This window comes from Macaca mulatta, chromosome 4 (assembly GCF_049350105.2).
Source record: "Macaca mulatta isolate MMU2019108-1 chromosome 4, T2T-MMU8v2.0, whole genome shotgun sequence".
NCBI lineage: Eukaryota > Metazoa > Chordata > Mammalia > Primates > Cercopithecidae > Macaca > Macaca mulatta.
Window position 1 is genome coordinate 153,935,029 of NC_133409.1, and position 64,955 is coordinate 153,999,983.

The 64,955-nt window shown below is 36.5% G+C and overlaps 2 protein-coding genes and 1 pseudogene across 2 annotated transcripts; 2 read left to right on the top strand and 1 right to left on the bottom strand.

The window, feature by feature from the left end:
* The first annotated feature begins 9,511 nt into the window (after positions 1–9,511).
* On the top strand, positions 9,512–10,556 carry OR5V1 (olfactory receptor family 5 subfamily V member 1). The gene is given in 1 exon segment (NM_001194206.2): positions 9,512–10,556. A coding segment is annotated over 1 exon segment (966 nt). The 5' UTR covers positions 9,512–9,589; the 3' UTR covers position 10,556.
* A 29,803-nt stretch (positions 10,557–40,359) lies between these two features.
* Positions 40,360–41,792, top strand: LOC100426345 (putative ATP-dependent RNA helicase DDX6 pseudogene; annotated as a pseudogene).
* A 17,800-nt stretch (positions 41,793–59,592) lies between these two features.
* On the bottom strand, positions 59,593–60,703 carry OR14J1 (olfactory receptor family 14 subfamily J member 1). Its single transcript, NM_001194203.2, is given in 1 exon segment — positions 59,593–60,703. A coding segment is annotated over 1 exon segment (966 nt). The 5' UTR covers positions 60,645–60,703; the 3' UTR covers positions 59,593–59,678.
* Between the last annotated feature and the right edge of the window lie 4,252 nt (positions 60,704–64,955).

Sequence of the window (64,955 nt, forward strand, 5' to 3'; positions counted from 1 at the left end):
ATCACCAATCACAGGTGAGTAAGTATTTTTAATTGCTTAACTATAGCCTCATTGATCTTAGAGATACACTTTTCTGTGTCTTGCTTTTTGGATGTGAGACTAAGTGTGTAGGAGATGGAAGTGTAATGACCTGAGGAGTTCCAAAGGAGGAAATAATAAAATTGTCTGTCCCATGCTTTGGGTGACACTCAACCTATTGAGTATGTGAATCAGGAAGCTTCTTTCATTTTGGGTAATTTTTATATCATTCAGAATAGCCTTCTGCTGGTTTGCTGATTCTTTATTAAATAAAAGACAGTGCATTTATTCTACAAAAAGAGACTAAAATGCCACTGGATTGCAGAGAATAGTATCAGGAACACACTTTGTGTGACTTTCTCACAAGAAACAATCTTTCATGTGGATCTAATATCCTTGCATGCTAGTTATTATTGAGATTTTGCCACATTGATTTCACATGTTTGCTATGTGATTTCAGTTTTTATAAGGAATTGGATAGTATATTTTGAGGAAATTTGAAATTTTAAGATTCTTAATTTCTAAGGCCTCTTTTTTGAGAACACTCTTTAATGAAGAGCTAGTGGGTCCCCTAGAAGGAAGTGAAAAAGTCAAGACTGAGAGCTTGGAGGGCACACATTCTCGTGAATTTTCTGGGTGCCTTCCGTTGTGGGTTCTTATAGGCCATTCTTAAGCTCTTTACTATGATGTGAAATTCTGAAAACATTTTCTCAGTTGTCTTTGTATTATATCAAGTTTTGGTTCTTTCGTAAGGAGTCAAGACCATGGCTGCTCGGAAAAGGAGTAATTTTCCTATAACTCTGTGTGAAATACTTGTGCTTTGTGTGGTACATTCTATTCTGTGCCAGGGCCAATCTATGCCTATGAGAGGCAACCATGACCCATGCAGCACAATTTGAGTACCAGCTGCAGGATGTTGTTCTAGATTCGGAAATAGAAGAAATTTTTTCTACTCTTAGTTCACTACTTGTTAACTATGTGATCTTATAAGTAATCCTCCATAAATTACAGACTCCTCATCTCTATCTAATATGAATGGTATAAGAATCAAAATAATATGTAAAGTCTGAACATTTTTTTCCCAAGTCCTACATCATAATAAGTATGTAAAAAAAGGAGGAAATACCATTGTTTTCTTGGAAAATTTTGCTATAATGCTTTATATTCCAACAGTAGTAATCCATTACTGAATGTTAGACCACTGTGTCCCCAGCTACTTATTAATTCATTAAGAAATAGATGAGTAAGACAGAATATGCACTATAAGAGATGATGGACAAATAGGTGATATAAGTCACACAAGTATGTTGTGTGTTATGTGCCATAGTTAAGATTGAAACAAAGGCCTATAGATTTTCCAGGAAGGGACAGAAACATTTCAGTTGAAGAGAAAAGAGGCATTTAAGCTGAGCTTTAAAAATATGTAGATTAGCAGATAGAAATGAAAGCAGGAAGAAAAACATACAGGCTGAGTGGATAAAAATGACTAAAATTAAGAGGCTATTCTGAAAAAGAAAATTCTTATTTCGAGGCAAATAACCTTAGAGGAGTAATACATTATTGTTTAAGTTATTTTGTTTAGTCTTTTTACCACAACAGCTTCCCCACAAATAGGGACATGGGAAAGGCATATTTTGAAGTAAAGAGCAATGATCATAGAACATAAAGGACTTGGGTAACAAAACAAAAGCATCAGGAGATCCCTGGGAGAAAGTAATTCCATTTACTATGATATTGGCTATGGGTTTGTTGTGAATAGGTCATATATATGTGTGTGGTCCATCAGTACTTAGTTTATTGAGAGTTTTTAGCATGAAGGGGTATTGAATTTTATCAAAGGCCTTTTCTGCATCTATTGAGATAATCATGTGGTTTTTCTCATTGGTTCTGTTTATGTGATGGATTACGTTTATTGATTTGCATATGTTGAACCAGCCTTTCGTCCCAGGGATGAAGCTGACTTGATTATAGTGGATAAGATTTTTGATGTGCTGCTGGATTTGGTTTGCCAGTGGTTTATTGAGCATTTTTGCATCGATGTTCATTAGGGATATTGGCCTGAAATTTTCTTTTTTTGTTGTGTCTTTGCCAGGTTATGGAATCAGGATGATGCTGGCCTCATAAAATGAGCTAGGGAGGAGTCCCTCTTTATTATTGTTTGGAATAGTTTCAAAAGGAATGGTACCAGCTCCTCTTTGTACCTCTGGTAGAATTCAGCCGTGAACCCATTAGGTCCTGGAGATTTTTTGTTTTTTAGGATATTAATCACTGCCTCAATTTCAGTACTTGTTATTGGTCTATTCAGGGATTCAACTTCTTCCTGGTTTACCCTTGGAAGGGTGTATGTGTCCAGGAATTTATCCATTTCTTCTAGATTTTCTAGTTTATGTGCATAGAGGTGTTTAAAGTATTCTCTGATGGTAGTTTCTATTACTGTAGGTCAGTGGTGATAACTCCTTTATCATTTTTTATTGTGTCTATTTGATTCTTCTCTTTTCTTCTTTACTAGTCTTGCTAGCACTCTATCTGTTTTGTTCATCTTTTCAAATAACCAGCTCCTGCATTCATTGATGTTTTGAAGGGCTTTTCGTGTCTCTATCTCCTTCAGTTCTGCTCTGATCTTAGTTATTTCTTGTCTTCTGCTAGGTTTTGAATTTGTTTGCTCTTGCTTCTTTAGTTCTTTTAATTGTGATGTTAGGGGATCGATTTTAGATCTCTCCTGCTTTCCGACGTGGGCATTTAGTGCTATAAATTTTTCTCTTAACACTGCTTTAGCTGTGTTCCTGAGATTGTGGTACATTGTCTCTTTGTTCTCATTGGTTTCAAAGAACTTCATTATTCCTCCCTTAATTTTATTATTTAACCAGTAGTCATTCAGGAGCAGGTTGTTCATGTAATTGTGAGGTTTCATGTAGTTGTGAGGTTTTGAGTGAGTTTCTTAATCCTGAGTTCTAATTTGATTGCACTGTGGTCTGAGAGACTGTTTTGATTTCCATTGTTTTGCATTTGCTGAGGAGTGTTTTACTTCCAATTTTGTGGTCGATTTTAGAATAATAAGAATGTATATCCTGTTGATTTGGGGTGGAGAGTTCTGTAAATGTCTGTTAGGTCTGCTTGGTCTAGAGCTGAATTCAAGTCCTGAATATCCTTGATAATTTTCTGTCTCATTGATCTGTCTAATATTGACAGTGAAGTATTAAAATCTTCCATTATTATTGTGTGAAATCTAAGTCTCTTTGTAGGTCTGTAAGAACCTGTTTTATGAATCTGGGTGCTCCTGTATTGGCTGCATGTGTATTTAGCATAGTTAGCTCTTCTTGTTGTATTGATCCCTTTACCATTGTGTATAATGCCTTTCTTTGTCTTTTTTGATCTCTGTTGGTTTAAATTCTGTTTTATCAGAGACTAGAATTGCAACCCCTTCTTTTTTTTTCCATTTGCTTGGTAAATATTTCTCTGTCCCTTTGTTTTGAGCCTATGTGTGTCCTTGCACATGAGATGGGTCTCCTGAATACAGCACACCGATGGGTCTCGACACTTTATTCAATTTGCCGGTCTCTGTCTTTTAATTGGGACATTTAGCCCATTTACATTTAAGGTTAATATTTTTTATGTGTGAATTTGATCCATTCATCATGATGCTAGTTGGTTACTTTGAACATTAGTTGATGCAGTTTCTTCATAGTGTCTTTGGCCTTTATATTATATTGTGTTTTTGCAGTAGCTGGTACTAGTTTTTCCTTTCCGTGTTTAGTGCTTCCTTCAGGAACTCTTGTAAGGCAGGCCTGGTGGTGACATAATCCCTCAGCATTTGCTTGTCTGTAAAGATTTTATTTCTCCTTCACTTATGAAGCTTACTTTGGCTGTATGCGAAATTCTGAGTTGAAATTTTTTTTCTTTCTTTTTATTATTACTATTACTATTATGCTTTAAGTTCTAGGGTACATGTGCATAATGTGCAGGTTTGTTACATATGTATACTTGTGCCATGTTGGTGTGCTGCACCCATCAACTCGTCAGCACCCATCAACTCGTCATTTACATCAGGTATAACTCCCAATGCAATCCCTTCCCCCTCCCCCCTCCCCATGATAGGCCCTGGTGTGTGATGTTCCCCTTCCTGAGAAAAAACGGTTGAATATTGGCCCCCACTCTCTTCTGGCTTGTGGGTTTTCTGCAGAGAGATCCACTGTTAGTCTGATGGGCTTCTCTTTGTAGGTAACCCAACCTTTCTCTCTGGCTCCCCTTAACATTTTTTCTTTCATTTCAACCTTGGATAATCTGATGATTATATGTCTTGGGGTTGCCCTTCTTGAGCAGTATCTTAGTGGTATTCTCTGTATTTCATAAATTTGGATGTTGACCTGTCTTGCTGGGTTGGGGAAATTCTCCTGGATAATATTTTGAAGTGTGTTTTCCAACTTGGTTCCATTCTCCATGTTACTTTCAGGTACACCACTCAATCATAGGTTTGTTCTTTTCACATAGTCCCATATTTCTTGGAGATTTTTTCCTTCCTTTTCCCTCTTTTTTCTCTAATATTGTCTTCACACCTTAGTTTAGTAAGTTGATCTTCAATCTCTGATATCCTTTCTTCTGCTTGATCAATTTGGCTATTGATACTTGTGTATGCTTCATGAAGTTCTCATGCTGTGTTTTTCAGCTCCATCAGGTCACTTATGTTTTTCTCTAAACTTCTAGTTAGCAGTTCCTGTAATCTTTTGTCAATGTTCTTAGCTTCATTGCATTAGGTTAGAACATGCTCCTTTAGCTCAGTGGAGCCTGTTGTTACTCACCGTCGGAAGCCTACTTCTGTTAATTCATCAAACTCATTCTCTGCCCAGTTTTGTGCCCTTGCTGGAGAGGAGTTGCGATCATTTGGAGAAAAGGCATTCTTCTCCGGAAGGATGTTTTTGGAATTTTCAGCATTTTTGTGCTGGTTTTTCCTCATCTTCATGGATTTATCTACCTTTGATCTTTGAGGTTGATGACCTTTGGGTGGGATTTTGTGTGGGGGTCCTTTTTGTTGATGTTGATGTTATTGCTTTCTATTTAATAGTTTTTCTTCTACCAGTCGGGCCCCTCTTCTGCAGGTCTGCTGCAGTTTGCTGGAGGTCCACTCCAGACCCTATTTGCCTGAGTATCACCAGTGGAGGCTGCAGAACAGCAACTATTACTGCCTGCTTCTTCCTCTGGAAGCTTCATCCCAAAGGGGCACCAGCCCAGTGCCAGCTGGAGCTCTCCTCTATGAGATGTCTGTCAACCCCTGTTGGGAAGTCTCTCTCAGTCAGTAGGCACTGGGGTCAGGGATTCACTTGCGGAGGCAGTCTGTCCCTCAGCAGAGCTTGAGTGCTGTGCTGGGAGAAACCTCCTTGTCAGGATCCACTGCTCTCTTCAGAGCCGGCAGGCAGGAATGTTTAAGTCCAATGAAGCTGTGCCCACAGCCGCCCCTTTCCCCGGGTACTCTGTACCAGGAAGATAGGAGTTTTATCTATAAGCCCTTGACTGGGACTGCTGCCTTTCTTTCAGAGATGCCCTCCCCAGTGAGGAGGAATCTAAAGAAGCAGTCTGGCCACAGCCACTTTGCCATGCGGTGCTGAGTTCCACCCAGTCCAAACTTCCAGGCCTCCTTAGCACTGTCAGGGGAAAACTGCCTACTCAAGCCTCAGTAATGGTGGATGCCCCTGCCCAAACAAGCTCGATCATCCAAGGTCAACTTCAGACTGCCGTGCTGGCAGTGAGAATTTTTTAAGCCAGTGATTCTTAGCTTGCTGGGCTCCATGGGAGTGGGACTGGCTGAGTGAGACCACTTGGCTTCAGCTGCCTTTCCATGGGAGTGAACAGCTCTGTCTGTTGATGTTACAGGTGCCACTGGGGTATGAAAAAAAACTCCTGCAGCTGGCTCAGTATCTGCCCAAACAGCCACCCAGTTTTGTGCTTGAAACCCAGGTCCCTGGTGGTGTAGGCATGTGGGGAATCTCCTGGTCTGCAGATTGCAAAAACTGTGGGAAAAGTGTAGTATCTAGGCTGAATAGCACAGTCCCTCACAGCTTCCCTTGGCTGGTGAAGCTCCTTGCACTTCCCGAGTGAGGCGATGCCCCACCATGCTTCTGCCTGCCCTCTATGGGCTGCACCTGCTTCCTAACCATGTGCCAAACTGGTACCTCAGTTGGAAATACAGAAATCACCGGCCTTCTGCATTGGTCTCACTGGGAGCTGCAGAGCAGAATTCTTCCTATTGGGCCATCTTGCCAGATTCGCCACCAAGTGCCAATTTCGCGCTTTCATTTCAGAGGATGACACCCCCAGCCATCTGCTTGTTCAATCCAGGAACTAGATCAGCACAGTGAACTCGTTTAGGCCACAAAGTGAAATGTAAAACCCAATATTACCATTGCAAGTCTGAGTAACTTTAGACAAATTATTTAATCTCTCTGAAACTTACTTTAAAATTTTTTACTTGTAATATGCGCATAATATGTCTCTTTCATTGTGTGTGGGTTTGTGTGTATTTGGTGTGTGTGGGTGTGTGAACTGGGTGATATAATGATTGCTGAATGGTTATTTTATAATAAGCATTTAATATATGTTGGTTACAACTACAATCCCTAATTTATCCTTCTTCGTCACTTTATACCAAAATTGTGACATTATATATTCTAACATCTCTCAAATGCCTCCATTTTTATCCAACCAAATTGTCACCACTTGTCTGCAGTATATGCGTAACATGATGTTATAATGCATGTATATATTGCGGAATGATTACAGCAGACTAAATAGTATGTCTGCCACCACCTCACATACTTATTACTTTGTGGGGAAAATATTTAAAATCCACTCCATTAGAATTTTGGAATATACAATACATTTTAACTGTAGTCACCATGCTGTGCAATAAATCACTAGAACTTATTCCTCCTGTGTAACTGAAACTTTGTACCCTTTGACCAGTCCACCCCTGTCCACCCCTACCTCAACCTCTGGTAACCACCATTCTACTCTCTACCTCTACAGATTTGACCTTTTTAGATTCCACATATAAGGGAGATTATGCAGTATTTGTCTTTCGGTGCCTGGCTTATTTCACTCACATATTGTCCTCCACGTTCATAAATGTCAGAAATGACAGGATTTTCTTTTTTTAAAGGCTGCATAGTATTCCACCAGGTATATATAACCTATTTTCTTTATTCATTCATCTACTGATGAAGATTTAGGTTGTTTCCATGGCTACTGCGAATAATGCTGCAAAGACCATGGGAGTGCAGATACCTCTTTAAGATACTGATTTCAATTCCTTTGTATATATATCCAGAAGTGGAATTGCTGGATCACATAGTAGTTGCATTTTTAGTTTTTTGAAGAAGCTGCACTGTTTTCCAAAATGGCTCTATTAATTTACATTTCCATTAACACTGTGCCAGTTCCCTTTTTTCCACAGTCTTGCCTTAAAATATATTTGGTGAATAAAATGAGTAGAAGGGTTAATTCCTCCTCAGAAGTGGAAGGAAAGGTTAAAATAGATGAAAGGGAAGATAGAGATTTAGAATAGAGAAAAAGATGGATTTGAGAATACAATTTGAGAGTTCTTCTGTAGATGGAATGAAAATTGTACTAGTGAATTTATTTGATTGTGGTAATGTGAAATACTATATTGTGTGAATTTTTTCAACTTATCCTCTCCCTTCATTAAAAACATCCACAGTAGTTCACAAGGAAAGAAGACAGCAATTACAACAAAAGCACAATTAAGCCATCTTTCAAACTTGACATTGAAATGCATATTTGTATATCGGTGAGGGCAATCAATAAAGTATATAGTTTGAATGAATATACAACAATTATCTTCATTTAAAAATTTTTATTATATTTTATTTATCTAAGTTTTTATAATTTGCTTCAAACATCAAACTACAGATTAATTTTTCTCACTTGAATTAGACCTTGAGGATTTTAAATTAAGGGATTCTCCCTACAACTGTTTTAATTTTATTAAACATTTTTATTAACCAATTTAAATTCAACTCTAGAACAGTATCTTTTAATAACACAAGCATGAACATTTAAATTAATCTATAGCTGGTCCAGGAAATAAACAACTACACTAGAAATTGATTGTTCAAATAAACATATTCAAATAAAAACCAGATATTTAGAAACAATTGGATTTAACCATCAAAACACTGCAAGCATAGCACATTGCCATTAACAGTCAGAAACAAAAGTAATAACAATTTGTAACCAGTTAAAATAATTCAGTTGTATAAACCTAGGTTATATTCAAAACAAAAGAAGCGTTTTTTAAGAGCATTATGTTGTCATAAGTTAATGTAAATTAAATTTTTAGCCACTCAATTGAAAGTATATTAGCTTTGGGAGTGATAAAGCTACCTTTTTTTTACCTGCTAGCTCATAACATCTGCCAGACATTTATCTCGCTGAGACTCGGTGTTCTCATTCAGAGAATGGGAATGATAAATATTACTTATCTTAAAGGATTTATGTAAAGACTAAACGAGATGTTGTGTGGGAAGTGCTCAGAGATTATCAGCGTCCTTCTATATGAAGCACGTAACAATGATTTGTTGAAACAGACACTAATTCCTGCGCCTGCCAAATAGTTCTTGAATTTTCTAGATTGATGATCTATAGCAATAGGTTTCTAATTCATTAGGATGAGTCTCTTGGAAATTTTATTAAAATACAGATAACCTTACTCCAAATTCAGGGAATCTAATTCAATATGCTTCTTATTGAAATTTATCATATCAAAAATTAACCAATAAAATAATATAAATATTCATTAATAAGGGTGGGATATAGAAAAACTTTGCTGTATTCACACAAGTACTTGAATACAACTCAAAGATCACGTTTTAGCATAATACTTGTTGCCATGGGAAATGAAGGAAAAATCAGGTTAAAATAGGTACTTTTGATCCTCCATTCAACATTTCTGTATGAAAAATGGATCCGAAGAACATACACCAAATCATTAACAGAGGTTTTGTCTGGTGACTACTAAAGATTTTTAATGTTTTAAATTTTCTTTTCTATATTTTTCCCAAATATTCTAAAACAAATATATTAATTTTAATCAGAAAAGAATATAAAACAAAATTTATATGAACGTGAAGTATGAAAAAGGGGAGCAGGGATGGCTTCAAAGAAGCAAATGAATATCAGAGATTCTTCTATAAACTGCATTCTATAGCACAAGTTCACACATCCCCAAGAAAATGCTGGTAAGCATGACCCAGCCATTATTAACAGAACTCTAGGACAAATGGTGTCCTTTTGTACTCTAATTTAAAACTTCCAGTGTTGTATATTTTACAAAGATTTGATCTGCAGGTGAAACATTGAATGTATTTATATCTGTGTTGCATGGTAGGTAGGAGCTATGGTTTGCAAAAGAATGCTGCTTCTCTGGTTTGATATAAATGGTGATTACTTTTATTTGTAACAGTTTTTTCCCCTTATTTTTCAGGTCACTGCTGTTGCAACATATGATTCATTTTTATAATCTGGTCTTCGCCCAATTCCCGAAAGGAAACCAGGCAACATCATGGAAAGAAAGAATCAAACAGCTCTAACTGAATTCATCATCTTGGGATTCTCCAACCCAAATGAATTGCAGTTTTTACTATTCACCGTCTTCTTTCTGACTTATTTCTGTACTTTGGGAGGAAATATATTAATTATCTTGATAACTGTGACTGATCCACACCTGCATACACCTATGTATTACTTTCTAGGGAACTTGGCCTTTATTGACATCTGCTACACCACCAGCAATGTCCCCCAGATGATGGTGCACCTCCTCTCAAAGAAAAAAAGCATTTCTTATGTAGGGTGTGTGGTTCAACTTTTTGCATTTGTTTTCTCTGTGGGATCAGAGTCTCTCCTACTGGCAGCAATGGCATATGATCGTTACATTGCAATCTGCAATCCTTTAAGGTATTCAGTTATTATGAACAAAGTTGTATACAATCAATTAGCAGCCTCATGCTGGGCTGCTGGTTTTCTTAACTCATTGGTGCATACAGTGTTGACATTTCACCTGCCCTTCTGTGGCAACAATCAGATTAACTACTTCTTCTGTGACATCCCACCTTTGCTGCTCTTGTCTTGTGGAAACACTTCTGTCAATGAGTTGGCACTGCTATCCATTGGGGTCTTCATTGGTTGGACTCCTTTCCTTTGTATCGTACTTTCCTACATTTGCATAATCTCCACCATCTTCAGGATCCACTCCTCAGAGGGAAGACGAAAAGCCTTTTCTACGTGTGCCTCCCACCTGGCCATTGTCTTTCTCTTTTATGGCAGTGCCATCTTTACGTACGTACGGCCCATCTCAACTTACTCATTAAAGAAAGATAGATTGATTTCAGTTTTGTACAGTGTTGTTACCCCCATGCTAAACCCTATAATTTACACATTGAAGAATAAGGACATCAAAGAAGCTGTCAAAACCATAGGGAGCAAGTGGCAGCCACCAATTTCCTCTTTGGATAGTAAACTCACTTATTGAACCTCACAGGTTCAATAATCTTGTACTACAAAATTAACTTTTTCGCCAGTCACCTGTTTTTAGTGAAAGTTTACAAGATAATTGCAATGTTGGGACAGATATTGAAGAGTTGGCACACTTCAGTCTAAGTGTACTTATTCTTGAGCTTTACTTAGTTCTATGAGAGATATCAATGTTGCTCTCTTTAAATATTATCTTTTTATTTATTTTTCCATTCCTGAATCTCGCATTCAAAGATAGTGCCCCTCTTTCATGAGGTATTTGTTTAGTGGACTTCATCACTTGAAAATTTCCCTCCTTTTTCATATTGCTTTCTGTATATTAAATAATGTAAAATATTTTTCTTCACATTCCTCATATGTTTGTCATATTTTTCTGTTCTTACTACTTAAGACATGCTTTTGACCTTTCTTTCTTTCTTTAGTAGGCCCTTCTTAATCAAACATCATCACCAATAGATTAAGAAATGTAATCACGGTGAAGTGATGTTTTACCTCCAGGTCTGTTAGTAGCAATTTTTAATTTCATCACCTGCTGCATGGGCCAAGGCCAATTTATCTTCACGTTGGAATGAAGACAGTCATAATTTTCAATCCCAGTTGACATACATTCTTTATTCTATTCAAAAGGCAGAATGTCCAGAGGGATTTTTCTAAAACTAAGTCCCCAAAACATATTACTATTTTATAGAGTATCTTAAATTTAGGAATTTTTTTCCCTAAAAATTTAGAAAACAGAATCAGATAAAATATGCAGAAAGAAACAAGGATTTTTTGACAGGGAATAAAAAGTCTTAGTTATATAATGACTAAAGTTAGAAAAAAAGTAGAAATTACTAGTGTTAAAAGTAAAAGTACTAAATTACTATTTTCTCTGTGTTATTACCATGTAAAGGACAGTTATGAAGTCAAGATAAATGTGAAGGAAGACTAAGTGAAGAGAAGAAATAGAAGGAAGAAATAGAATAAGGAAGGAAGAGAGAAAATTTAAAAGATAAAGAGACTTACAGATACCAAGAAGGGAAAATAAATAACATACAATGTAAGAGCCTAAGAGATTGAAACAGAGATAGAAAAAGGCTTATAGATCAGGCAGAAACAAGTTCTCTAGTGTCCTTCCTTCTTCACTATTCTCTCAGGACCACCTTCTTTTTCTTCCATACCTACTGATGCCTCCCTTGATTAAGTCTTGACTTCCCAGCCCCTCTTTTGTGTAATGTTGTCATAGTGTTCTAGTGGAGTGCCTTGTCTCCATTCCTATCCTGTTTAATGTACTCCGCACATCATTTCTGAGTTAACTTTCCTAACATGGTGTTATGTACAGTCTCCTGCACTGTTTTTCTTTTAATAAACTCCATTGACTTACTGGCATACTCTTTATTTAACTAAATATATTTGTAACCACTGTCTGTAAAATCTAAGTACTATCTATCTTGTAACCTCATCTCCTGCAGGAACCCTAAATAATTCTTCCCCAGGTACGGCTTGATCTTTCCTGACTACTTACCACTATTATGACGATTCCCTTAATTTGGAATTCATATCTCCTCCCTTATTTGTTCGAAGTTCTCTTCATTCTTTATAGTTCAATTCAAAGTCTACTTTCTCCTTCATCATTCCACCTAATGTTTTCTATTCCTTCTTAAATCACATAGTACTGCCTGAAATGGTGGTGGTGGTGGTGGTAGTGAGAGTTACTTGATGAATCTATTTAAAATTACAACTTCTCACCACTCCCCCACTCAATAACTCTCGATAACTCCACTCTGTCTTTCATTTCATAGCAGTTATCAAAAGTTATTATTATCATAATTACATATCCTATTCACCTCTTTATCTTTAGGACCAAGAATAGAATAATTCCTGGCCTATAGTAGGTGTTAAATACTGTTGAATAAATATGTGAACATGGAGTGGGGGCAGAAAGGAAGAACCAGTGCCAGCCACTGCAAAAACATACTGAAATACAAGGACCAATGACACTATAAAGAAACTGCATCAACTCATGTGCAAAATAACCAGCTAGCATCATGATGACAGGATCAAATTCACATATAACAATATTAACCTTAAATGTAAATGGGCTAAATGCCCCAATTAAAAGACACAGACTGGCAAATTGGATAGAGTCAAGACCCATCAGTGTGCTATATTCAGGACATCCTTGACATGTGCCAGGACATACATAGGCTCAAAATAAAGGGATGGAAAAAATTTAGCGAGGAAATGAAAAGTAGAGAAAAGCAAGGATTGTAATCCTAGTCTCTGACAAAACAGACTTTAAACCAAAAAAGATGAAAAAAAACACAAAGGAGGGGATAACATAATGGTAAAGGGGTCAATTCAACAGGGAGAGCTAACTATCCTAAATGTATATGCATCCAATACAGGAGCACCCAGATTCAAGAAGCAAGTTCTTAGAGAGCTGCAAAGAGATGTAGACTTCCACACAATAATAGTAAGAGACTTTAACACCCCATTCTCAACATTAGACAGATCATTGAGACAGAAAATTAACAAGGATATTCAGGACTTGAACTTGGCTCGGGATCAAGTGAATCTAATAGATATCTACAAGCCCCTCCAGCCTGAAACAACAGAATATACGTTCTTCTCAGTGCCATGTGGCATTTACTCTAAAATCGATCACATGATTGGAAGTAAAGCACACCTCAGCAAATGCAAAAGAACTGAAAATCACAACAGTCTCTCAGACCACAGTTCAATCAAATTAGAATTCAGGATTAAGAAACTCACTCAAAACCAATGACACGGAAGTTGAACAACCTGCTCCTGACTGACTCCTAGGTAAATAATGAAATTAAGGCAGAAACTAAACCGTTCTTGAAACCAATAAGAACAAAGAGACTTCATACCAGAATCTCTGGGATGCAGCTAAAGCAATGTTAAGAGGGAAATTTGTAGCACTAGACAGAACTCAAATTGACACCCTAACATCACAACTAAAAGAACTAGAGAAGCAAGGGCAAATAAATCCAAAAGCTAGCAGAAAACAAGAAATAGCTAACATGGGAAAAGAACTGAAGAAGAGAGAGACACAAAAAAAGGCTTCACCAAATCAATAAATCCAGAAGTTGTTTCTTTTTTGAAGACATTAATAAAATAGATAGACTGGTAGCTAGACTAATAAAGAAGAAAAAAGAGAAGAATCAAATAGACACAATATAAATGATAAAGGGCATATCACCACTGACCCCACAGAAATACAAACTACCATTAGAGAATACTATAAACATTTCTATGCAAATAAACTAGAAAATCTAGAAGAAATGAATAAATTCCTGGACACATACACCCTTCCAAGACTAAACCAGGAAGAAGTCAAATCCTTGAATAGAACAATAACAAGTTCTAAAATTGAAGCAGTAATAAATAGCCTAACAACCAGAAAAAGCCCAGCACCAGATGGACTCACAGTCAAATGCCACCAGAGGTACAAAAAGGAGCTGGTACCACTCCTTCTGGAACTATTTCAAACAATTCAAAAGGAGGGACTTCTCCCTAACTAATTTTATGAGCCCAGCATCACCCTGATACTAAAACCTGACAGAGACAGAACAAAATAAGAAAACTTCTGGCCAATATCTCTGATGAACATCAATGTGAAAATCCTCAATAAAATACTGGCAAACCAAATCCAGCAGCACATCAAAAAGCTTATCTGCCGTGATCAAGTCAGCTTCATCCCTGGGAAGAAGGTTGGTTCAACATAAGCAAATCAATAAATGCAATTCATCACATAAACAGAACCAATAACAAAACATGATTATCTCAATAGATGCAGAAAAGGCCTTCAATAAATTTCAACATCCCTTTATACTAAAAACTTTCAATAAACTAGATATTGATGGAATGTATCTCAAAATAATAAGAGCTATTTATGACAAACCCACAGCCAATATCATACTGAATGGGCAAAAGCTGGAAGCATTCCCTCTGAAAACTGTCACAAGACAAGGAAACCCTCTTTCACCACTCCTATTCAACACCGTATTGGAAGTTCTGGCCAGGGCAATCAGGCAAGAGAAAGAAATAAAGCGTATTTGAATAAAAAGAGAGGAAATCAAATTGTCTTTGTTTGCAGATGACATTGTATATTTAGAAAACCCCACTGTCTCAGCCCAAAATTTCCTTAAGCTGATAAATTCAGCAAAGTCTCAGGATACAAAATCAATGTGCAAAAATCACAAGCATTCCTATACACCAACAACAGACAAGCAGAGAACAAAATCATGAACGAACCTCCATTCATAATTGCTACAAAGATAATAAAATACCTAGGAATACAGCTAACAAGGGATGTGAAGGATTTCTTCAAAGAGAACTACAAACCACTTCTCAAGGAATTAGAAGAGGACACAAACAAATGGAAAAACATTTCATCCTTGTGGATATGAAGAACGAATATTGTGAAAATAGCCATGCTTCCCAAAGTAATTTACAGATTCAATGCTATTCCCATCAAACTACCATTGACATTCTTCACAGAATTTTTTTAAAAAGCTACTTTAAAACTCATATGGAACCAAGAAGGAACCTGTATAGCCAAGACAATCCTAAGCAAAAAGAACATAACTGGAAGCATAAAGACACCTGACTTCAAACTATAATACAAGGCTACAGTAACCAAAACAGCATGGTACTGGTACCAAAGCAGACACATAGACCAGTAGATCAGAAATAAGATGGCACATCTACAACCATCTGAATTTCAACAAACCTGACAAAAACAAGCAATGGGGAAAAGATTCCCTATTTAATAAATGGTGCTGGGAAAATGGGCTAGCCATATGCAGCAAACTGAAACTGGACCCATTCCTTACACCTTATACAAAAGTTAATTCAAGATGTATTAAAGACTTAAATGTAAAACCCAAAACCATAAAAATCCTAGAAGAAAATCTAGGCAATACCATTCAGGAAATAGGCAAGGGCAAAAATTTTATGATGAAATTGTCAAAAGTAATTGCAGCAAAAGCTAAAATTGACAAATGGGATCTAATTAACTAAACAGCTTCTGCACACCAAAAGAAACTATCATCAGAGTGAACAGGCAACCTGAAGAATTGGAGAAAATTTTTGCAATCTACCCATCTGATAAAGGTCTAATATCCAGAATTTACAAGGAACTTAAACAAATTTACAATAATAAAACAAATAACCCCACCAAAAAGTGGACAAAGGATATAAACAGACACTTCTCAGAAGATATTTATACAGCCAACAAACTTATGAAGAAAAGCTCAACATCACTGATCGTTAGAGAAACACAAATTAAAACCGCAATGAACTACCATCTCACACCAGTCAGAAGGGCAATTATCAAAAAGCAAGATACAATAGATGCTGGTGAGGCTGTGGAGAAATAGGAACACTTTTACACTGTTGGAGGGAATGTAAATTAGTTCAACCACTGTGGAAGACAGTGTGGCAATTCCTCAAGGATCTAGAACCAGAAATACCATTTAACCCAGCAATCTCATTACTGGGTATATACCCAAAGGAATATAAATCATTCTATTATAAAGATATACACACACATATGTTTATTGCAGCACTATTCACAAGAGCAAAGACTTGGAATCAATCCAAATGCCCACCAATGATAGAACAGATAAAATGTAGTACATATATACCACGGAATACTATGCAGCTGTAAAAAGGAATGGGATCATGTCCTTTGCAGGGACATAGACAAAGCTGGAAGCCATCGTCCTCAACAAACTAACAGAAACAGAAAACCAAACACCGCATGTTCTCACTAATAAGTGGGAGTAGAACAGTGAGAACACATGGACACAGGGAGGGAACAACACACACCAGGGCCTGTCAGGGGGGTGGAGGGTGGGAGAGCTTCAGGACAAATGGCTAATGCATGCAGGGCTTAATACCTAGGTGATGAGTGGTTAGGTGCAGCAAATCACCATGGCACACGTTTACCTATGTAACAAACCTGTACGTCTGCACATGTATCCTGGAACCTAAAATAAAATAAAATTTAAAATACATGTATAAACATACCATAAAACTACCATGACATTGAACATCCTAGAGGGTTTGTGCATGAAAGTTTTTGCTTTCTTACTACTTTTTATGCTCCCAGTTAACACACATCTTGTAGGAAGTATACATTTTGGTATTTCTCACATCCCACAGTTTATTTCATTTGCCATAGAATATTATTCCAGAATATTGTGTTCACAGAATAGATGAATAAGCAGAGACAATAAATAATATAATTTAGTTGGCTGTAAATATTATTTTAAGTCAAAATTTTCTGACACATTTGCTTATTAGATGATAAAAAAAAATTTTGGTCAACATGTATTTCTCATCAAATATTTCCAAAGTGGGAAACATCCAAGCCTCATACTTTGACAACTTGCTCTTCTGTCTCAATGTAGTCTACCTCTTCCACTTTTTTTTTGCTTTAAATATTAACCGTATACCACTGACTTTCACTTTGTATATCTGCAGCTTTTACTTCCATTCTAAATTCAACCAAATCTCATAATGCCATATTTTGTTTTAATTCAAACTCATAACCCTTTAATCAAAACCAGTTGCCATCTGTTTGATCAATACCACTGCAATTCTCACATTCTGTTTATATCCCATTCATTTTCTTTACTTTCTGATGCTCTTCCAATGATTAATTCACAGCTCTGAATAAACATAGCATTTTGTTAAATCTAAGGCTGTTCAGTTTCAATATACTAAAGAAAATAAAGAAATGTTAAAAACAAAAAAAAGTAAAACACACATAATAAAGCCTAGAGAAGTGAATCCCAAAAGCAATCTGTTAGCATACTGCTAAGGGAGTGCTGGGAAGGGAAGAGCGTGGCCCCTTTAAATGATACAAAAGGGGAGAAGAGAAGTGCTGGGTAGAGGAAGGTGTGGTGCCTGACTAGGGCTCCACCCCCATGGACCTAGGTGAGGACAGGCACTCCTGCTTTTTCGCCCAAATGTTGCATTTGAAAAGACCACCCTGACCCACCATGCCCCCATCCTTGGCCTATAAAAACCCGAGGCCCCAGCAGGCAGACACACAGGTGTCCAGATGTCCAGAGGAGCACGTTGGCGGAAGAAGATGCAAGCGGCTGGTCCTCGAGAGGATGTCGAGAGGAGAACGCAGGCAGAAGAGCGCATGGATAGGCACCAGCATGCCGGCAGGCCATCAACTGGTGGGAGGAGGTGGAGTTTGGCCCTGGCAGAGGAGAGCAAGGCCCAAGTGGCCCAACTTCAGGGGAAGACCATCTCCCTTCTGGCTCCCCCATCAGCTGAGAGCGACTTCTACTCAATAAAGTTTTACACTAATTCTCCAAGCCCACGTGTGTTCTAATTTTTCCGGTACACCAAGGCAAGAAACCCTGAGATACAGAAAGCCCTCTGTCCTTGCGACAAGGTAGAAGGTCTAATTGAGCTAACACAAGCCACCTATAGACAGCAAACTAAGAGCATCCTGTAACACGCCCACTGGGGCTTCAGAAGCTGCAAACATTCACCCCTAGACACTGCCATGGGGTCGGAGTTCTACAACCTGCCTGTCTGTAAGCTTCCCTGGATGTTTGAGCAGTGGGGCCCTGAAAAAGCGAGCCACATCCCCATCGCATGCCCTGCGAGGGGGACAAGCGAACTTTTCCCATTTCAATATCACTAGAGAGGTTCACAGACAATTTGAGCCCTGTTTTCTCATAACAGAAAAGGAAGGACAGTCAGAACTGTGCGAAGTGTGGATAAAGAAACAGAAAAGGGAGCCAATAGTCATTGGCATTATACACCTGAGAAAGCAGCAACAGTTACCATACTGAGCATAGCCGGAGGAGTTCACCACAGTTAGAGGAATGAAGGCAGAAATGGTAGGTACTCCTGTGGATTTGGAAGCTAAAAACTGATGAGGTTTTAAATCAAAGGCTTGTTTTTCTTTGTAATATAAGAAAATAATTTGCTTATAATCTTTTTTTTACCTGTCGTACACTATTATTTGTTTATTGTTATAGATGGCAAATAAAAATTATATTTATCATGTACAACATGATGCCTTGAAATACGTATACCTTGTGAAATAGCTAAACCAAGCTAATCAACATATGCAATACCTCACATACTTTTTTGTGGTGAGAAGACTCATCTATTCTTTTAGCAGTTTTCAAGAATACAAAATGTTATTAACTACAGTCACCACGTTGTACAATAGATCTCTTGAACTTATTTCTCCTATATAACTGAAATATTGTATCCACTTACCAACATCTCCCCACCACATCCCCTCCCAGCCCCTAGTACCCACAATTCTACTCTCTATTTCTACGACTTCAACTTTTAAAAATTCTGCATATATGTGAGGTCATGTAGCATTTGTCTTTCTGTTCCTAGCTTATTTCACTTAAAATAATGTTCTCCAGGTTCATCCATGTTGTCACAAATGACAGAATTTGCTTTTTTAAAAATTGAATAGTATTCTATTGTGCACATATGCCATATTTTATTTATCCATTCATCCATTGATGAACACTTAGGTTGATTCCATGCCTTGGCTATTATGAATGGTGCTGCAATAGACATTGGAGTGCAGATATTTCTTTGATATGTTGATTTCATTTCCTTGGATATATACTAAGTAATGGGATTCCTTGATCATATGGTGGTTTTATTTTTAATTTTTTGAAGAACTTTCATACTACTTTTCTATAATGGCTATACTTATTCACATTCCCACCAACAGTGTGGAAGAATTCCGTTTTCTTGACATCCTCACCAGCATGTGTTATCTTTTGTCTTTTAATATTAATTATTCTAACAGATATAAGATTATATCTCATTGTGGTTTTCATTTGCATTTCTCTGCTATTACTTTAGTATTTTTTCATATACCTGTTGGCCATTTGCATGTCTTCTTTTGAAGGTCATTTGATCATTTTTTAACTAGGTTATTTGTTTTCTTTAATTGGGTTATTTGTAATGTATATTTTGAATAGTAACCTCTTAACAGATGTGTGCTTGGCTGATTACAAAGGTTGTCTCTTCACTCTGTTAATTGTTCACTTGACTGTGTTAAAGCATTTTTGTTTGATGTAGTCAAATTGTCTCTTTTTGGTTTTATTGCCAGTATTTTCAAGGTCATATCCAAAAAGTCCTTCCCAGGTCAGTGTCGTGGAACTTTTTCCCCAATATTTTCTTCTAGTATTTTTACAATTTCGGGTTACACATTTAATCCAAACTTCTTTAATCCATTTTCAGTTTTTTTTTAATAGACTGTGAGATAAGGGTCCAATTTCATTCTACTGGCATGCGAATACCCAATTGTTCCAACATTAGTTGTTGAAGGAACTGTCTTTTCTCCATAGTGTGTTATTGGCACTTTTGTCAAAAATCAATGGACTGTAAATGCATATATTTATTTCTTAGTTCTTTATTTTTTTCCATCAGTCTTTGTGTCTGTTTTTATGCCAGTACCATGCTGTCTTAATCACTCTAGCTTTGGAGTATATTTTCAAATCAGGTAGTATATTACTTGCAGCTCTGTTCATTTTTTGCAAGATTGCTTTGGCTACTTGGGTTATTTTTTAGTTCCATAGAATTATAGGATTTTTTCCTATTTCTGTGAAACATGCCATCGATATTTTGATGAGCTTATACTGACTCTGTAGATTACTTTGAATAGCATGAAAATTTTGTTGATATTAATCCTTCAAAGTCATAGGATATATTTATAGGATTTTTTCCAATTATTTGTGTCTTTTCAATTACTTTAATCAATGCTGCATAGCTTTTTTTGGATACAGATCTTTAACCTCCTTGGCTATGTTAATTCCTAAGTATGTTATTTTTCTTTTTTTTGTAGCTATTGTAAGTGGGGTTGCTTTCTTGATTTCTTTTTTGGATAGTTTGTTGTTAGTGTATGGAAATAATTTTTATATGTTGATTTGTATCCTGCAAGTTTATTGAATTCATTTATTATTTCTAACAGCTTTTGGATAAATTCTTTATAGTTTTTATGTATGATAATATATCATATGCAATCAGGGACAATTTTAACTTTCTCAGGGGGAAAGACAGAATGATTGTACTTACACCACCATAATGGGAGCAAGAATGTGTATTTTGAAATTTGATTAACCTTAAGTGAAACAAAACAGTCAGTGTTTATTTCTTCCAAATGTAGTTTTCCATCCCATTTTTAACTCTTCCAGTATTGGAAGAGGTCGAATTGTAAATGGATGTGGAAATAGCTACAAGTTGATGGAAGAACCATCATACTCGTAATCAGAAGACGTGCGTTTGCAGTTGGACACTACTGATGCATACCAGTGTAACCTTAGTCAAGATAATTATGGTTTCTTTAATCTGAATTTTCTTTTCTATAAAATAAAAATAATTTTTAAAAACAAAAATACAAAAGTGTTTTTTGAAGTAACTATCAAAAACAATACATTGTTACTAGGGTGACTGAATGATGAGCGCTAACATCTCTTCCATGCTTATATGTGATATTATTTAATGTAGTTAATATATATTAACCCATTTAACATGCCACATGCGAGACATACTATTACCATCTTTTTTACAATTGAGCCACCAAATTAACTAGTTTTCCTTAAGTCACATACCTAATAATTGGTGGTTCATTGTTCAAACTCATACCATCTGATTCTAAAAGATGTATTGTTAACTGGTGTATATGCCATATTGAAAGTTGGCAACAAGGTTTATTGCTTTCACAGAACATTTTTTTTAAATGCAGGATTGATTTGTTTATGGGCAGTATTTTATTAGATTATTCTAACCCACTTAAACATAAAACAAAGAAGAATTTGAAATTTTGGAGTTTGAATTCTGTCTCCCAATATAGAATATTGGTAACTAGAATAACTTTGGAGGCCTCCACAGTATTTGTTTTCTTCTAAGACTACAAGTTATAGCAATTGTTAGTTTGTACTAAAGATGTGTGTTCACTGAGGGCCATACTAGCAAAGAGTCCATACAGTTTACAGAGAGCTAACAGCAGCTTCTTAACACCATCATTTTTCAGTTTTCATACAATTAAAAATGGTCTCTTGAAAACTGGCTCTTATCAAGAAAGTTTTTGTTCTACTAGCAGGTCACTTGGGGGCTCATTAGAAAGCTTACCGATAATTGTATTATTAAGATGTTATAAATGTTTTCACAAAGTCAGTAAGTACATAATTGCTTAGGTGCCTCAAAACTGTTTTCTTTGAAGAGCAACATGATCCATCAGGGCATATGTATTAAATACTTCCAAAGTGTCTCCAGAAGTGCCAGCTTTGTTAGGTAGTCCCTGGCGCCTTTCTCTCAGTTGTGCATCATGGTTTTAACAATTACTTCTGTAAAAGGCCTCTTGGGGTAAGCCACTTAACAAACAGCATTGAGATAAACTTTGTTCAAAGTCTATCCTTCAAAGTTGACCTCCTTAGGGAAAGAAATGGGTGACTGCAAGCAAAGCACCACACTCAACTGTAAAGTAGAAAGGGTCATTACTATTAAAAAAGGAAGACATTTCAGAAAACCTCAAGGGTGTTTACTTTTTCTCTGAAAGCCCCTTACCCCAGAATTAATGAGAACTGGGTTCTTGTTAATACAAATATATATACATAGAGAGAGGGTAGAGGGAGAGAGCAAGGGAGAGAGTTGGTATTAGCAAAGTTCCAGTTCTCATTCACCCTAGGGACTATGTATGTACAGTATATATTCACATAGCCACCCATTTACTTAGTCTCTTGTTTTATTTAATTAACTATTTTGATATACTGGATCACTATTATAGTAGTCTACCATATTGAAAGTTCTATTTAAATTACATATTAAAATAATAATACAAGTAACATACAACTGTAAAGAATGTGCCTCATCTTGTAAAATGGAAGCTTTTTTCCACTTGATATTTATGTTGTAGCATTTAAAATTAATTTTGTTCAGTTTTTTTTTTTTTTTGAGACGGAGTCTGGCTCTGTCGCCCAGGCTGGAGTGCAGGGCCGGATCTCAGCTCACTGCAAGCCCCGCCTCCCGGGTTCACGCCATTCTCCTGCCTCAGCCTCCCGAGTAGCTGGGAGTACAGGTGCCCGCCACCTCGCCCGGCTAATTTTTTTTGTATATTAGTAGAGACGGGGTTTCACCGAGTTAGCCAGGATGGTCTCGATCTCCTGAACTCGTGATCCGCCCGTCTCGGCCTCCCAAAGTGCTGGGATTACAGGCTTGAGCCACCGCGCCCGGCCAATTTTGTTCAGTTTTATAAGATCATGCTTTTCTACAATTTATTGCTGTTTGTGAATTATAGTATAAGTTTATTATCTATGAATTCAATTTACTGTTGTATATATAGCCTTATGTTTGATCTTTGTTACTATATCATTCATAGATTCTTTTCATGTAGCTTTGAAAAGCTAGATGCATATTATAAACTTATATATACTTGTATATGTACTTATAAAGCTATGTACAAATTACTAGCATATATACATGTAATAAAATTGTGTATTGGAATATTTCATTAGGTTATTTCAGCCATAAAACATGTATCATCATGCTTAAGAACCTATAGGAAGTGAGATTCTGTGCTAGGGAAGAATTTTTTTAGACAAGAACAGGATACTTATAATAGTTCTTTGAGAAATCATATTCTTCCTCTATAGCTGAATCTTTCCATTCAAAACTTATATTTAAAATTTCCTGCTCTAGGAATTCATCTAGAATTGCATTTGGCACTAATATTGTTAGGCTTTGTGTCCCCATTCAAATCCACCTTGAATTGTAATCCCCAGGTGTTGTGGAAGAGAGCTGGTGGGAAGTGATTGGATTATGGGGGTGGTTTACCCATTCTGTTCTCATGACAGGGTGTGGATTCTCACAAGACCTGATGTTTTTATAACTGGTAGTTTTTTCTGCACTTGCACAAGCTCTCTTGCCTGCCACTCTGTAAGATGTGTCTTTGCTTCTCCTTCACCTTCTGCCATGATTGTAAGTTTCCTGAGGCCTCTCCAGTAATGCAGAATTGTGCATTCATTAGACCTCTTTTCTTTATAAATTATCCAGTCTGGGGTATTTTTCTTCATAGCAGTGTGAGAATGGACTAATACAGGCACAGTCAAATTAGTGACTATTATTGTCTCCCTCCAGGTCCTCTGCTTTTTCTGTATCAAGAAACTAGTATCAGTTTTTATTTGGAGGAAATGAATTGATGTGGTAAATAAATGTTTGCCACATCAATATGAGAAAAATATTCCATCATATAGCTTTCATATGTTTTATTTTCTAAAATGCATGAAAGTATCATCTGCTCAATGATACTAGACTACATACATAACTAAGTAAATTATTATATGGGACAGAGGTACATTATGCAAGGACATTCTCATGTTACTAGTTGAGCAGAGGACATATACTTTTATCTTGTTCAAAATTGCAGATAATGTCATTTAATTCAAAAGAAAATTAAATGCTTTCTTAATTTTAATCTGGTTTAGTTTTGAAATGATACATCAAAATTTTAATATCTAATTTACCAGTTGTCTTCCATTACCAATCTCCTGGTGAGTACTTCAAGATGTAAACAAATATATTCTTATTCTAAAGCAAAACAACAACTCCATGAAATAAGTCTCATTGGTTTTTATTACTGTATTTGTATTTTTATATACATATACAAAAGTGATAGGAGCTATAGTTAAGTCCTGCTTCAAGGTAATTGGAAACCTTGATAGCTACTCAGACTCACATGCTAGAACCATTCTCATGATTATCCTATTCAATCCTCACTCAAATCTAACTGTGAATTGAAATCAAATGACAATAGATAGCTGGTAAAAATGTGGGGTTATGAGTACAGTGAGCATGATTGTGGACCTACGTATCCTACCTATTTTCAAACAAATAGAGTGAGGTATTCCAATTTTTTAGTTTGAAAATGCAAAATCAGTCTTTAAAATGAAAAAGTTTATTCCATTTGCAACAACATGGATGAACCTGGAGACCACTATGCTAAGTGAAATAAGCCTCTCAGAAAGACTAATACTGCATGAGTCCACTTATATGAGGACCTGTAACAGCTAACCTCATAGAAGAAGAGAATGAAAGTTATTGTCAAGGGTAGGGGATGGGGGAAATGGAGATGGGAAAATTGTTTTTCAATGAGTGTACAGTTTCAGTTATGCTAGATGAATAAGAGCTCTACTGTGCAACATAGTGCCTATAGGTATTGTGCACTTCAAAATTTGCTAAGAGGGTAAATCTCATGTTATGTTCTTATCACAAACAAAACAAAAAAGCAGAGGGATTCAAGGAAACTTTGGAAGGTGATAGGTATGTCTATTACTTTGATTGTGGTGATGGCATCATGGATATTTGTATATGTCAAAGTTCATCAAATTGTACATGTTAAGTATGTGCAGTTCTTTGCATATTATACTCCCAATAAAGCTGTTTTTTTTTAAAGAAAAAATAATCAAACTTAATTTGGGGTAAGACACATTGCTATAAAGAATACTACCTGAGAGTGGGCAATTATAAAAGAAAGAGGCTTAATTGACTCACAGTTCTGCATGACTGGGGATGCCTCCGAAAACTTACAATTACAGCAGAAAGTGAAGGGGAAACAAGAACCTTCTTCACATGGTGGCAGGAAAGAGAAGAGTGAAGCAGGAACTTCCAAACACTTATAAAGCCATCAGAGCTCTTGAGAACTCATTCACTATCACGAGAACAGCATGGGAGAAACCAAACCCATGATCCAGTCACCTCCCTCCCTCAACACTTGGGGATTACAATTCGAGTTGTAAGATTTGGGTGGGGACACAGAACCAAACCATATCAACATTCAAAGCGCCAGTTCACATAGCTGTATTATTTGTCTTTTGTCTTTCTCAAACTATAGATTAACCTTTATTTTGGCATAATTATGTTAATATTGCAATACAAGTTCCAGTGACTTGTGTTTGATTTATTCTTACCATTTATATACTGTTTGTAAGCATTCTACAGTATTTCTCATGTGAAAATTACCTTTATCACTACGTCAGACATATCTGAGGGGAAAATAAATTCCGTTTTGTTTTTATTTTCTGCAGGAAGCACCTAATGCAAACATGTTCTCTTTTTTTCCGTTTTACAAAATGATTTACAAAGGAGTTTTTTTTTTTTTTGAGACGGAGTCTCGCTCTGTCGTCCAGGCTGGAGTGCAGTGGCCGGATCTCAGCTCACTGCAAGCTCCGCCTCCCGGGTTCATGCCATTCTCCTGCCTCAGCCTCCCGAGTAGCTGGGACTACAGGCGCCCGTCACCTCGCCCGGCTAGTTTTTTGTATTTTTTAGTAGAGAAGGGGTTTCACCGTGTTAGCCAGGATGGTCTTGATCTCCTGACCTCGTGATCCGCCCGTCTCGGTCTCCCAAAGTGCTGGGATTACAGGCTTGAGCCACCGCACCCGGCCGAAGAAGTGTTTTCATTTGCAAAAGTTCTATCACTAGAAAAATGAATTCAAGCAACATATTGTTATTTTCCTTTCTTTAACTTAGGTCATCCCACCTTTTCCTATCCCATGCTATCATTCTTACATTTTGGAATGTCTCTTTTTGAATTCTTTACTCACTAATAAAATTCCTTAGAACCTTAGCAATATATTATGAAAAAGTTCTCCAATACCACTACCTAGTCGTGATAATTCTGTGTTGTCGTTAACATTCAGTTCTTCTCCCAAAAGCTATTTCTCTTATTCTTCAATTCAAAGCTGCTCCTTCTCTCACAGTTTGAGGAGGTGGGTAGGATCAAGGTCTGCATTCTCTAAGTTCCTTATTTTTTTTTCTGACTGTTACTTCTTCTCTTTCATATAAAATATCTTGCCCTTCAAGGCCTACATTTTCTTACCAAAAAATTCTTTACATCTTCTTGTTTTTCTCATATGCTTATTTTCCAGGCATGTTCCTAACTGCATATTGGGTGCCTATACCAGTTTTTTCTTTCTAGTATCAAATATGGCCATCACCCAGGCATCTATGTTGATGATGCAACCTTCCCACTGACCATCATGCTGCCACAATTAATATCAGGTAGATATCTTCCCTCCCCATGTTAACCTCAGAACTCCTTGACCTCCACTCCTTTTTTATTCTTTTTAAAATTATTGTTGATCATCAACTTAGTACAAGACATAGTGGTATAATCCAGATATCAAAAATTCAATTGTGTATAAAGTCAAGTCTCAATTCTCCACCTTTAAATCATTCACCATATAAAGAGAGAAATGCATATAGCAGATAATTAGAATACGATGTAGTAAGTGCAACAGTTAATATGAAAAGGAGTTACAAAAGTAGTGCAGATGTTATGATCACATCATGAAGATTACCTACATGTCTACTCTAAGACTGTATCCCACCTTCATAGTCTTTTGTTTGGTATTGGAGTGTGTTCTTTGCCATTCTTCCATTACTTCTCTCATTCCAATTTATTTTATAAATGTATAATTTATAGACAGTAACATTCTCTCTTTTAGCATATAATTATTTGATTTTTTACAAACACATATAGTCATGCAACTATAGACACAGGCAAGATATAAAACAATTCTATCACCTCCCAAATCTTCCCCTTCCTTTTTATAAACAACACATCACTGATTCCAGCTTCTGGAAACCATAAATTTGTTTCTATCTCTACAGTTTTTTATCTTCCCTAATGTAATAATACAAGTAGAATCATATGACATGTATCTTTTTTCTCTACTTCTTTTTTGTTTCTTTGGCTTCAAAGATATTTTCAGTTTCTTAACTCTCCACTTTCCCTAAGTCTTTCAGTTCCTTGTAACTGTACTTATGTCTCTATAGAGCCAGAACTCTATGTCTGTGAAGGGCTAGAACAGTAAGCCAGAGGAGAAAAATTTGCATTTTATTTCTAGGATTTCCAACTTCATAACACATTTATCCTCTACCCACATCTCCAGTGAATAATCCAAACCAGCAGCCAGTCTCTTCTACACATATGGTTCAGAAAATGTGGAGAATATTCCACACTCACACACTCTGGTGTTGTTTAAAATTAATAGCACTCTTACTTTTCTCTTATTTTATTTGTTGTGGTTACTGCTATCTCCCATTTCCTTCAGGAACTGTTTTAAACATTCACCCTTCCTTCATTACTTTACCCACACTCCCTTCATGCTTGGCAGACAGTCTCACCTTCTGTCCCACAGAAGAAACATAAACCATTAGATAAGTTCATCTAATGCCATTCTCTGTATTTCCAACCACTCTTCTATCTTACTTCAGTCTATAATCAAGTTCAAATATTTAAAGTGTTGTTAAAAATTAGGTCCACCCATGAAACTGTTGCTATGTGCAAGGAATTTATTATTGCCCCGACCAGAAAAGTTCTGTAAAGAGATACAGGTGGGAGGCTGATTTCAGTAGTCAGAGTGAGTGGGTAGCCTTTCCCACTCCTCATTTTTCATTTCTTTACATCTAATGTTGAACGAACGATCAACAACTTTTCTTTAACCAACAACTTACTCTTACTTCCATATTGGCTATAATATCCCTAAACTTGGAGGATAAAAGTTATATGAACAAATTTATCTCTTTGCCTTGGAGTAGTTTTCTTAAGTCACAGTGCACCTAGTTCAGGGTTTCTCAACAGAAGAACAATTGGCATTTTGGGCTGCATAATTCTTCGTGTGTGGGGCTTTTAAAATATGATGAAACAAAGCCACAGAAAGACTAAAGAACTTTCCCTGGCTTCTGGAAACCTTTAGTCACATTTAGTAAGGGGTGACATGGTGATTTGAACAGATGATTTTTATGTGTACAGTAAATTTATAAGCAGTTGGTTCCACTATTTCACCTCATTCTCCTATTTTACTGTAGTTTGCATACTTCCACTGAAAAAATGTCCTTTAAATGTCTGGCCAGAATGAGTCTCTAGAGATGGCTCATGATTGATAGGGCCATGACAGAGATTAGGATCAGAGTGCAGTCTGAGGTTGTATTCCACAGAAGCACAGTCTCTCCTCTGCACCAACTAACTTCACACACCAATTATGTAACTCATAACAGCTTAGTGACATGGTACATATATTTTTCAAAATATAAGCAAATTAATATTAGTAAAGTAATTGCTAAGAGATTCCCATTTGGCCTATATGTCTGTTTTTGTACCACTACCATGTTGTTTTGGTTAATGTAGCCTTGTAATATAGTTTGAAGTTGGGTAGTATGATGCCTCCAGCATTTCTCTTTTTGCTTAGTATTGCTTTTGCTATTTGGGCTCTTTCTTGATTTCAAAGGAATTTTAGAATATTTTTTTTTCCAATTCTGTGAAAAACAATATTGGTAGTTTGATAGGAATAGCATTGAACCTGTGGATTGCTTTGAACAGTATGATCATTTTAACAATATAAATTCTTCCAATCCATGAGCGTGGGTTTTTTCCCCATTTATTTGTATCCTCTATGATTTCTTTCTTCAGTATTTTGTAGTTTTCCTCAAAGAAATCATTCACTTCTTTGGTTACATGGATTCCAACATACTTTATTCTTTCTGTGGCTATTGTAAACAGGATTGTATTATTGATTTGGCATTCAGGTTCAGTGTTATTGGTATATAGAAATATCACTGATTTGTACATTGATTTTGTATCCTGAAACTTTATTGAAGTTTTTATCAGCTCTACAAGCCTTTTGGCAGTCTTTAAGGTTTTCTACGTATAGAATCATATCGTCAGCAAGGAGATAATGACTTCCTCTTTTCCTATTTGGTTGCTTTTTATTTCTTTCTCTTGCCTGATTCCTGTGACTAGGACTTCCAGTACTATGCTCAATAGGAATGGTGAGAGTTGGCATCCTTGACCTGTTCCAGTTCTTAAGTGTAACACTTCCAGCTTTTGCCCATCCATGTTGGCTGTGGGTTTTTCATAGTTGGCTCTTACTATCTCGAGGTATGTTTCTTCCATGCCTAGTATGTTGAGGATTTTTTTTATGAAGGTATGTTGGATTTTATCAAAACATTTTTCTGCATTTATTGAGATAATTAAACGGTTTTGTTTTTAATTGTTTATGTGGCGAGTCATGTTTATTGATTTGCATATGTTGAACAAACCTTGCAAACTGGTAGTGAAGTCTGCATGAGAGTGGTGAATTAGCTTTTTGATGTGTTGCTGGAGTCCGTCTGCTAGTATTTTATTGAGAAATGTTGCATCTACGTTCATCAGGGATATTTGTCTGTAATTTTCTATTTTGTTGTTGTGTCTTTACTAGATTTTGGTATCAGAGTGATACTGGCTTCGTAGAACAAATTAGGGAGGAGTCCTCTTCCCCATTTGTAAAAAAATATTTCAGTGGGATTGGTACCAGCTTTTCTTTGTACATCTGGTAGAATTTGGCTATGAATACACCTGTTTCAGGGCCCTTTTTATTTTGTAGGTTTGTTTTTCAATTTCAGAACTCTAAATTGATCTCTCCATGGTTTTGATTTCTTCCTGGCTCAATCTTGGGGTGTTGTGACCTTCAAGGAATTTATTCATTTCCTCGAGAGTTTCTAGTTTGTGTGCATAGTGGTGTTCATAATAGTTTCTGAGAATTTTTTATATTTCCATGGAATTGGTTGTTATTTCACTTTTGCCATTTCTGATTGCACTTATTTAGATCTCTTTTTTGTTGTTGTTGTTAATTTAGCTGGTGTTCTATTGATCTTGTTGACAAGAACAAGCTTTTGGTTATTACTTTGCATGTATTTTTTTTTAAATTTATTTATTATTATTATACTTTAAGTTGTAGGGTACATGTGCATAACGTGCAGGTTTGTTACATATGTATACTTGTGCCTTGTTGGTGTGCTGCACCCATCAACTCGTCATTTACATCAGGTATAACTCCCAATGCAATCCCTCCCCCCTCCCCCCTCCCCCCTCCCCATGATAGGCCCCGGTGTGTGATGTTCCCCTTCCTGAGTCCAAGTGATCTCATTGTTCAGTTCCCACCTATGAGTGAGAACATGCGGTGTTTGGTTTTCTGTTCTTGTGATAGTTTGCTGAGAATGATGGTTTCCAGCTGCATCCATGTCCCTACAAAGGACACAAACTCATCCTTTTTTATCGCTGCATAGTATTCCATGGTGTATATGTGCCACATTTTCTTAATCCAATCTGTCACTGATGGACATTTGGGTTGATTCCAAGACTTTGCTATTGTGAATAGTGCCGCAATAAACATACGTGTGCATGTGTCTTTATAGCAGCATAATTTATAATCCTTTGGGTATATACCCAGTAATGGGATGGCTGGGTCATATGGTACAGCTAGTTCTAGATCCTTGAGGAATCGCCATACTGTTTTCCATAATGGTTGAACTAGTTTACAATCCCACCAACAGTGTAAAAGTGTTCCTATTTCTCCACATCCTCTCCAGCACCTGTTGTTTCCTGACTTTTTAATGATTGCCATTCTAACTGGTGTGAGATGGTATCTCATTGTGGTTTTGATTTGCATTTCTCTGATGGCCAGTGATGATGAGCATTTTTTCATGTGTCTGTTGGCTGTATGAATGTCTTCTTTTGAGAAATGTCTGTTCATATCCTTTGCCCACTTTTTGATGGGGTTGTTTTTTCTTGTAAATTTGAGTTCTTTGTAGGTTCTGGATATTAGCCCTTTGTCAGATGAGTAGATTGCAAAAATTTTCTCCCATTCTGTAGGTTGCCTGTTCACTCTGATGGTAGTTTCTTTTGCTGTGCAGAAGCTCTTTAGTTTAATGAGATCCCATTTGTCAATTTTGGCTTTTGCTGCTGTTGCTTTGGTGTTTTAGACATGAAGTCTTTGCCCATGCCTATGTCCTGAATGGTACTACCTAGGTTTTCCTCTAGGGTTTTTATGGTATTAGGTCTAACATTTAAGTCTCTAATCCATCTTGAATTAATTTTCGTATAAGGAGTAAGGAAAGGATCCAGTTTCAGCTTTCTACTTATGGCTAGCCAATTTTCCCAGCACCATTTATTAAATAGGGAATCCTTTCCCCATTTCTTGTTTCTCTCAGGTTTGTCAAAGATCAGATGGCTGTAGATGTGTGGTATTATTTCTGAGGACTCTGTTCTGTTCCATTGGTCTATATCTCTGTTTTGGTACCAGTACCATGCTGTTTTGGTTACTGTAGCCTTGTAGTATAGTTTGAAGTCAGGTAGCGTGATGCCTCCAGCTTTGTTCTTTTGACTTAGGATTGTCTTGGAGACGCGGGCTCTTTTTTGGTTCCATATGAACTTTAAAGCAGTTTTTTCCAATTCTGTGAAGAAACTCATTGGTAGCTTGATGGGGATGGCATTGAATCTATAAATTACCTTGGGCAGTATGGCCATTTTCACGATATTGATTCTTCCTATCCATGAGCATGGTATGTTCTTCCATTTGTTTGTGTCCTCTTTGATTTCACTGAGCAGTGGTTTGTAGTTCTCCTTGAAGAGGTCCTTTACATCCCTTGTAAGTTGGATTCCTAGGTATTTGATTCTCTTTGAAGCAATTGTGAATGGAAGTTCATTCCTGATTTGGCTCTCTGTTTGTCTGTTACTGGTGTATAAGAATGCTTGTGATTTTTGCACATTAATTTTGTATCCTGAGACTTTGCTGAAGTTGCTTATCAGCTTAAGGAGATTTTGGGCTGAGACAATGGGGTTTTCTAAATATACAATCATGTCATCTGCAAACAGGGACAATTTGACTTCTTCTTTTCCTAACTGAATACCCTTGATTTCTCTCTCTTGCCTAATTGCCCTAGCCAGAACTTCCAACACTATGTTGAATAGGAGTGGTGAGAGAGGGCATCCCTGTCTTGTGCCAGTTTTCAAAGGAAATTTTTCCAGTTTTTGCCCATTCAGTATGATATTGGCTGTGGGTTTGTCATAGATAGCTCTTATTATTTTGAGGTACGTTCCATCAATACCGAATTTATTGAGCGTTTTTAGCATGAAGGGCTGTTGAATTTTGTCAAAAGCCTTTTCTGCATCTATTGAGATAATCATGTGGTTCTTGTCTTTGGTTCTGTTTATATGCTGGATTATGTTTATTGATTTGCGAATGTTGAACCAGCCTTGCATCCCAGGGATGAATCCCACTTGATCATGGTGGATAAGCTTTTTGATGTGTTGCTGAATCCGGTTTGCCAGTACTTTATTGAGGATTTTTGCATCGATGTTCATCAGGGATATTGGTCTAAAATTCTCTTTTTTTGTTGTGTCTCTGCCAGGCTTTGGTATCAGGATGATGTTGGCCTCATAAAATGAGTTAGGGAGGATTCCCTCTTTTTCTATTGATTGGAAGAGTTTCAGAAGGAATGGTACCAACTCCTCCTTGTACCTCTGGTAGAATTCAGCTGTGAATCCATCTGGTCCTGGACTTTTTTTGGTTGGTAGGCTATTAATTATTGCCTCAATTTCAGAGCCTGCTATTGGTCTATTCAGGGATTCAACTTCTTCCTGGTTTAGTCTTGGAAGAGTGTAAGTGTCCAGGAAATTATCCATTTCTTCTAGATTTTCCAGTTTATTTGCGTAGAGGTGTTTATAGTATTCTCTGATGGTAGTTTGTATTTCTGTGGGGTCGGTGGTGATATCCCCTTTATCATTTTTAATTGCGTCGATTTGATTCTTCTCTCTTTTCTTCTTTATTAGTCTTGCTAGTGGTCTGTCAATTTTGTTGATCTTTTCAAAAAACCAACTCCTGGATTCATTGTTTTTTTGGAGGGTTTTTTGTGTTTCTATCTCCTTCAGTTCTGCTCTGATCTTAGTTATTTCTTGCCTTCTGCTAGCTTTTGAATGTGTTTGCTCTTGCTTCTCTAGTTCTTTTAATTGTGATGTTAGAGTGTCAATTTTAGATCTTTCCTGCTTTCTCTTGTGGGCATTTAGTGCTATAAATTTCCCTCTACACATTGCTTTAAATGTGTCCCAGAGATTCTGGTATGTTGTATCTTTGTTCTCATTGGTTTCAAAGAACATCTTTATTTCTGCCTTCATTTCGTTATGTACCCAGTAGTCATTTAGGAGCAGGTTGTTCAGTTTCCATGTAGTTGAGCGGTTTTGATTGAGTGTCTTAGTCCTGAGTTCTAGTTTGATTGCACTGTGGTCTGAGAGACAGTTTGTTATAATTTCTGTTGTTGTACATTTGCTGAGGAGTGCTTTACTTCCAATTACGTGGTCAATTTTGGAGTAAGTACGATGTGGTGCTGAGAAGAATGTATATTCTGTTGATTTGGGGTGGAGAGTTCTATAGATGTCTATTAGGTCTGCTTGCTGCAGAGATGAGTTCAATTCCTGGATATCCTTGTTAACTTTCTGTCTCGTTGATCTGTCTAATGTTGACAGTGGAGTGTTGAAGTCTCCCATTATTATTGTATGGGAGTCTAAATCTCTTTGTAAGTCTCTAAGGACTTGCTTTATGAATCTGGGTGCTCCTGTATTGGGTGCATATATATTTAGGATAGTTAGCTCTTCCTGTTGAATTGATCCCTTTACCATTATGTAATGGCCTTCTTTGTCTCTTTTGAACTTTGATGGTTTAAAGTCTGTTTTATCAGAGACTAGTATTGCAACCCCCGCTTTTTTTTGTTCTCCATTTGCTTGGTAAATCTTCCTCCATCCCTTTATTTTGAGCCTATGTGTGTCTCTGCGTGTGAGATGGGTCTCCTGAATACAGCAGACTGATGGGTCTTGACTCTTTATCCAGTTTGCCAGTCTGTGTCTTTTAATTGGAGCATTTAGTCCATTTACATTTAAGGTTAAGATTGTTATGTGTGAACTTGATCCTGCCATTATGATATTAACTGGATATTTTGCTCGTTAGTTGATGCAGTTTCTTCCTTGCCTCGATGGTCTTTACATTTTGGCATGTTTTTGCAATGGCTGGTACCAGTTGTTCCTTTCCATGTTTAGTGCTTCCTTCAGGATCTCTTGTAAGGCAGGCCTAGTGGTGACAAAATCTCTAAGCATTTGCTTATCTGTAAAGGATTTTATTTCTCCTTCACTTATGAAACTTAGTTTGGCTGGATATGAAATTCTGGGTTTAAAATTCTTTTCTTTAAGAATATTGAATATTGGCCCCCACTCTCTTCTGGCTTGTAGAGTTTCTGCCGAGAGATCTGCTGTTAGTCTGATGGGCTTCCCTTTGTGGGTAACCTGACCTTTCTCTCTGGCTGCCCTTAAGATTTTTTCCTTCATTTCAACTTTGGTGAATCTGGCAATTATGTGTCTTGGAGTTGCTCTTCTCGAGGAGTATCTTTGTGGCGTTCTCTGTATTTCCTGGATTTGAATGTTGGCCTGCCCTACTAGGTTGGGGAAGTTCTCCTGGATGATATCCTGAAGAGTGTTTTCCAACTTGGTTCCATCTTCCCCCTCACTTTCAGGCACCCCAATCAGACGTAGATTTGGTCTTTTTACATAATCCCATACTTCTTGCAGGCTTTGTTCATTTCTTTTTCTTCTTTTTTCTTTTGGTTTCTCTTCTCGCTTCATTTCATTCATTTGATCCTCAATTGCTGATACTCTTTCTTCCAGTTGATCGAGTCGGTTACTGAAGCTTGTGCATTTGTCACGTAGTTCTTGTGTCATGGTTTTCATCTCTTTCATTTCGTTTAAGGACCTTCTCTGCATTAATTACTCTAGACATCAATTCTTCCACTTTTTTTTCAAGATTTTTAGTTTCTTTGCGCTGGGTACGTAATTCCTCCTTTAGCTCTGAGAAATTTGATGGACTGAAGCCTTCTTCTCTCATCTCGTCAAAGTCATTCTCCGTCCAGCTTTGATCCGTTGCTGGCGATGAGCTGCGCTCCTTTGCCGGGGGAGATGCGCTCTTATTTTTGGAATTTCCAGCTTTTCTGCCCTGCTTTTTCCCCATCTTTGTGGTTTTATCTGCCTCTGGTCTTTGATGATGGTGATGTACTGATGGGGTTTTGGTATAAGTGTCCTTCCTGTTTGATAGTTTTCCTTCTAACAGTCAGGACCCTCAGCTGTAGGTCTGTTGGAGATTGCTTGAGGTCCACTCCAGACCCTGTTTGCCTGGGTGTCAGCAGCAGAGGCTGCAGAAGATAGAATATTTCTGAGCAGCGAGTGTACCTGTCTGATTCTTGCTTTGGAAGCTTCCTCTCAGGGGTGTACTCCACCCTGTGAGGTGTGGGATGTCAGACTGCCCCTAGTGGGGGATGTCTCCCAGTTAGGCTGCTCAGGGGTCAGGGACCCACTTGAGCAGGGAGTCTGTCCCTTCTCAGATCTCAACCTCCGTGTTGGGAGATCCACTGCTCTCTTCAAAGCTGTCAGACAGAGTCGTTTGCGTCTGCAGAGTTTTCTGCTGCGTTTGTTATAGTTCACTGTGCCCTGTCCCCAGAGGTGGAGTCTACAGAGACAGGCAGGTTTCCTTGAGCTGCTGTGAGCTCCACCCAGTTAGAGCTTCCCAGCGGCTTTGTTTACCTACTTAAGCCTCAGCAATGGCGGGCGCACCTCCCCCAGCCTCGTTGCTGCCTTGCCGGTAGATCACAGACTGCTGTGCTAGCAATGAGGGAGGCTCCGTGGGTGTGGGACCCTCCCGGCCAGGATTGGGATATGATCTCCTGGTGTGCCTGTTTGCTTAAGGCACAGTATTGGGGTGGGAGTTACCCCATTTTCCAGGTGTTGTGTGTCTCAGTTCCCCTGGCTAGGAAAAGGGATTCCCTTCCCCCTTGCGCTTCCCAGGTGAGGCAATGCCTCGCCCTGCTTCAGCTCTCGCTGGTCGGGCTGCAGCAGCTGACCAGCACCGATCGTCCGGCACTCCCCAGTGAGATGAACCCAGTACCTCAGTTGAAAATGCAGAAATCATCGGTCTTCTGTGTCGCTCGCGCTGGGAGTTGGAGACTGGAGCTGTTCCTATTCGGCCATCTTGCTCCGCCCCCCCTGCATGTATTTTTGAGTCTCAATTTCATTGAGTTCTCTAACGAACTTTGGTTATTTATTGTCTTCTAGCTTTGGGACTAGTTCTTGTTTTTCTAGTTCTCTAGGTGTGATGTTAGATTGTTAATTTGAGATCTTTCTAATTTCTTGATGTAGGTATTTAGTGATATAAGCTTTCCTAACACAGTTTTAGCTATATTCCAGAGATTTTAAAATATTGTGTCTCTGTTTTTATTTATTTTAAATAATTTTCTAAATTTTTTCCTTAATTTTATTGTTTACCCAAAAACAATAAAATTACTCACAAGAAAGTTCTTTTATTTCTATGTAATTTTGTGGTTTTGAGAGAACTTATTGGTATTGATTTGTATTTTTATTCCACTGTGACCCAAAAGCATAGTTGGTATGATTTTGAATTTTTTAACTTGCCTTATGTCCAAGCATGTGGTCAATCTTAGCATATCTTCCCTATGCAAATGAGAATAATGTATATTCTGTGGTTGCTGGGTGGAGTGTTCTGTAGATGTCTATTATGTCCAGTTGGTCAAGTGTTGAATTTAACTCCAGGATTTCTTTGTTAGTTTTCTGCCTCGATGATCTAACTCTGTCAGTGGGATGTTGAAGTCACCCACTCTCATGGTGTGGCTGTCTGTCTTTTTGTAGGTCTAGCAGTACTTGTTTTATGAATCTAGGTGCTCCAATTTTAGGTGCATGTATATTCAGGATAGTTAAGCCATATGGTTAGATCTAACCCTTTATTACTGCATAGAGCTCTTCTTTACCCTTTTTTGACTGCTGTTGCTTTAAAGTCGATTTTATCTGATAGAATAATAGTAACCCCTGATGTTTTTTGTCTTCTGTTTGGGTGATAGATCTTTCTCCTACCTTGAGTCTATCAGTGTCGTTACGTGTGAGATGGTTCTCTTGAAGACAACAGATGAGTGAGTCTTGTTTTTTATCCAACTTGCCACTCTGTGCCTTTGAAGTAGGGTGTTAAGACCATTCACAGTCAAGGTTAATATTAATACGTGAGATTTTGATTCTATCGTAAAGTTGTTAGCTGGTTGCTTTGTAGTTTCTATTGTGTGGTTGCTATATAGGGTCTGTGGACTGTGTATTTAAGTGTGTTTTTGTAGTAGCAGTTATTATTCTTTCCATGTTTAGAAATCCATTATGGACATCTTGTAAGGCTAGTTGAGTGGTAATGAATTCCCTTAGCTATTGCTTATCTGAAAAAGATTTTTAGTTCTTGTTAACTTATGAAGCTTGGTTTGGTGGCGTATGAAATTCTTGATTGGAGTTTCTTTTCTTAAAAAATGCTGAATATAAGTCCCCTGTAAGATTTCTGCTGAGAAGGCCCCCATAAGTTTATAATGTTTCCTCTGAGAAGTTTACTGTTAGCCTGTTGGGGTTCCCTTTGTATGTGATCTATCCTTTTTTCTAGCTGCCTTTGTAGATCTTTTTCTTAATCATTGACCTTGGACATTCTCGTCACTATATACCTTGGTGATGTTCATTTTATATGGGATCTGGCAGGTCTTCTCTGGATTTATTATATCTGTGTGTCTACTTCTCTAGCAAGATAAAGGAAAATTTCTCAAATTATTCCCTTAAATATGTTTTCCAGGTTTTTTACTTTTTCTTTTTCTCTCTCATTAATGCCAATCATTCATAGGTTTTGCCATTTTACATAATCCCATATGTCTTGGAGACTTTGTTTCAGGAATTTTAAGAATTTTTAAATTTCTTTTTTTTGTTTTATTTTTGTCTGACTCAGTTAGTTTGAAAGAACAATCTTCAAACTCTGAAATTCTTTCTTCTGTTTGGTCTTGTCTATTGAGAAAGCATTCAATTGTATTTTGAAATTCCCTAAGTGAGTTTTATAGTTTTCATTGCTCTGATTGATTTCTTTTTAAGACATTTGCATCTTCTTTTATTTCCTGGATTGCTTTACAGGTTTCTTTGTAGTGATTTTCAACCTTATTTTGGATCTCATTGAGTTTCCCTGTGATCCATACTTTGAATTCCTCATCTGTCATCCTCCTGCCTCCATTTTGGTTAAGAACCATTGCTGGAAAGCTAGAGTCTGCCTTTGATGATGTCAATCCTTTCAGATTTTTAATGGTGGCAGAATTCTTATGCTGGTTCCCTCTCATCTGGAGAGTGTTGTACTAGGTAGGGTCTTTGGGGTTGCTTCTATAGTTCTATGCACTTCCGTCAGCAGGTTTTGTGTTAGGCTGTGTGGTTTGACCTACAACGCAGGATATGGCATTTGCAGGTAAGAGTCAGCTGCCACATAAGTAGGTGGGAGCAGAGCTGACCTTTGTTTACTGTGAGGTGCTCTCTGTTGTTTCAGGTGAAGGACTGGACAGTGGGGTGCCCAGTGTTCTGAGCTTCCTAATTTGTGAGGTTGGTGGGACATACTTGGGCAGAGCTGGAACCATGGCTTTCCCATGAATATCTAAATGACAAGTACAGGCACCAGCCCTGATGGGTGTGGCTAGGAGAAGCTCCTGGTAAAATGTGGTGAGGTCTTTGCGAGCCCCCCACTTCCTTGGTGAATCTTGACATGCTGTCTTAGAGAATTCACCTGAAGAACTACTATTTACTCGCCACTGTCTTTCCTCTCTGTGAGAGCAGCACACACTAGCTGCTTCCAGTCAGCCATCTTGAACCTCCATAACCATTTGGAAAATGCAAATTGTGGTGAGTGGCTGCAGTCAAGAGATATTAAAAATAAGTTATGGCCTGGCGCGGTGGCTCACGCCTGTAATCCCAGCATTTTGAGAGGCCTAGGCGGGCGGATCACGAGGTCAGGGAGACCATCCTGGCCAACATGGAGAAGCACCGTCTCTACTAGAAATACAAAAATTAGCTGGGTGTGGTGGCGCACGGGCCTGTAGTCCCAGCTACTCGGAAGGCTCACAAGAGGATAATCGGTTGAACCCGGGAGGTGGAGATTGCAGTGAGCCGAGAAAGGGCCACTGCACTCTGGGCTGGTGACAGAGCGAGACACAGTCTCAAAAAAAAGTGATTCATTTATTCATTATTTCTTCTTCAGAATTAAGTTTAAGATTTAAATACAGTATAAGAAATAGCTTTGGAAATAACTGAGAGTTCTACCCTAATTAAAATACATATCATTTAACAGGGTATGATGGCACATGCCAGCAGTCCTAGCTCCTCAGTATGCTGAGGTGGGAGGATGAGCCCAGGAGTTTGAGGCTATAGTGAGCCATGATCACACCTGTGAATCACCACTGCACTCCAGCCTGGGCAACATAGCAAGACTCTGTTTCTAAACAAACAAACAAAACAAAATACACATCAGTATATGAGTGTTGACGAGTCACTTGGTAATGAGTGTCATATTTCTGCATTTTTCTTTTCAATCTGTGAGTTCTAGAAAGAAGTGGGAAAACCACTATATCCAACAGCCTCTTTGGACTTTATTCTAAACCATGTAAAATCTCACCAGATTTATTTGTGTGTCTCAGTAATTAATCTTAGAAATTATATCCGGAGGTGCAGGTTGAGGTGTCCAAAGAGGAAGGAGTGGCACCATTTGGGGAGCTTCCAGTCAACAATAAAGGACCAAGAGTGCCCAGCACAGGAGTGGCCTCAGTGATTGAAATGAGTGAATTCAGCTATACTTGAAGCTGGTAAGAGGGCCTTTTAAAAATTAAAGTTGATTCAGTACAAGAAAGCAAGTTACTGCTACTAACCATTCAGAGACTTATGGGTGCTTACCTGCATTATAATAAAAGAACTCAATTATTAAACAAGACCTATATTTACCTCTTCACTTTGGACAGCCTAATAAACTATTATTATAGTTTCTCTACTGACTTTCAAACGTTTTGAAGTTTGAAGGACCCCTTTGCAATTAACACAGCATGAGCACAACCAGAACAGAGAAGGCTGTTATAATGGGTCTGTCCAGTCAAAATGGTCAGCTGAGGGGTCCTGTGAAACCCAGTGGTGGCCCTAGAGGAGAGGCCACACAGACACAGCAACAGATGAACCAGCTGAAAAAACCAACCCGATAATAGCACTCAGCAGCAAGCACAGAGTATGACCACCACAGTTAAGCCTGGTGATAACTGGAAAAAGACTTTAAAACTCCTTCCAAAGGATCTAAGAACCAAAACATTAGATGTGACCTCCACAAGAGGAAATGAGTTTGAAGATTACTGTTTGAAACGGGAGTTACTGATGAGAATTTTTGAAATCAGATGGAAAAAGCCATCTCCTTTTCAAGAAGAGAGCATTCCCATTGCTTTATCTTGTAGGGATATCTTAGCTAGAGCAAAAAAATGGAACAGGCAAGAGCAGTGCCTATGACATTCCCTTACTTGAAAGGCTACACCTGAAGAAGGACACTATACAAACAGTGGTGATTTTTCCCACTGGAGAACCTGCTCTACAGGTCAGTCAAATTTGCATCCAGGTCAGCAAACACATGGGAGGAGCCAAAGTGATGACAACCACAGGAGGAACCAATTTAGATGATGTAATGAGGATTCATGATACAGTGCACGTGGTAATTGCTGCCCCTGGGAGAATCCTGAATCTTATCAAGAAAGTAGTAGCAAAGGTCAATCATGTCCAGGTGATACTATTGGATGAGGCAGATAAGTTCCTGTCATAGGATTTTGTGCAGATAATGGAAGATATTATTCTCGTGCTGCCTGAAGACAGGCAGATTTTACTATATTCTGCTACTTTCCCCCCTAGTATACAGAAGTTTGTGAATTCCCATTTTCAGAAATCCTGAGACTAACCTGATGGAAAAACTAACTCTGAAGGACATAACCCAGTATTACACATATGTAACTGAACACCGAAAAGCACACAGCCTCAACACACTTTTCTCCAGGCTTCAGCTAAACCAGTCGATCATTTTCTTTAACTGCTCTCAGTGAGTTGAATGGCAAGCCAAAATTTCTCAACTGGTTTATTTTTGTTTCTACATTCATGCTAAAATGAGGCAGGAACATCAAAACTGTGTATTTTATTATTTCTGAAATGGTTTATTCTTGTTTGCACTGATCTGTTTACCTGAGGTATTGGTATACAAGCCATGAATGTGGTAATAAACATGGACTTTTCAAAGCTGGAAGAGACCTATCTCCATCATACTGGAAGATCAGGTCACTTTGGTCATCTTGGCTTAGCCATCAACTTGATCACATATGGTGATCACTTCAACCTGAAAAGTATTGAGGAGCAGTTGGGAACAGAAATTAAACCTATTCCAAGCAATATTGACAAAAGCCTGTAGGCAGCAGAATTCCACAGCAAAGCTGTAGAAAATGAGAAGCCTTAGCAAGCACTCTTTGACAAACTACAGAAGCGTTGTTTGGATCTGTGACATACCACTTTTTAGGAAGGGGTGCTCTTCTCTTTGTGGGTTTTTCATCTTTTATTTCAGAACTATGAAGACTTAAAAGAGTTTGGATTTTTTTTTTTTCCTTTTTTAACTGGTGAAGAGAAAAAAGCTGAAAAGAAGGAATATTCTTTTGTTGTTGTTCCATCTGTTTGCACTGTGTGCTGATTGAACATTAGTTGCACTAACTGCTGGTTTTAAAAAAATGTTTTCTGGGGAAAGGGGACAGGGAAGGAAAAGAAAGAAGGGGAGAAACCCTATAAAGAGAAGAATCTTAATGAACACAAAAGCTTGTTTATGATTTCAAAATTCTCCAACACCTAACTCTCAAGGACATTTCAACTTCTCCCTAATCATCCATTTCTTTTAAGCCTGAAGAGCTTATTACTCATTTGTGTGAAGTGGTATATGCTCTGAGATATTCAGAATATCATCTTTTAGACACAGACCAAGGAATCAACCATAGTAACTCTTTCCGTTATTCTTTAAAAAAAATTGTCTTTTCGTTTTGGTTTTAGAGTGAAGTCTCTCTCTTTTCCTTCTACCCAGTACTCAAGCCCAGAGCTGGTAGAAGGTCAGGAGTGTGGTAAAGGCAGTGTCTGATGAGGTTATGAGCTTCCAAAGAGTTTCTACATTTTTAGTGCAGACACCCTCCCTTTGTGGGCAAAGTACAGTTCCTCCCATCTCTATTAAAAAGACAATAATTAAACTAAGTCGTCAGAATGAGATGTTTTGACTCTAACAATTTACACTCAGATATTTTTAAACATGTTGTTTCCCTAGAAGATTCAGGATTTTTTTATTTTACATCTTTCGTACTGGACTATATCATAAAAATATTTCAATTTCCTACTCTTGTAGCACCTGGAATTTGGAGCCCTTGGAATTTTCATATAGAAGGAAAATAGTTTGGTAAGTTGTCGGGTTTTGTTGTCCTTAGCATTGGTTCTCAAATTTTAGCAGACATTTGAATTGCCTGAAGATCTTGTTAAAACACAAGGACCTAAGTCTAAGCCTCAAACTCAGGAATTCTGATTCAGTAGGTCTGGAGAGGCACTCATGAATTTGAATGCGTAATAAGCTCCCAGGTACCGCTGCTGCTAGTCCGAGAGCCAAACTTGGAGAATCAATGCACTCGCTAAATCACATATTTCCATAAAAAAACAGGAACTTTTAACCCTTTAAAAAATTAATGCATCTCTAATGCCAGACTTCCTGGAAAACTAGAAGTCAGTTCTTAACATTTTTTTTATGCTAGTAATTTGAGCCTTTGTGTCAAAATTAGATGTAGAACAGCTATTTTGGTCATGAATTATGATCTCTAACAATCAGAAATATGTACTGAAATATTCAAAAACAAATCTAGCAACAATATCTGCAAATCTCATATAATAGCTAAATCCATTAAAATGTATATTAAAATTTTTGCAACAACTTTGTAACTACTTAGAAATAAAAGTAAGTCCATAACGTTGTTTTATATTTTGGAGTCATCTCACTATCTTGTATATACATTTTAGTATTTTTAGTAATAACATAATTAGTTACAGAAATTCCTCTGAAGCTATGTGGATATACATTATTTTTTAAAGGCTACTTAGCATTCTGCTCAGATAACAATTTACAATTTGCAGAAACATTTTATTTATTTCTTTAACAAATATTTATTGATTGCCTATTGTATACCAGTCACTTTTCCAGTTTTTCATTGTTATAAGCAGCATTAGTCAATGTTTTCTGTAATCATTATCACATTCACCAAAACACGTTAAATAGCTCTATTAATATTTTTTCTGAGTTATGAATAACATAACAACAAAGTGATAGCATAATCATCTTTATAAACATTGCATTTCCTGCAGTTGATTTTTTCCTTAAAATAAAATGAAAGAATATAAGATTATTCAGTTTAAGTTTATTTCTAAAACTGTATGCATTTAAATATTGATAAATTCCTTTCTAAAATTATTGTAAAATATTATATTGCTTCCAGTATTATCATTTGTTATTTTTTATACTTAATAATAGAAGGCATACTGTATCATATATAAATACATAACAATTACAGTCAGTTTGCTTGGGTTTAATTCTAGTGCTACCAATTATCCTTTGTGAGGTAACTTTAGACGCTTTATCGTTCTGCCTCTGTAAAATGAGCATGTTGAATAAATAATTCTGTAAAGTGCTTAGCAAAGTGACTCAAAAATAGACACTTAATGGTGCTACATATTATGTCCATTAATGTTTTATTTAAAATTTTATTACAAAGAAATCATAGACAACACAAACAAATGGAAACACATCCTATGCTCATGGATGGGTAGAATCAATATTTTGAAAATGACGATACTGCCAAAAGCAATCTACAAATTCAATGCAATTCCCATCAAAATACCCCTACCATTCTTCACAGAATTAGAAAAGCAATTCTAAAATTGATATGGTACCAAAAAAGAGCCTGCATAGTCAAAGCAAGACCAAGCAAACAGAACAAATTTGGAAACATCACATTACCCAACTTCAAACTATGCTGTAAGGCCATAGTCACCAAAACAGCACAGTACTGGTATAAAAATAGGCACATAGACTAATGGAACAGAATAGAGAACCCAAAAATAAAACCAAATACTTACAGCCAACTGATCTTCGACAAAACAAAGAAAAACATGAAGTGCGGAAAGGACACTCTGCTCAACAAATGGTGCTGGGATAATTGGCAGGCCATATGTAGGAGAATGAAACTGGACCCTCATCTCTCCCCTTATATATACAAAAATCAACTCAAAATGAGTCAAATACTTAAATCTAAGACCTGAAACCATAAAAACTCTAGAACATGACATCGGAAAAACCTTTCTAGATATTGGCTTAGGCAAAGATTTCATGACCAAGAACCCAAAAGCAAATGCAACAAAAACAAGGATAAATAGGACTAAAAAGCTTCTGCACAGCAAACAAAATAATGAGCAGAGTTAACAGACAACCTACAGAGTGGGAGAAAATATTCACAATCTATACATCTGACAAGGGACTAATATCCAGAATTTACAAAGAACCCAAAAAAATCAGCAAGAAGAAAACAAAGAATCCTATCAAAAAGCAGGCTGAGGATACAAATAGACAATTCTCAAAAGAAGATATACAAATGGCCGACAAGCATATGGAAAAATGCTCAACTTCCCTAATGATCAGGGAAATGTAAATCAAAACCACAGTGTGATACGACGTTACTCCTGCAAGAATGGCCATAATCAAAAATTCAAAAAAAATAATAGATGTTGGCATGGATGTGGTGAAAAGGGAACACTTTTACACTGTTGGTGAGAATGTAAACTTTGTACAACCCTTATGGAAAACAATGTGAAAATTCCTTAACGAACTAAAAGTAGATCTACCAGTTGATCCAGCAATCCCACTACTAGGTATCTTCCCAGAGGAAAAGAAGTCATTATATGAAGAAGATTCCTTGCACACACATGTTTATAGCAGCACAATTTGCAACTGCAAAAATATGTAACCAGTCCAAATGCCCATCAATCAATGAGTGGATAAAGAATATGTGGGAGATGTATACATATACACCATGAAGTACTTTTCAGCCATTAAAAGGAACAAAATGATGGCATTCACAGCAACCTCGATGGAATTAGAGACCATTATTCTAAGTGCAGTAACTCAGGAATGGAAAACCAAACATCACATGTTCTCATTCATAAGTGGGAGCTAAGCTATGAGGATGCAAAGGCGTAAGAATGGATTCTGAGAACTCAGGGGAAAGGGTGGGATCAGGGTGAGGGACAAAAGACTACACATTGGATACAGTGTACACTGCTTGGGTAATGAGTGCACCAAAATCTCAGAAATCACCACTAAAGACCTTATTCATGTAGCCAAACACCATCTGTTCCCCAAAAACCTATTGAAACAAAAAATAAATTAAAAAATTATTTAATAGCAGGGGATTTAATATCTTTAAGTAGAACATCAACTAATAAATGTGGAAGAGATGGTAGACTTATAAAATCACCATTTTGCAACAAATACAATAAAAATTGATTTAAGCAAAAATTTTCAGTGAATACTTAAATGAGTAGGTCAAAGTTTGGGGAATAAAGAATATTTATGTATCGTCAAAGTACCTCTCCACAAATTACTTATAAATTACTAAGGGGAAAATAGTAAATTTATATTGGAGAAACTTGGCAGAACCATCTTAACTAACTGATTATAGCTAATATCACCAGTAATGGTACAGATAAACATCATGTGCCTTCTGATGTAATGTGCTGAGAAGACAATCTCATGTCTGTTTTCCTATATGACATTTGTGACCTGAATCTAATCAGAGGAAATATCAGACAGACCCAAGCTGAGTGACAGTCTACAGAATAACATGTACTCCAAGCTGCCAACGTTATAAGAGAAAAGACTGAGGAGTTAATCCCTCAAGGGACATGACCGCTGAGTGAAATGTTTATTCCTGAATTGAATTTTAAACTAGGAAATAAAATCAATATAGGATGTTATTTGGATAATGGATTAAATTTGAATATTGACTCTGGATGACATACTACTACTGTATAAATGGTATTTTTTTATATAGGTCATTTTACTAGTTATGCAGGAGAATGTCTGTTCTTAGGAAATACACATTGTTCAAAAGGTTAAAAACATTTATTAAAAGAGTAAATAAAGCAACTAGGGCAAAAATGTTAATAATTTGTGAATCTGGGTAAAGGACATATGAGTATCATTTGTTCTATTCTGATAATCTCTAGGTAAACTTGAAATTATGTCAAAATAAAATGTTTAAAATAAATAAATAAATAAATAAAATTTTATTACACAAAATTGTCCAGGAAATAGGGAAGAAGAAACACTTCCAACTTGTCTTATGGAGCCAGTATCAACTTGATAACAAAATTAAACGAAGACATTATACACACACACGCACAGACATACACACACACACACAGGCATACACACAGATGAAAAATAACTATTCCAATAGATCCAGCAAAACATTTGAAAAAATTTAACATCTACTAAAGATAAAATCACTGAATTACTGAGCATACTCAGATGAAAAGGGAATGTCTGATCTAATGAAAAGACTCTACGTAAAAGCTACAGTACATATCATATTTGATGAAATACTTTAAATTTCCACTATAGGTTAAGAAATAAGATAACAATGACTACTGTCAGTATTTCTGCTCAGTAGCCCAATAGAGCCAGGAAAATGACAAAGAAGGTATAAATGTTTTGGGTACATAATAATTTGGAAAGGAAATATACCTAAACTACTAGAATTAAATAGTAAACTAAATAAAATACAAAGCCCATAAAATTTTAGTAGCATCAAAAGGCTCCCAATATTTAGGAACAAATTTAATTAAATATTGGCAAAATGTCTACATTGAAAACTACAAATGATTGCTAAAAAAATTTTAAATAGACGAATAAATCAAAGAATCTTACATTTTTATCAATTGGAAGTTTCAATATTGCTAAGAAGTCAATTCTTCCCAAATTTATCTTTAAATTCATTGTGATGCTCATTAAAATGCAAGCAATTTTTGACTTTATGGAAATTCACGAAATGATTCTATTAATACCTAAATGCAGGCAACCAAAAGCCACAACGACATGAAGAAAAACCAAGTTGGAGAATTCACACCACTGGATATCAAAACTTACAAAGCTATAATAACTAATTAGAACTGTGGCATAGAATCAAGTATCAAGAATCACATCACATATAAACATTGCCAAATTTATGACAAATATGCTAAACTGATTTTAATAATTTTAGCCATAAATACTTATATTAAAAAGAAAAAATTAAATATTAACTAACTAAGTCTCTAATGTAAAAAATTACAAATACAAATGGAAAAATTTCAAAATAAGTGGAAGAAGTGATACGGTGTTACAATAAGAGCAAGAGTTATTGAAATTAAGAACAATAGAGGGAAAGATATTAAAATGTCAAATTTCTGGCAAAATATTTTAAGAATAATAGCTGATAATGCACAAATTAATATTAGGGATTGAAAGGAACTGTAACTTCAGGTAACCACAGAAATAAGATAAAAGAATAAATTATGAAACATTATGCCAATAGGTTTGAAAAAATAGTGAATGTAATTTAGTAATGGTGAAGAACAATTTAAAAAAATATACTGGCTTCCTTGCTGTTAATTACACATTCCAAGAATGCTCCCATCTCTGGACTTCGCATTGGTTTCTCTGCTTGGAATGTTTTTCCTCAGATACTCAATTAGCTAACTGTGTTTAAGCTTTATTTTTATATACGGTGCTATTAGTGAAAACTTTACTATATAAAATAATTTGTTTCCTGCACTACATCACTTGCCTTGCTTTCTTTACCTCTGTAATGGGTGTTGCCATCTAACCCGTTTCATGCTTACATGTTTATTTGTCAGTAGTTTCTCTACCACTATAGATTGTACTTCATGAATATGAAAACTTTGTCTAAATCATCACTTCTGGATTTTCAGTTGCAGTTCCAGTAAATTCACTTGAATAAATGATGTATAAAAGAATTAAAACTGCATGATGGTCTTAATAGATATAGGAAAAAGAAATATTGCATACAAATCAGCGTATATTTATGATGAAAAGTTTAGCAGACTTGAAATAAAAAGGGACTTCGTCAATTTAATAAAGGCTCCTGGGGTAGATCAGCACTTTAATGGGCTCAATGAACTATGCCCCCAGCACTCACATTTGTTTCACAATGACATACTCCACAGTTGGCCATGTGATAAGTTTGACCAATGTGACAATCTAAGTAGAGGCTTGCACATGTCGCTTATATTCTTGAAACACCTGTTCTTCAAATTATCCTTGGAACCTAGCCATCATTTTTTGAGGAGCCCAACCTAGCCATGTAGAAAGATCATATGGAGAGCCATATGGAGGACCAGCCAACATTTCTAGCTGGACTCGGCAAAACCTAATACGAATTTTATTGGAACAGTGGCAAGCTGTCTTTACCAAGCTCTGCTAAAGTAAATAAGTTAAATAGTTATTGTTTGAAGTCACTGTTTTGGGATGTCTCCTTATGTAAAACTAGATAAGTGGAACAGTTGTCCACCTAAAACCTAGGTCAAAACATGTACTCAGTGAGAACAAGACGTGACTGCCACTTGTTATCACTTTAATTCCACACTGTTTTGATTGTTGTAGCTGGTGCATTAAGATAAAGAAAATTTATAGGAACTAGAATGGAAATTTAAAAACTTTCCTTAATTATAGGAGCTGTATTTCCCTACTTAAAAAATCCCTAAAAATCTGCAGATAAAACATTAGAAAAATGAGATAATTTAGCAAATCCCTTGGCCCAGGTATCAAATTTATTTCTATCTACCAGCAACAAAGAGTAAAATGTAGTTTGGAAAATATAATTTTGATGACTACCAAAGTAATAATGTCCAGATGTAAATCTAATAGAACATGGAAAGGCTTTACACAGAATATTATACAACTTTACTGAAATACATTAGAGAAGATCTAAGTAAACATGGATATTTACCTTAATAATGGTTGAGGAGTTATCTTTAGTAGCTTTATTTTTTTGCTGACATACAGAGTCAATGAAATTTTAATTAAAAGATATTTTACTTTATAAAAAATTTATTGCACCGATTCTCACATTTATGCAAAGGAGGAAGAGCGCAAGATAACAACAACAACAACAAAAAAGCAGAAAAACAGGAACAAAATTCAGAGATTTGTTCTAATAGCAATATTTACAATGTATAGGAAATAAGACAGTATAATGTTAGCACAGGAACAGACAGGTAGATGAGTGGACAAAAAGAGAGGGCACCGAAGAGATCTGCATACACACAATGTATACACACATTGCAAGTCAGTAAATGGCACTGGGGCAATTGGTTTTCCACATTAAGAAAAGAAAAATAAATACATTGAAATATTTCTCACTATAAGTATATCTAAAAATGAGTTTCAGGTGGATTAAAGATTGAAATATTAAAGTTAAAACTTTAAAACTTTTTAAAGTACCTATAAAGTCATTATCTTTATGTCCTTGGGAATGGAAAACATTCCTTAACAGAAGAACTAAAAAAGACTTTAGCATAAAGAGAAGACTTATTTTAATAATTCCACAATATAAAATTAGAGCATCTTGACATCAAAGGAAACCACAGAATGAATGAAAATTCAGGCTACAGAAGGGAAAGAGATACCTGCCACTTCTATTAAGTAGCACAGTTTAGTATTCTAAAGAGACACATAATTCCCTTAAAAATAAGAAAAAGAAAATGACCAAAATGAAAATGAGCAAAAGTCTGCAAAGAAATCCAAATGCCTAGTAAACACATAAACAAAAATGTCTAATAAGGTAGAAAAAGCAAATTAAAAGTAGAGTGTGCTCTATCTGTCAGTATCCTTAGAGTAGTAGTACCTCGTTGGGTAAGTATGTAAAGCTCTGAGAGCTCATGTACAAGGTTGGTAAGAGTGTAAATGGCTAAAACTACTTTGAAGAATAATTTCACATCATATTGGAAAGTTTTAGATGTCAAAGGGAAAAATATAATTTTTTCAGAAATTTATAGTAGATATCTTTTAGAAGCAGGGAAGTAGGAAAAGGAGCCTAGAGCTGTCCATAAAGGGAAATAAAATACGCTCATAAAGAATTATGCCTTTAAAAGTTATTGGACTCAAATCTTACGAACTATTAATGGTTATTGTTTCAACCATTATTATGAAATATGAATTTCAGTTGCACTGTTTTTTGTAATCTTCCTTCTGAGGGTAAAAATCAAACAGAAAGATTTACAAAAGTAGGGATTCTGTTTATAATGTTATGACTTTTGGTCTCAAGTCGCGTCATGCTTCTTTATGGAAAGGCTGGAATTCCTTCCCTTTCCTTTCTTAGTCTTTCATTTTCTTTTCTTTCATTTATTTATTTCTTTCCTTTTCTTTCTTTTCTTTCCATCCCATTCCTTTCCTTCTCTTTTCCTATCTCTCTCTGTAAACACATAAGAATACATGCATATTCACTGCACCACTCTGGTAGTGTTTTACTAATATATTCCTGTCCATTTATAAATCAAAATAGAAAGCTGCTATAATTCAACACCATGGACAGCTTTGAAAGATATGGATCATAGGACAATTTTAACTCATGTGTTGATGTGATAATATATCTCATAGAATGTCAACTCAAGAAAGATATAAGACATGGCATAATGTGTGTATGTACATATTTGTGTCCAAGTTAGTATTGAAAAGTTATATTAAAAATGAACAAAGGGAAAAAGTGCATGAGGTGCAGGGAGTCTAGGAGAAGCCAGGAATAAGCTTCTAGGTGTTCTCTTCCAGTGAGTTACATTGATGTGCTTAATGTGCCATCAATGGTATGATAACACATGCAGAATAATGTCAACCAGGAAGTTCACTCAAGTTTGATGTAGAGGGTTTTTATGGGGGATCAGTCAGGTACGCATATGGCACCTGTGTGACTGACCTCAGCTACTCAGACCCAGCCCACCAGAGCAAAATAGGCACCATAAATCACCCTGTTAGCATAATCTATCTGATCAAATTTATATTCTGTGACCCAAGAAAACAAATTATTTTAAAAAACACAAATATTTTATTAGGCAGGATATTCCAAGAACTTAGAGCTCCTCTCCCAGGAGCCTGCCAAGAGCCAGTCCCGAATATAGGCCTTTCTTAGGAGTATACAGGGTTCTGCAATACAGATGTGAAAAGTTAACCCTTTTCTGCATAATGGTTGACTGATATTTTGATATATCAGATGCGTTAGGTGTTTTACAACTGAAAAAAAAAAAAGAAGCAAAACTATATTCATAAAATAATATCAAATTTTTCCTTAAAATACCATAGTGGTAAAGAATGAAAACTTTGGGACCAAACTGCCTTGAGTTTGAGTCCCAGGATTAGCTAGTAATTTGCTAGTGACTGTAGATAAGTTGATTAGTGACCTGTGCCTTAATTTCCTTATCTTTAAAATAGGAATATCAATATTATATGCCTCACAGGATTTATTGTGAATGTTGAACACAATAATGCCTTTGAAATCTAGAATAATCCTTGGCATAAGTAGTACTTATTAAGTGTCACTGTTATTATTATAGTTTTATTATACACTAGCATAGGCATAAGAAAGTAGATCTAGAGATATGAGCAAAAAGTTTTCCAAAAAGCTAAAAGTGAAAACAAAAACAAAAACAAAAAACCTCAAGCTATTTAGGCTATTTTATAAAGAGAGAAGTGTTACAGTTTTGCAAGATAGTAACATTGGGGAAAAAGGTGAGGGATAAAAGAGAAACCTCTGTATTATTTTTACAAATTTTTTATAGGTTTAAAATTTCTCCAAAGTTTAAAAGTGAGGTAACGTTGTATTCTATTTGAGTAGTAAGTATTAGAAAGCAGGGTAGTGCCAAGAATTGGCAGAGCTGAGGAAATGACAGGAACATGTCTGCCCCGCTGGTAGGAGTGTAGCCTCATGGAAGCATTCTGGAGCACATTCTGGGTATAAAAATTCAAATTAAGCCTCTCATATATTGGACCTGAGCAATTTTGCTTCCAGGTACATATCCTAAATAAATCCTTACACAGGTCCATAACAACACTTGTTTGGCATAATTCATGGTAATGGGGAATTAGAAGCGACCGAGATGTCCATCAGTGGGAGAGTAGATCTGCAAAAGTTGAGGATGTACACCATCAAAAAACATGCAATTTTTAGAAAAAGTGGGCTAGATACAGACATTGTAACATGATAGCTCTTTAAAGTAGTGTGCTGAGTGAAAAAAAGTAAGAAACTGAAAAGATCATAATGTAATACTATTTTATAGAATAAAATATCCTAAAACAACAATACTAATAGAAATTAAGAGCCCATAAAAAGTTACACATGAAACTTATAATAATTGTTTTCTTTAGGGGGAATGGTAGTAGAAACAGATAGGAAAGAAATGTTATAAATTAATTAATGTAAGATGAGAGAGATTGTGCACATATCAATGAGGATAGGGTGCCATGAACTGATAAATGTAATGAATTCAACCTTCTGCACTTGAGATCCAACCACATAATAAAAGGAAAAAACAAATAATATATACAATTTTGTCTATATATATATATATCAAAATTAAAATAGTGAAAACCTCTAGGAATCACTATTAAAGAGGAAATTCTTATTTTAATGTTATTTCTACAACATTTAAAATAATTTGAGGAGCATGATGTGTAATTTTAGTATTCAAAACATAAAATGTGAATAATTAGTAATAAATTCAATAAAGGAGCAAGACTGCCTCATAAAGCTATGTAACATGACTGAAAGAAATTAAAGACCTAAAAAATGGGAAGCTATGTCATGTTTATGAATTAAATGACTCAATATTAAGATTTCTATTTTCTCAGAAATGATCTATAGATTTGATGCAATCCTAATAAAAATGCCAGCATGCTTCTTTTTAGTAGGAATTAACAAGCTAATTCTAAAGTGTATATGGAAATGCAAATGACTTGGAAAATCGAAGCCTAGAAAATCAAAAGATTAGAGGCCTTAACCTATCTGACTTCAAGAATTGTTATAAAGTTGCTGTAATTGATACAGTATGGTATTAGTTAAAAATAAACACATAGATCAATGAAAAAGAATAGTAAGCCCATATATTGACAAGGTTCTGAGGTAAATCAATGGGGGAACATAATGTCTTTTCAATAAATCACACTAAAAGCTATATATCTGTATAGAAAAAGAATGAGCATTAATACTCACTTTATATTACATTCAAAAATTAACTCAATAGGGATCACGGACTGAATTAAGTATAGAAGCTAAAACTATTCATTTTCTAAATGGTCACTTAGAAAAATATATTTATAATTTTAGGCCGGGCATGGTGGCTCACACCTTTGATCCCAGCAAATTAGGAGGCCAAGGCGGGTGGATCATTTGCGGTGAGGAGTTCAAAACCAGCCTGACCAACACAGTGAAATCCCATCTGTATTAAAAATACAAAAAAAAAAAAAAAAAGAAAAGAAAATGAGCCAGCATAGTGGCACACACCTGTAATATCAGCTACTTGAGAGGCTGAGGCACGAGAATTGCTTGAACCAGGAGGTGGAGGTTGCAGTGAGTCAAGATTGCACCACTGCACTCCAGCCTGGGTGACAGAGTGAGGCCCCGTCTCGAAAGAAAAAAAATCTTTATAATTTTAAAGAAGGTATTTTTGGAAGATAGGACACCAAACATGAATTATGAAACAAAAAGTTGATAGATTGAACTACATCAAAATGTTTAAAGTTTTACTCTCCAAAAGAACCTGATGAAAAAAAAAAAAAAAAAGACAACCCTAGGAGATTAGAAAAAACATTTGTAATACATGTATCTGACAAAAGATTTTTATCCAGTATATATGCATATATACACACATATGTAAATGTCTTCTTAATAGAAAGATTAACAACTCGTTTTAAAAATGGGCCAAGTGTTTGAGCAAACACTTCACAAATGAACACACAAATAACTAATAAGTCCATGAAAAGATGTTCAACCTTGTTGAACAGGGCAATGCAAAATAAACTCTTCGATATATATCACCATGAATGTGTTTAAAAAGCTAAAAGTTTTTAAAACACCTGACAATATCAACTGTTGGTGCAAATGTGGAACAACTGGAACTCTCATACACTGCTTAGAATATTATATTCCCTGGACTATCTAGGGAATATAATATGGAACAACTACTTTAGAAGTCAGTGTGGGTGGCTGGGAAGATGGCCGAATAGAAACAGCTTCGGGCCGCAACTCCCACTGAGATCAATGCAGAAGGTGGATGATTTCTGCATTTCCAACGGAGGTACCCGGCTAATCTCACTGGGACTGGTTAGACAGTGGGTACAGCCCACGGAGGGCTAGCCAAAGCAGGGTGGGGTATCGCCTCACCCAGGAAGCCCAACGGGTGGGACCAACTCCCTTTCCTAGTCAAGGGAAGCCATGAGGGACTGGGCTGTGAGGAACAGTGCACTCCTGCTAGATACTACGCTTTTCCCACAGATTTCACAAACCAGGAACAGGAGATTCCTTCGGGTGCCTATGCTACCGGGGCCCTGGGTTTCAAGCACAAAACTGGGCGGCCGTTTGGGCAGTGACTGAGCTAGCTGCAGTAGTACTGCTAAGGCAGTGTTTAAAGGGAAATTTATAGCACTAAATGCCCACAAGAGAAAGCAGGAAAGATCTAAACTCAACACCCTAACGTTACAATTAAAAGAACTACAGAAGCAAGAGAAAAAAAAATTCAAAAGCTAGCAGAAGACAAGAAATAACTAAGATCAGAGCAGAAATGAAGGAGATAAACAAAAAATAAAAATAAAAAAAACAATGAATTCAGCAGCTCGGTTTTTTTGAAAAAATTTAACAGAGTAGACCACTAGCCAGACTAATAAAGAAGAGAAGAGAGAAAAATCAAATAGACACTATAAAAAATGATAAATGGAATATCACTGCTGATCCCACAGAAATATAAACTACCATCAAGGAATACTATAAACATCTCTATGCAAATAAACTAGAAAATCTAGAAAAAATGGATAAATGCCTGGACATATAAACCCTCCCAAGACTAAACCAGGAAGAAATCTAATCCCTGAAAGACCAATAACAAGTTCTGAAATTAAGGCAGTAATTAATAGCCTACCAACCAAGAAAAGCCCAGAACCAGATGGATTCACAGCCGAATTCTACCAGAAGTATAAAAAGGAGCTGGTACCATTCCTTCTGAAACTATTCCAAACAACAGAAAAAGAGGAAATCCTCCATAACTCATTTTATGAGGACAGCATCAACCTGATACCAAAACCTTGCCGAAACACAATAAAAAAGGAAAATTTCAGGCCAATATCCCTAATGAACATTGATGTGAAAATCCTCAATGAAATACTGGCAAACCAAATCCATCAGTGCATCAAAAAGCTTATCTACCATGATCAAGTCAGCTTCATCCCTGGGATGCAAGGTTGATTCAACATATGCAAATCAATAAATGCAATCCATCACATAAACAGAACCAATGACAAAAACCACATCATTATCTCAATAGATGCAGGAAAGGGTTTCAATAAAATTCAACACCGCTTCATGCTAAAAACTCTCAATAAACTAGGGATTGATGGAATGTATCTCAAAATAATAAGAGCTATCTATGACAAACCCACAGCCAATATCATACTGAATGGGCAAAAGCTGGAATCATTCCCTGTGAAAACTGTCACAAGACAAGGATACCGTCTCTCAACACTCCTATTCAACATAGTGTTGGAAGTTCTGGACAGGGCAATCAGGAAAGACAAAAAAAATAAAAGGTATTCAAATATAAAGAAGGAAGTCAAATTGTCTCTGTTTGCAGGTGACATGATTCTATATTTAGAAAACCCCATAATCTCAGCCCCAAATCTCCTTAAGCTTATAAGCAATTTCAGCAAAGTCTCAGGATACAAAATCAACATGCAAAAACCACAGGCATTCCTATACACCAATAATAATAATAATAAAAAAGAGAGCCAAATCATGAGTGAACTCCCATTCACAATTGCTGCAAAGAGAATAAAATACCCAGGAATACAACTTACAAGGCATGTGAAGGACTTCTTCAAGGAGAACTACAAACCACTGCTCAAGGACAGAGGACACAAACAAATGGAAAAACATTCCATCCTCATGGGCAGGAAGAATCAATATTGTGAAAATGGCCATACTGCCCAAAGTAATTTATAGATTCAATGCTATCCCCATCAAGCTACCATTGACTTTCTTCACAGAATAGGAAAAAACTACTTTAAATTTCATATGGAACCAAGAAAGAGCCCACATAGCCAAGACAATCCGAAGCAAAAAGAACAAAGCTGGAGGCATCATGCTATCTGACTTCAAACTATACTACAATGCTATAGTAACCAAAACAGCATGGTACTGGTACCAAAACAGATATATAGACCAATATAACAGAACAGAGGCTTCAGAAATAATGCCACACATCTACAACTATCTGATCTTTGATAAACTTGATAAAAACAAGCAATGGGGAAAGAATTCCCTATTTAATAAATGCTGTTGAGAAAACTGGCTAGCTATATGCAGAAAACTGAAACTGGACTCCTTCCTTACACCTTATACAAAAATTAACTCAAGATGGATTAAAGACTTAAACACAAGACCTAAAACCATAAAAACCCTACAAGAAAACCTAGGCAATACCATTCAGGACATAGGCATGGGCAGAGACTTCATGACTAAAGCATCAAAAGCAATGGCAACAAAAGCCAAAATTGACAAATAGGATCTAATGAAACTAAAGAGCTTCTGCACAGCAAAAGAAACTATGATCGAGTGAATAGGCAGCCTACAGAATGGGAGAAAATTTTTGTAATCTATCCATTTGACAAAGGGCTAATACCCAGAATCTACAAAGAACTTAAACAAATTTACAAGAAAAAAAAAAAAACCCATCAAAATGTGGGTGAAGGATATGAACAGACACTTTTGGGATTCTCTGGGTTCAAGTGATTCTCCTTCCTCAGCCTCCTGAGTAGCTGAGATTACAGGTGCATGGCACCATGCCCAGCTAATTTTTTGTATTTTTAGTTGAGATGGAGTTTCACCATGTTAGCCAGGATGGTCTCAATCTCCTCACCTCGTGATCTGCCTGCCGTGCCCCTCCAAAGTGCTGGGATTACAGGCATGAGCCACGGCCCTGGCCCGACAGACACTTTCTAAAAGAAGACATTTATGCAGCCAAAAAACATATGAAAAAAAGCTCATCATCATTGGTCATCAGAGAAATGCAAATCAAAACCATAATGAGATACCATCTCATGCCAGTTAGAATGGCTGTCATTAAAAAGGCAGGAAACAACAGATGTTAGAGATGATGTGGAGAAATAAAAACACTTTTACACTGTTGGTAGGAGTGTAAATTAATTCAGCCATTGTGGAAGACAGAGTGGCGATTCCTCAAGGATCTAGAACCAGAAATACCATTTGACCCAGCAATCCCATTACAGGGTATATACCCAAAGGATTATAAATCATTCTACTATAAAGACACATGCACATGTATGTTTATTGTGGCTCTGTTCACAATAGCAAAGACTTGAAACCAACCCAAATGCCCATCAATGATAGACTGGATAAAGAAAATGTGGCACATATACACCCATGGAATACTATGCAGTCATAAAAGGATGAGTTCATGTCCTTTGCAGGCACATGGATGAAGCTGGAAACTATCATTCTCAGCAAACTAACACAAGAACAGAAAACAAAACAGTGCATGTTCTCACTCATAAGTGGGAGTTCAACAATGAGAACTCATGGACACAGGTAGAGGAACATCACACACCAGGGCCTGTTGGGGGGTAAGGGGGTAGGGGAGGGATAGCATTAGGATAAATACCTAATGTAGATGGCAGGTTGATGGGTGCAGCAAACCACCATGGCACATGTATGCCTATGTAACAAACCTGCAAGTTTTGCACATGTACCCCAGAACTTAAAGTATATTAAAAAAAGGAAAACAAAATCTCATGTAGAAGATTAAAGAAAAAAAACTCACTAAGGTGTATGCATGTGTAGATATCATAACCATTAATTCAAAAAAGTCCTATAAAAACATTCCCCATTACTGAGCAATTGCTCATTCCCTTTGTCATTAAAACATGTACTTTGATTTTCTTCAAAACTGAGGGGACTAGTCCAGTTTTGTACTCTTGGAAATTATGAGTCTTTCTTGACGAAATCTGCAGCATTACACAAAATTGAATCAGATATTCAGATTCACAAGATTTATGCCCCCTTATCTCACACATTCATAAGGTGGATCTTTTCATTTGCAGTTTATCTATATTCTGTTTCATGGAACTAGGGAGCATCCCCAGGCTAACTCTGTAAAACCAATTTGTCAAACTCTTGTACAGATCAGAAAAGTAAAGGAATTAATATAAATATCTCCAGTAATAGGGATACACAAGGGTGATGACAATTTTATTAATAGATTATAGTTGTATATGCTTATATTTATAGATTGTACACCTCACACACACACATAAACATACACACTCACATTTGGGTAATAATGCATTTGCCATGAGTAAGGAACATAAATGACATTATTGTTTGAGTCAGACAAATATTAATTTGAATCACAGCTTAACTACTATTTGAGAAATCTCAGAAAAAATTAATTAATCCTTCCTAAATTTATTGCTCCTATTGGCAAAATGGGGACAATATGGCATAGCTAGAAGAGTTGTTTTCTTGAGTCAAAAGAAAAACATATGTATAAACACTTGATACTTGCTAGGGGCTGAATAAATTGTTGAAATCACCACTGTAATAATAGCAAAAGAACTTAATAAGAATACTTAATATGGATAGGAAACTAGGAGGCCCGCTGGAAAGACCATATATGCACTATCATATTATCCCAGTTAGCTTCAACTATCTCCAACCTATTTGTTAATAATGGATTTTAAATTATACAGGCCAGACTCCAAACTAATTGTCTTTCTCCTTCATTTCAGAAAAATTTCCCAAAGATGACTTAAAATAGCACTTGAATTGGAGGGAGGAAGGAAAGCCAATATTATTAGAAGCACAACGTCTTAAATTTTGAAGAATTATATTTGAGAGGAATATGTGCAATAGACAGCTTGGAAGAGCGTTCTGGGAAGCAATTAGATTCACCCCCTTCCAATCTGAAACATAATAACAATGCCTTTCATTTCTATGGTTCTTTAGAGTTTAAACATGGCTTTTAAACACATCTTTCTCTGAGGAAGCTCTTCCTTTGACAACATCTTCCTCAGTGCTGCCTTCATGGCGTCATTCCGTAAGCTATAGATGACTGGATTGAGTGTTGGAGGTATCACAGTATAGAATATGGAGAATACAAGGTCCATAGTCAATGAGGAATCAGAAGGCAGTCTAAGAAACTCAAAGCCTGCAGCTGAAAGAAAGAAGGTGACTACAAATAGGTGTGGTAGGCAGGTGGAGAAGACCTTGGTCCGGCCCTCAGCTGATGGGATTCTCAGCACTGTAGAGAAGATGCGAATGTAGGAGAGCACAATGGATATCAAACAGATAAATGCTGTAGATGTCGTGAATGCAGCCAGTGCAATCTCGTTAATGGATTCATAAGAACAGGCTAGTTTCAGCATCTGAGGAACATCACAGAAGAATTGCTGAATGACTCTCTTCCCACAGAGAGGTATGGAGAAGTTAATGGCAGCATGCATGAGCCCAGAGAGGCCCCCAGCAATCCACACAGCTATCACTGCATGCCTACAGGCACTGGGATCCATAGTGGTCTCATAGTGAAGTGGTTGACAGATCGCTGCGTACCGGTCATAAGACATCACTGTGAGAATGGCCACTTCTGATGAGGCCAGAGCTATGAAGAAGAAAACCTGAAGAATGCACTGAACAAGAGAAATGTAACCGTTGCCCATAAGTGAATTTGCAATGGACTGGGGGACTGTGACAGAGATGAAGCAGAGGTCCAGAAGAGAGAGGTGCTTTAAAAAGTAATACATGGGGGAATGGAGACGATGGTCCAAGGTAATGACGGTGATAATGAGGAGGTTGCCTGTCAAGGCCAGCAGGTATGTCACCAGAAACAGCAATGCATGTAAAATCTGAAGCTTACGCTCATCAGAAAACCCCATGAGGAGGAATCCACTCATTGCAGTCAAATTGACCATAGTCTCTCTGAAGATACCAAGTGTGACTCTGTTTAGGAAGCCAAAGAACAGCAGGAAGAAAATGCATGACATCTAATATATTTGTATGTCAAGTAACTCAGTTCCTCAGCATGGAGGTACTGAAATGAGATGAATTTATCTCCATTGTGATTAGTTAATATTCAATTTAAAAAATTTAGCAATTATTCAGAAATAGAATCCCTAAATGTGATCAACAAGTCATAAACGTTTTCTGGAGCAGAGTTTGCGTTGTCAAAAGAGGGAGAAATTGATGGAAATGATAAAATCTTTACCTTCAACAAAGTCAGTGAAAATGATATTAGCATACCAATCTCATTACATCTTCTATGTGATGCCTTAGTATTATAGTTATGCACTATACAGCTTCATTTGCTAACCAGCTAACATGAAGTTATTGATACCACCTCAACTCAGAGGCACATCTAGAAACAGCTCAGAAGCTAATCTAGAAGAGAGGTTCGCTCAAAGAACAGTCATATTTTTTCCTCTGAAAAGCTCTTAACATCTAAAAAAGATTACATTTGATTGTAATAAACTTTCCATAGAAATTTTGAAAAATGGAATGTCTCAAAATTGTAAACTGCAGATGCCACTGATATCAGGCATTGAATCCTGAGCTTTGGAGATCTTGCAACTAAGTGACAAAGGTTCACTGTCAAAGAACGTTTAATTCTCAGAATTCTTATGACAACTTGGGGTTGGACATTTTCAATCAAATCCATTTGAAGAAATAAAGAGATTTTCTAAAATCTCTGTGATAGGGAGAATGCTAGGTAGTAGAGTATGTATCTTTCTAGTGCTATGTCTCATTGTGTCTTCCCAAATGAAAAAAAAAGAAACAGTATTTTTTTCTCTCTAGGACTTGAAATATATTAGATAGTGGGAGCCCATTTCTTAAAATAACCAACCAAACAAAAGAAACATCTATACCAGATGTAACAATTGTTAGGAGGATTAAATGATGTAACTTTTCCTATTTCATTTTAAATGTGCTATTATTGTAGAATCATCATCATCATAGAATCATTTTGTGTGTCAGAATCACTCTGCCAACTAATTTTTGCCTCTTTTTTTTCTTTTTAAATCTGTGCATTTGTTGAAAGGTCAATCAGTATCATTTTCACTGAGTTTCTTTTGCACAAAGACTATTCCTTCATCATTTCAATCCATTTCTTCACCCTTGACCAATGGTATCTAACATATAAGTACTAAGTAAATAGTTATTTAACTGGATATCTACATAATTGATTTCAATTCTATATAGATAAAAACTTAATGGCCAAGTTACATGAATTACTGCATCGGATTTTGAAGTTACTGTATCTGATATTGTAGTATGTTTCATTTATTAATCCCTAAGCTGTAGGAAACGGTTAAAAATCACTTAAACCAAGATCTTTCTGATTTTGCTGTAATTTATTTTGAGAACTGATTGAAACTAATTTTTAGGAAGTATATTTTTTTTTCCACAAGGCACAGTCTCAGGGATAGAAGGGCCCTTAACCCATCACCGATGGTCACATCCCCTGCTTCACGGCAGTAAGAATCAGAGGAAAACAGGAGTTACTTTCTTCAAAGTTTCTCTAGCTTTCTTACTCCTACAGTTTTCCTGGTCCTCCATTAGATATGGCTTAATTCCCATTGCTGCCAATCTTAATGCCTGGCTTAACTTGCTCCAAATATCAGATGGTAGTTTTGGAATTTAAAATAAATAGATTAAAACAATTCACTTATATTTTAAAACTTATTGTCTCTGGCTTGAAAATCAAGAGCATCATGTTATTTACCACTTCTAATACACATTGTTAGTGTAATTTAAGAAAAACCTCTATCATTTAGCGTCCCCATTAAGGTTTCTCCATAGAGGGAAGGAGGAGAAAAATCATTAGAAAAAACTTGAATGAACACACCATATTCTCCTCTCAACAACTCCCACCAACCTATTTTTATTTTTATTTTCTTTGAAGACATAGAGAATAATTTTTATATCTGATGAATACATGGATAATTTCATCATTTTAATTTCATTAGTTGCAAATTGTATTGATTAATTCATCACTTATCAAATAAGAAGGAAGGGAATAATATACATGTGGAGATACACTTAGGATTAAGGATGTACTGTGAGAACATATAAAACCTGTGTTCAATCCTTCCAAGTCATACCTGCATTAAATACTTTATTTTATAATAAAACTAAACATTTTTTGGTGGAGAGTATAATGATTCTTTGAATGTTATTTGTTTCCCCCAAGCATTTATTTTCTCTCTTCACTAACCACTTATATGCAAATTTTATCTTACAAAACATCTATAAACTGTCTGTTTTTTAACTCTCATATGTTGTTGAAACACTCAATTTTTTTTTGAAAGTAGTTCCCTTTTAGGTTCAGTGGTACATGTGCAGGCACGTTATGTAGGTAAACTCTAATTCATTCCAGTAGCTGCTCTAGAGAGTCCGCGTCCTAAGTCTCTTCTTCTCTATTTTCCTCTATTTCCTGGGAGGTCACATTGCCAACAACTTCAGTGAGAAAACATAGGTTATGTTAAATATCTCAGTTTCCTACCTGTATACAAATGAAATTATCTCTAATATGATTTAATTCCACCCATTCCAGGGTTTCAAAAGCAGAGAAAGAGCTCTTTTTCCCTTTCCAAGTCAGTGACCAACCCTATACACAGCCTTGTAAAGGGCATCTTTGCCACAGTATGCGCTTGCTCTCTCTCTGTCTGTCTCTCTCTCTCTTTCTCTTTCTCTCTTTCTCTCTCTCTCTTTCTCTCTCTCTCTCTCTCAAGAGCACACATTTTATGTGTGTGTGTCTGTGTATGTGTATGTATAAAATTCACACAAACTCCATGTCTAAAAATTCTAATAATGTTGATTTACTGAGATTACTTTTAATGAACCAGTCAGATTGTTTCACTATTCTCCGTTGATAAATGATAAATTAGAGATAGATAGATGAGAGAGAGAGAGAGAGAGAGAGAGAGAGAGAGATAGATAGATAGATAGATAGATAGATGTAGATAGATAGATAGAGAGATAGATAGAGAGAGAGAGAGAGAGAGAGAGAGAGAGAGAGAGATAGGCAGATGAATATAGACAATCATAAGACTTTTCCACTTTAAAGAAAAAGAAAAGCCTTCACTCCATACTTAGGACTTACTTATAATGTCCCTTCTCTTTACAGCCATGCTTTATGAGCAGAATAAGGTATCATTCTGTGCCCGGGCACATTTAGTTCAATTTTGAACCATGTTTATCATGCTTGCCTCATGAGTGCTCACAAACAGCTCCAGCAAATCCACAAATAACTGTCACAATGGAAAATTCAATGCACTCTTTCTATTTTGTTTTTATTTTAAACTTTCTCAAATATATGACACTATCATACAGTTCTTTGTTCTAAAACAGCTCTTTTCCATTGGCTCTATGCCACTTAGTTCTGGTTTTCTATTTCTTCTCTGAATATTTTTTCTTTTTTTTAATTTTTTAAAAAATGTACTTTATTTTTAGAGCAATTTTAAGTTTACAAAATAAATTGAAAGGAAGATAGAGAGATTATATGCCCCTACCCCCACATAGTCACAGCTTCCCCCATTACCAGCATCTCCCATTGCAGTTGTACATTTGTTATAACTGATCAATTTACATTGACACACTACCAGCCAAAATCCATAGCTTACATTTAGGGTTCATTCTTGGTGCTGTACATTCTGTGGGTTTAGGCAATTCATAATGACATGAATTCACCATTTGAATGTCATACAGATCAATTTCACTGCTCTAAATATTTTTTCTTAGTCTCTTTATCTGAGTCTTCTTTTAACATTTATTGAAATTTGACGGTTTCCAAAAATTTGTCCTGACACTTTCTTTCTGTACTTCTGTTTACTCAAATATACTATTGTGCCTTTTAAAGAAGACAGATTAACTATTTTCTTACAGAATAGAAAATAATAGTCGGCTGTTTCGGGCACTACCATAGGTCTTCTGGGTTGCAGGTCCTCATCTCCTACTTCATGGTTGGCACATCACTGCCCCTGAATGGGTCTTTGCCGTAAGGACTCACCTCTTCTTCCAGCCGTCTCCCTGTCACTGTTACCTATTTCAAAGAATGGCACAACTTTGCTTTAATCTGTATATTCAATCAAACACCAAAATTTTATTTGCTTACTACCTGTTGTAGTTATTACCTCTTGCTGTCACACGTACAGATTAGTTCAAACCTTCATTATCTCTGGCAATATTTCATTCTTCAGCTTTATGGAATTCTAATCCAACTTCAG